Source organism: Vigna umbellata, chromosome 1 (assembly GCF_029865625.1).
Source record: "Vigna umbellata cultivar VRB3 chromosome 1, Vumbellata_1.0, whole genome shotgun sequence".
Lineage (NCBI taxonomy): Eukaryota > Viridiplantae > Streptophyta > Magnoliopsida > Fabales > Fabaceae > Vigna > Vigna umbellata.
The window spans coordinates 93,399,170-93,471,258 of NC_142165.1; the positions used below are offsets into that span (position 1 = coordinate 93,399,170).

Below are 72,089 nucleotides of genomic sequence, written 5' to 3' on the forward strand. Positions count from 1 at the left end.
ACCTAAAATTACAACTCTGAACAAGCAATCAAATCATAATCATAATTATTTGACACAAAATTGAAAGCATAAAATCTTATAATTTTATAATTTTGAACGAACAAACTTTTTTTATACAACCACTCATTCTCATTATGTAATAGTTTGATACTGAAAGATGTAGTATCATAAAATAGAAACTTTTCTTCTCTTTTGTCATTATCAAATGTAATACAAGAGAAGAATATATCAAAAAGACTTGTTCATTAATAGTTATAAGAAGGGGTTGGAAGGAAGTCAACATATAGATCAAATAAAGAAATAAAAAACTAGACAAAGGTAATAACACACCAACAATAAGAAACTACACCCCACCAAACAAGCAAATATATAACAAGGAAGTAAGGTAAAAAGACAGACAATATACACAAAAAAAAACCTATTTTCCCATGTGAAGTAGCCTCGTAGTGATTTGATTCTGAATAAATTCAATTTGTTCAACAATATTAGCAAACTCCCTCTCATTAAACTCATTATGTTGTCTCTAAGAATTAGTAAACCCGACCACTTTATCAATTGTTCAAAGGGAGAAAATAGGCTTCCTCTTATTAGCTTCACTGACATCTCATGTTCATCAACAACACCCTCTTCGTGTTCACTAGTGGGTTCACCATCCTTTATAAACCAAGTCCTTATAGCTTTCCCATAACCCATCTTGTGCAAAGCAGCATTACTTATGAGATTAGATTTCCCCATAATCTCAAAAGACTGCCAAGTTTGAATCTTATTGTGTTTAAGTACTTTGCACATGAATATGAAAAATCTACAAATCATTCACTCTTAATTTATGTGATCTTTGACAAGACAAAATCATATATATTATATCACATTTAATTAAATATAAATATAAAAGATTGACACTAATTTCAATCTAAAATTTGAAAAACTTACTATAAATAAATTTATTTGAATCGATCACCAAAATGAATCATACTCTAATACCACTTATGAATATTTTGAAAAAAAATCACTAGAAAGAAAATACAAATCAATGAAATATAAATAATATTTCCAATCTAAAACCTTAAAACAATAAATTTATAAGTCTTCTTGTCTAGTGCTTAACTTTCTGATTTTTACTTATTTAATTTGGAATATAAAGATTTCTCAACAATTTTTTATTGATTTTAAATTTGTTTTCTATGCCATACAGAAGGTTCAAATCCCCGTTATTAAGCAAAATATAGTTACTGCCTCTAGGATTCAGTTGTCTAACAATAATAAAAGCAAGAATCTTGTATCGGTCTTCATGTCTCCAACATGAAATTTCCGAAGGCTTTGATTTGAATCTCTTATAAACCCGAATTTCACTATAATCCCCAACAACACTAGCGTTTCTTTTGAAACTTCTATACCATCACAAAAAAAAAAATTATCAAGTTTTCTCCAAAGAGTGTCATTTATTAGTGTCAAAACCCTTAACTTAAAATCATAAGGTAGCCTCTTCAAATTTCAAACAGGTGTATATACTTCCACTAAATCATGATAAAATGGGGTTAAGAAGCTGCATAAGGAATTAGCAAGCTGATACAAGTCATCAGAATGCTGATAAATTATGTGAACTATCTACATGATACATGGCAATAGCAGCGTCTCGAAGTGTTAGACAATGGAATCAAAGAGAAGTTGGAGCTCAATTAGGATTACATAAAGTTGAAGTTATGTAGTATGGGAAGTCAAAGTTAAAATTGGAGTCTCAGTTTGAAAGACAATGTCCCAATTATATGTATTCTGTTATTTCTTATCTATTTTTAATTATCTTCTTTATTATCATTTTTTTTCTCTCATCCATACCAAGCAAATTATAAAAGTTAAATCATAAAACCTCACGATCAAACTTTGTATAATTAGCCTTTAACAAGATTCTCATACATTGTCATTAAAACAATTGATAAGATGTAAGTTTGTTTATATATTTTTTGAATAATTTAAATGTTTATATTGAAAAAAAAAACATTTAAATTAGTTTCTAACCACAATTTATTTAAAGGGTTTTTTTTAATGGAATGTCTTCAAAATTAGTTTAAAGTAACAAATTATTCTGTTTTAGAATCAAAATTAAGAAAATATTAATAGGTTTTTAGTTTCTATTTTTTCAAATTCTACTTTTTATTCTTTAAACAAAGAATTAATTAATTTGGTTGATACACTTTTCTTCGTTAACAACTTGTCCCAGTTTCAAATGTAACTATTAAGTGGTGATGGCACCATCAAATTAGCTGTCATGGCAATAATTTATCTGCATATGATTTTTGAATAAATTATATTTTAGTTTATCATCTTTTCAGAAAAATCAGTTTTACTGAAAAATCAGTTTTACTTATATAGTTATGATATCAGTAGGTTGATGTAGCTTTCACACAACATACATAAAATTAGTATCTGATTAGGGAGAATAAAACAACGAGAATAAAAAGTAAACAAATTAATCAAAATTTAATTGGGGAATAAAAAGTACAATCAATTGTATTAAAAGATGAAAAATAATTTATCCAAAAAACAAATTGATTATAAAAGACTTAAAAATGTCAATTTAAAAGCTTAAAAAGAAATCGACCAACTTTTCATTTACGGACTAAAACTAAAATTTAGAAAAACTTAGGACCTAGAAGTATAATTTAAAAGCGTTTAAGGACTAGAATCATATTAAATCTGAAATAAATATTATGCTTTCTTTTAAAAATTAGATTTTAATTCTTTCAATCAATATCCTTGCCACAACCGTATCGATGACCAATTTTTAAACTTAAGGACGTGCAAGTTTATGATGTTGCCTCGATTACTCCCACCCCTTTTTACTTATAAATTATCAGCATAATCTGTATAGATAAAATGGCACTGGATCAGTACTTTATTCAAAATATTATGAAATAAAATAACTTGTGGCATAACATCCAATTTCCACTCTCAAACTACAGTTGGTTTATGCCATTTCACCTCCTTTCACTCTTCATTAGATGCTCAAACAAAACCACATAAATATTATGTTTTACTCCATCAGAACGCTGATCAACCTCAATGTTTTTTTGTTTTGTCTACCTGACGATCAAATCTAGTCTGCGAGAGTAACAGTACATCCTTAATGCTTCAAAATATGACGATGATCTCATTCTCAAATCAATATGAGATAACACTTTCCCTCATGGTGTTAAACTAAACCGTAAAATCTAATTGACCTAAGGTTTTTCGAAACCCAGCATAGTGCTTATTGCTTAAACAAAAAGTGATATCATATTACACGATATATTATGCTTATTAGTGATACAAATTAAGATGTTTAAAAGTTATCCTGACATTTTATTTACCATTGAAGTAAACCCATGGCTAGCTAACTAACTACACATGGGTAACAACAAAAGCTATACAAACAACTATGTTTTCTTTGTTTCTCCATGATCTAAGACAGTGTAGAGTTGTCCAAGCCCAGTCAGTCAGTCACTTAATCTCTCCTTTTCTTCTTCCTCTCGTTTCTCTCGCCTGAATTCTTCAACTGTGAAAGGATAACGGAAACCTTGTTTCAACACCAATTCAAAGGTAGGGAACAGAAAAAGAAAACCAATAGAATATTAGAAAACCATTCACCAGTCCAACTCACCATTATAATAAGAATTCGCACAAAGATTGCAGCCAAATCAGTGAACAGTGTCAATGCATGCTTCACATAATCCAGGTCACCAAAGTGAGCCATCTCAATAATTTCTTGGGTATCTACTATGACGTAGCCTACAAATACCAAAAGCCCAAAGTACAACTGCAAAAAATGCAAATTAGTACACCGGATATAATACAGAACACGAGAAAATATAGAAGGATTTTTCTATGTATCTGTCATACTATTAAATTGATAGTTACCTCAAACTTAAAGAGCGCTATTGAGCTCCCGAAGATAGAGGAAGCAAAGTGCAACCACATAAGGATGGACAGCCCAGAAGAAAGCAAACCACCAAGGTAGATATACTCCCTACGCCTTGCAACTAAAGCTGCCGCAGAGAAAGAGCCAAATGCCAAGGAAGTCGCCACGAAAGCACTAAAGATAAGGCTGGAGAATGGAACAACAATGTCAAACCAGCATCCAAAACTATAAACTAGACACATAAGCAACTGCACATTTATCACATAACATTAACTTAAGAAAAAGGTTAAAGTGAGAGGGTAAGGTAGAGAATGGTATCACAAGACAAAACGCTTGCATGTTGCAACACACTCTTTCAAACCTATTTCTCCTCGTGTGTTTTCTTACACATAACCAACCAAGGTAAAGCCAGTAATTCACATCGATTGAGCAAAGAATAAAGAAGCAACTCTCAGTAGCTTCTTGTTTAACACAGATCCTGTGTGGTTGGGTGCAGAACTGAACAAGTATTACGTCTCATTCCTAAACCAGTGGTCCTCACATAAATTTTAACTAAGAACAGTATTATTATTATTATTATTATTGTATTGCTAACACTCCTCATACAAACTATTGGGCAAAAAGAACATTTTGGGGTTGTATGTATGACAGAACAGTATTTGCATACAGTAATGATATTCTATTAATCACATAATCAACCCTGGCAGACAATGATACTCATCAGAAGACTCCACCAATTACAGTAAACTTTAAAACATGCTATTAATTTATTACAGACAGATATGGATAACAACATTGTTGGAGAATATGATCTAAAGCACATTAACCAGAATAAGAAGAAAAAAAAAATGAGAGAGTACGCTTAGCATCTCTCTCTCTCTGAACAAGTAAGGGGAAAGGACTAAGGAGTTTGACAGGACCATCATGATAAAGAAAAAACGTGACTTATTAAACTATATACCACGAATTAAAATCATATGCAGTCACTATGGGTCCAAATAAGCTCCACTAATAAGCGAAGGGCACAGCCAAAACGTTCAAAAGAATCATTTTTAGCATCAATGACTCTAACAATAGTAATTAATTAAAAGTGTCCAAAAAAGTAACAACAGGTCATACCTAGGATCAATGGCTATCGCCAGATCAATCAGAGGTCCAATGGAAGCGCCCTGAAACAGGGCAGAAGCCATCAACAGAGACAACCTCTTTTGCTGAAAAAACACAGAACAATGAGTGAGAACAACGTCACATAAGATTTACGGAGCAGAAATCAGGTAGAATCGCATTCAAACCTCTTCAAAAGGGGGTGTCGATAGCAACCAAACCATGGTTCCAATAGACCCCAACGTAGTGAGAAAACCCCCAATGTTCCACAATACATGAAGAAAGGCTCCGACAGCAGCAGCCACAACAGCGCAACATAACGTAAAATAAACCTGAAATCAATCAAACAATCAAATTGATTCAGAATACACATACAATATGAGACTAACCGTTTCCACACCCAAAATCAATTTCCAATCCGAGGGGAGACTTAATTAGTAATTACTCGTTTGATGTGATTCTGAACGACCGGAGAGATCTCGCGGAAATTCTTGAGAGTATCGTAACTCCAGCGGCTTCTCGAAGACGATTGGGAATTGAAGAAAGCCTCCATTGAAAACAAGGAATCTTATCGTTCGCTCAATACAAACACAAAAACAAGCACAATTGATTCGGCACGAAATGGCTCACGGTTATATATAGGGCGCGTTTTTTTTTTTTTTAATTCTTTATTAGGGTTCGGCTTCTACCAAAATTCTAGTTCTATCCAGAAAGAACCACACCATCCATCAGGGCGCGTCGTTCCTTATCTAATCACACGCGTTATGTAATGACTTCTTTTAAAAGTAATATTTGTAATATTATTTTGTATTTTCATAATTACATATAGGTAAATATAATAATAACTTTATAGGTAAAAATCCATGCTTCGTACACCAGCATTCAAGAATAGAAAGGATATAGGTAAATAAATATATAAAAAAATCGAGCCTCTTTTTGTATTATATATGATTAATTTACTTTTTTGAATAGAATATTACTATTGATATAAATACATATTAATGTATGGAATAAGAGTAATCATAACTAGAACTTTCCCTTAGTAGAAGAACATCTATATTAAATGTACATATAATAAAATTAATAACTGCTTTAAATATAAGTCACTTCAATTTAATAAAATAAAGTTTCGATAAAATGAAATTTATACAAACGAATAACCCAGGAGGTAATTATTTATAATACTATAAAATAATTTAATTCTATAAACATTTATAGTAGATAGAAAGTCAGTTGTCGAAAAGTAATTTAATATTTTTTTTGGTAGATAAAGTAATTTAATTGATTAAATATGTTATGCCATCGTTCTATAGAATATTAAACGGGTAAGGTAATGTTAATAAAAGAAGAAAGGCTCTTCGGTTCATCTTTTGATCAGATTTGCATATTATTTAGTTCTTAAGTGTGCAGATTATAGCTCTTGAACTTTGATAAAACTATACAAGGAGTAAACAAAAAAATTTATAAAGGTGTAAGAAAATAGATCAATTGATTTTTTTTATTATTTTATTCTATACCAAAACCTGATTGAATTTGATAAATTCTTTTTATAATAGTAAGTGCAGATAATAATATCCGTACAAAAGTAATCTCCGCTTATTTTATTAAAATACTTACATTTTAAATTATCAATAAAATACACATATTATTCTTAACCTTATGTGTGAGCACTTTTTACTTTCTTATAATATACTTATAATTTATTCTGATCGTTACTTTATATTTACATGAAAATTAAATAAAAATGTTATTTTGATATAACTCACACATAAAGTTTTAAAATTTAAGATAACATATATGACGTATATATTAAAATAATGTTTTTCCTAAATTCTTACAAGCAGCTTTTACTATAAATCTTATTTATATTTATTAAAAAATGCATTAGTTGACTTAATAGCAAGGTGTTAGCATTTATCTTTATAGTGTAAAGTTAAGTCTGCAATTTTTAATAAAAAAAATCGAAAACGGTTTGTATTGACTCCATAACTTCTTCATTAAGTCATTCTTTATTTTCTTTTTGCTTTAAATATTTTTGTACAAAAGTTGGGAAATAAATTGCTCTAATTCTTAATTTGACCAAATAATGTTAAATTAGCATATATCAAAGTTGTGTTTTTCATTGAAATTATTTTTCATATTATTTATCAAAAGTTTCATCGCTCTAATTTAATCCTGTCTGTTAAAATAAAACCATAGTTATTTAAAAATATTGCATGATTTCTCTAGTATTCAAAACAATATTTTTATTATTTATATTTTATTTAAATATATAAATATAAATACAAATATCTGCATAGAATGATAAATTTTCTAATGCAAAATAATATGTAGGGGGGATATTTTAGTAATTTTTGGGTAAAGGATGAAAGTAAAGAAAGTTACTAGGGTATTCCATTTCAAAAAGATTCATATGAAGATACTTATGCAACTCATTTTTAACCATCAATTTGCTTTATTAGTCTTCTTGTTATTACCGTTCTCTACGGTTATAACTATGAGATTGACTTATATAATCTATAAAAAGAATAATACGAAACAACATATTTAGTATAAATTACTTTTTTAAAAACTTTTATAGATTTCACAATAATTTTTTATAAAAATAGTTTAAAATACAATTTTTATACTTGGAATCTTGCTCACTAAGATAAATATCTTATTTCTCCTCTAATATAAGATTTTGTAAATAATAAATTTTATATTTAAGATTTTCTGTAGCGATTCACAATTAAAGATGTTATTTAGTATATTTAAAAATGATGAGTACTATAGTAATTAAAATATGTTTAATTCAGCAAAAATATTTTTATAAATATTTAAATTGATTTTATGAAAATTAAAAAGAAACTTGATATTTTGACCATAAATTTTGATTAATTGTCATATCAAATGATGTAATGAAAAAGTATCATATTTTGATAGCTGTACAATATATTTCTATTGATAACCCACATCAATGTAAGAAATAGTAATATTTTCATTTTTAATAAAAACTATTAATTTTTAATTAGAAAAATAGTTAAACTCGAGTTTACTTTTTATAAATTTCTAAAATTACTTTTATATATAAATAAAAGAAAAATGTATCTTCACATTGCTCCCATATGAAAAACCAAACATTGAAAGCAGTCTGCTGATAAGGAAAATCGGTAGTGTGTGTTGGAATTCATGGTTGAGCCAGCACTCTTCCACGCGTCTTAGCCAATAACAAGTTGACAAGTCAGCTTTTACACACGCATACAAAATATTTAATTAAGGTTGTTTTTGTAGAATAGTACTAACTACTTCTGGTGACGTGTTTGTTCGTTGTTATAGCTAAGAAAATATGCAAAAGAAGAAAGATGTCATTAAATAGAAAATAACTTTTTACAATTAAATGCATAAAAGGGGTCTGAACAGAAAACAAAATCATTGTTGTAAAGGAAGTTTCCAAAGCAAACCAAACAATAATCAGATGTGACCCACAAACATTATATAAGTGGGTAAGGAAGATAGACCTAAGAAAAACCATAAATTTATTATTAAGTGATATTAAATTTTTTTAGCTTGATTTGATTTAAGTTTTGTTATTATTAAATTTTATTTTTATTTTTACTTTAAAGATTGATAAGGAATATTGTATAGATTCATTTAATATAGTGAATCTTACTTATTTTAATAAATAATGTTTAAAAATTTATTATTTCAACTAATTTAATTAAATAAAAGTAAGCTTTTTACAATTTTTGAAAAAAATTGTTAAACTCACAAATAAAGGTGAACAAAATGAATTATATTGAATTTCACGGTTAAAAGTTGTATTGAACTAAAAACTAGTTTACTTGAACTTAATTGAAAATTAGTTCAAATAAGTTTAGTTATTTTTTTGTTTTACAAACTGCAATGTACTAAACTAAGTTAAAATTTGTTTTCTACTTTGACACACAACACAACTTTGAGATAAGCCGAAATAGGCTAAAGATTGAGACATATTGGGTTGAATCAAGGATCGAGAAAAATCAACCTTACCCAAATTTGATATGGGTCATGCCAAAGGTTAAGATAGGTTAGGTGAGATCAACTGTCAAGATGGGTCATACTCGACCTAAGGTTGAGATAAATTAAACATGACTGAAGGTTGAGATAGGCTAACATGGGTCAAAGTTCGAGACAAGTCAGGTCAAGTCAAAGATTGAGATAAGCTATGTTGGGCCATTGGTTGGGACAATCTAAGTCGGGCCAAAGGTTGAGACGGGCCCAATCTGCAAAAATGTTGGGACGACCTTAGGTTGAACTTCTGTCGAATTATGTTGGAATGTCTATGGTCAAAACTTAGTTGAGTCAGTCATCACTAAAATTTGGTCATAATAACCTAAGTAGAAAGTCGGCAGGGACCACCACGTCCAAAACTTGTTTAAGTCAGTTCTAACCAAAATTTGACTAAGTCGTCCTCAACCGAAAATTAGACGAATTCGACTATAAGAAGATCACAACCAAAACTTGGTAGAGTCGGTCTCGACTAAAATTTGGCTTAATACGACCGAGTTGGTCACAGTCTAAACTCAGTTGAGTCGATCTTGATGAAAGTCGTCTAACTCAACCACGACTAAAAATTGATCGAATTTCGTCCAAATAGCCACAACCGAAACTCAGTCGAGTCAGTCCCAACAAAAATTTGGTTGAGTCAACCCCGATAAAAAAAATTGGCTGAATTCAATTGGGATAACCATCGTCAAAACTCGATAGAGTCATTCTTGATCAAAATTTGATTGAATTCAACCAAGTAAGCTTTGATTGAAATTTTTTTGAATTCGATAAAGTCAACCAAGACCAAAACTTAATCAAATTTTTTTAACCGAAATTAAGTTGAGTTGGCTACGACAAAAATCAATCAAATTCAATCAAATCAACACGGATTGAAAATAAATTAAATTCAGTCGAGTCAACTCAAACTAAAATTTCATCAAATAAACTTTAATGAAACTAAACAACATTATATTATGAAACAAAATAATTTTAAGTTAACGAGTAGGTAACTGAGTATATTTAATTTTTCTAAAACTAAACTGTAAAAAGATACTATTCAGTTTTTAATCTAAATAATTCAATATTTTTAGTATAATATAGTGTAATTAATTATAGGAGGTCGATAAAATAAATTAGTCGGCATTTCTTTTGTAAACTGCCAGTCTAGTCTGCTTTTGTGAATTAGACCATCTTTAAGGGAAGAAAAATCCCTATATTTTCTTCATTTTTTTTCTTCTAATAATGAATAAAACGTATTCACAATTTCTGATGTTTGAATGTTAACTTTCACTATTCAAATTTAGGATAATTTAGGAGTTATTCTCTTATATTAGTTTTCAGGTGGTATATAGGAACAAGTGTTTTTAATTCAGAGTCAGAGAAGTAACTCCTTCCATAGAATAGGTTTTACATTAATGAAAATAATGTTTCTCACAAAAAAAAATATAAAACAGAAAATAAAATCGGTATAATTAAGTTAAAATTAATTATTAACAAGTTAAAAAATAATAAATAATAAATTATAAATAATAAGACGAGAGATCAGTTTTTATTTATTGGTATTTTAATTTTTCTCTTAAAATAACCAATCGATCATCTTAATCTTATGGAAATTTAAGAGTTGTTTAGTATTTTTTAAACTTTTTCTTATTTAAAATAAAATAATAAATTTTATATTAATAAATTTTATTTTTATGTCATTAAAATTTAAAATTTTGATATTTTTTTCAACGTTGTTCTATTAATTTTTAACGTATCGTTTTAAATTGATGAAGTTAGTAAAATAAATATATAAAAATTAAAACTACATTTGATTTGTCGTGAAATTGGAAAAAAAATTAAAAAAATTAAGTTCTATAACATTATGAACACTTCAAATATGTATAATGTGAAATGTGGTGAAACCTGCAAAAGCGTCTAAACAGTGATGAAAAATAATCTTCAAAAACACAAGGCAATGCACATGTGAAACCAATAATACAAAATTAATTTCCCAACCACTCATTGCATCTACTGTATATAACTTCTCCATCAATTTTCAGCTGTTGCATGTGAGTTAAAAGACAAGGAGAGCATGCTTTTGTGAAGTACATTATATATACCCTAAACCTAAATCAGGAGAATATTATCAATCTCTAAGGGCATGTTCTTTTGAGTGGATTTGAGGGAGTGAATTTGAGAGGATTTGAAGACAATTTTTTTTGTCGTTTATTTGAGTGAATTTGGAGATAAATGAGAGTGAATTTAGAAATAAAATTTGTGAGAATTAGCATAGAATTGTATTGACATGACAAATTAAAAAAAATTATTTCCAAATTCACTCTCATTTACCTCCAAATTCACTCAAATAAACGATAAAAAAATTTATCTTCAAATCTCCTCAAATCCAGTCCCTCAAATCAACTCAAAAGAACAAGACCTATAGTTAGCTAATTGTGTCGTAAACCTCTTCCTCTACAAATATTTATGAACACCATATTTATTAATGATTTATATTCAATTATAACTTTGGTTGCAACATTAAAGTGATCACATTCAAGAACACAAAAGCCACGTTTATCACCGACACCAAAGATAAAGAAATGAACATAATGTTTAGTGATAGTTTATTGTGTATTGTTTAATGTTTATTTATAATGAATGAAATAATAATATTTATATAAATTAAAGTACGATGGTTAATATTCAATCTAAGGTTTATTAAGTTTTTCTAATATATATAAAAGTTGAGTATAATATTTGGTGAAAAGTATTCATGATGAGTTTGGTGAAAAGTATTCATTCTAGTTTGTTTATAAGACAACTTTTTTAGTGTTTGTTAAGAGCTTTTAGGCTTCTTTATAAACTTGAACTAAAAAAAATTCAAAATGTGAAGTTGATCTACGAACATTTAAGAATTCAAAATATGAAGCTGAGTAGAAACATTTAAGATGTGAAATCAAGCTAGAAACATTTAATTTGTGAAGCCGACAGAAAAATGTTCATGATAGAAAGTCAGGGTAAAAATGTTTTAAGTGTCAAATCAAGTTAAAAGGTGTTTAAAACACATTGTCTTACTAAAAGTGTTCAAGGCACAAAGCTAGGCCAACAATTCTCGAGATACAATAGAAAATCTTCAAGAAAAAAAAAATAGAAATGCTCACTGCTAAAAAAAACAAAAATAATAGACAATTATATATGTTGTTAGACACACCTTTTCTTTCAAATATAAGAAAATATAATCATAAGAAAAAATATATGTTGTAATATACTAAGGTGAATTAATATAGTTTTTCTTTTAAATTAACTTGTCAATATGAAATTACTTAATTGTATTTTATCTTATGTATCAGTATAATTTTATTTATTTATTTATAGATATTTTATATGAATAAAGTTAAACACCAACATATTAAAAAATATAAACATTGCATACGTAAAGTTTAATAATAAAGAAAATCACGACTTGTGTAGTCAAATTTTTACCAACTTTTTTCTAACTCATCTTACTTATAAAAAATGACTTGTGGTTACACCCATATGGATATAGGAGGTGCACTTGAAAAGAAAATACATTATAATTTCAGTCATAGAGGCATGATTGTGCCCTCAGATATCAAACAAGTGTTGGAGTCAATATGAGTGTTGGAGACTCACTATTTATTATATAGAAAATTTTATTGAAGGTTTGATTAGGGTTGTTGTTGCATTTCAAATTAGTGTCAGAAATATAGTCGGATAAAAGCTTTATACTAGTGGATTGAAAGCTATTTGATTTGTGTGGCAAGTAAATGGATTACCAAAAGGTTTAATAGGTTCGGAGGTCCCTATATTTGCGGGTTCGTTTCAGTTGGGTCCTCCAATTTTTAAAGTGATCAATTGGGTCCCTAATTTGGTAAATGTGATTCAATAATAGGATCTCCGTTAAATGCAGTTAACGTACGTTAACTTTGTTATGAAGTGGAAGCTGAGGCATTCAGGTGGCAATCTTTTGAGCTGTATAGGTTGATTTATAACATTTTTATATTATTCAGAACATATATAATTGAACATACCCAGTCGTCATTGAAGAAATCAGCAACTTGGAGAGGGGTTCCCACAAAGCCTCAATGACAACGTGAAATTGATCAGATGGAAGCAGGCCCAGCATTCCAGATATAATCCTTTTCATGGCAGCCGCTGTTGCTGGTGGAACATCTTTCTGGATGTGGCTAACATCCAGCGGTTCTATCTCTTGTATCGCCTCAGTGAGCACTGATTTCTATAAGTACAACACTCGATAGTCAAATTCGTTATTTTACTTGCCAAACATCCCAAAGCAATTTAGAGCGTGTACGTCAAAAGCTTAGCAATACATATAGATATCTCGGATGAAATGACACGAGGTAAAAAGGTTACACTCGATTATCGAAAAGAAAGGATCTTTTTCCACTATAATTATTTTTCACAGCACCTAAAGGGCTTGTGTGAAAGAGTTCACGCCAGGAAGTTAAAAAGAAATTATTTAAAAATTGAACTCTGTAATCAAATACACACTCCAATAGAGGGGAGGAAAATTAATAGCCACATCAAGAGAAGCTATGCGAAGAATAGCAAGAAGAGAAATATTTATAGGGAATAAAGGAATGGAAAAAGGGTACCTTGGATTTGGAGGTGAAATCATCGGAAGAATGGGCAGAAGAAGCAATAAGCAGAAAGGGAGAACGAGGTTTTGTGCGAGAGAATGATAGAGAAAGAGAGTGAGGAAAGGGTGAAAGAGAAGGGTGGCGACGGAGAGGAGGAAGATAAGAAAGGGAGATGATGGAGGAAAGGGTTGCCATGAGGAAGACAACCACCAACACCCACTCTTCCTTCCCTTCTCTCTCTGTGACGTTGTCTTGCAGCCACAATATACAGCTATACAGCTCAAAAGATTGCCACCTGGATGCCTCAGCTTCCACTTCATAACAAAGTTAACGTACGTTAACTGCATTTAACGGAGATCCTATTATTGAATCACATTTACCAAATTAGGGACCCAATTGATCACTTTAAAAATTGGAGGACCCAACTGAAACGAACCCGCAAATATAGGGACCTCCGAACCTATTAAACCTTACCAAAATTTTCCAATGGGTGCCAAATATTTGTCAGAGAAAAAACATAAACAAGATATAAATTCTAATTAGATACACTATGATAGATGATATTTAAACTTTAAATTGTATAGTTAAACAAGAAAAAAAAACATTTAAAAAGTATTCATATGCCCAAATAAAAATAATAACATGAGAAATAATATGAATTAAAACTTATTATAATCTTGTTAATTAAATTTTACATAATCCAAGTATACGTAGTAATAATTACAACATAATATCCAGTTTATAGATAGATAATGAGAATAATTTGTTTTTTAGTGGTTATATTAATCATGATAGAAAATAAATAAATTAATAGTAATCCTCCAAATATATGGATAGCTAGTCACCTAAATTAAATGAAATTATATTTAAGTTTATACAAAACTGCATACTCCTGAAAGTCTATGTAATTAATTAGATGCTAATATACTTAATCTTATAAACAAACAGTGATTGAAGATTGGGGTCCTATAAATCATTAATTATGGTGAGGTCCTAAAAAAATTATATGTTGATGTTACTACTACAAAAGAGTAACACAAGCCAGGTGTAGCAGCCAAAGTGAACGGTGGTGACCGCCGAGTCGTTCTACACCACCGGTCTCTCTAACTCCACGTGGCAGTCTCTGAATGCATCAATCATTGCCACGGTTTTCTCTCTCTCTCTCTCTCTCTCTCTCTCTCTCTCTCCCTTCCGCCATTCTCGCTCCCCCTCTTATCCCTCCCCAAAAAGCTCTTCTCTTTCACCACTCCGACACCAACCAACCGTTCCATCCCAACAGCAACATCAACCATGTCTCGCCATTGCGACCTTTGTGCCACCCCACCTGGGATTCTGCTATTACGAGCCAAAGAATGGAACTATCACACGCACCGCTACATGGTGCTGTTCATCACCTTCCTTGCCTACGCCTGCTATCACGCCTCCAGAAAACCCACCGGGATAGTGAAGAGCGTGTTGTGCCCGGAACACGAGGATCCAAAGGACGGTTGGATACCCTTCAACGGCTACGATGGACCATCAAAGTTGGGAGAGATCGACGTGGCATTTCTCGCGTGTTACTCCATTGGGATGTACGTGGCGGGCCACTTGGGAGATACCCTGGACCTTCGATTGTTCCTAGCTTCTGGAATGATCGGTAGCGGCATATTCGTCGGGCTTTTCGGAATGGGGTACTTCTGGAACGTCCATTGTTTTTGGTTCTATCTCTCCATGCAAATGATCGCGGGCATGTTTCAAGCCACGGGTTGGCCTTCGGTTGTAGCCGTTATCGGTAACTGGTTCGGAAAGAGGAAGAGAGGGCTTATCATGGGAGTTTGGAACGCGCATACTTCGGTTGGTAACATTTGTGGCTCTCTTATTGCTGCCAGTGTTTTGGATTATGGATGGGGTTGGTCTTTTGTTGCGCCTGGTGCTTTGATCGTGTTTGGTGGGGTCATTGTTTTTCTGTTCTTGGCTCCTTACCCAGAGGATGTGGGCTTCTCTTCTTCTTCTTCTTCTTCTTCTTCTTCTTCTTCTGTTCATGTTGCTGATGATAAAGAAGCTCTGGTGCATATAACTGGTGATGGCGCTCTCAGACACGCGTCTGTGAATAGAAAGGGCATTGGGCTTGTTGAGGCGTGCATGATTCCAGGAGTAATACCTTTTGCGTTGTGTCTCTTCTTCGCCAAGCTTGTTGCCTACACGTTCTTGTATTGGTTGCCGTTTTACTTAACTCATACTGGTAACGATTGATAGTCAGATTTTATGGTGTAGCTCCCCAACTAAGTTACAAACTATTTTCTGTGAATTGATGAAAGTTGAAAATAATAGTTTATGGAACCAAAATTGCATGGATATTAAATGTTTATATCTTCATTTTGCAGAAATTGGAGGAAAGTATATGTCTGTTAAGTCTGCTGGAAACCTTTCAGCCTTGTTCGATGTAGGGGGCATTGTTGGGGGTATCCTTGCTGGCTATATATCTGATAAACTCAATGCCCGTGCTATAACTGCGGCTAGCTTCATGTATGCAGCTATTCCTTCTATGCTTTTATACCAGCATTATGGAAGTGTTTCTATAAATGCCAACATTGGTCTTATGATGGTGACTGGATTATTAGTAAATGGACCTTATGCTCTTATCACCACTGCTGTCTCTGCTGACTTGGGCACACACAGTTCTCTCAGAGGTGATTCTCGTGCTCTAGCAACAGTGACTGCCATTATAGATGGTACTGGTTCTGTTGGTGCAGCTGTTGGTCCTCTTCTCACTGGGTTCCTGTCAACAAGGGGATGGACTGAAGTTTTCATGATGCTAGTTGTTGGTGCTTTTATTGCGGGGCTTCTTTTGTCACGATTGATCATAGCAGAAATTGGAGAGAGAAGTAGTGGAACTCAAAATCCTGAAGGTAATGAATGCTTCCAAGTCATGTCATCAGTTTCAGTCCATGCCTTTCTTTTATCAATCTTGTTCCTTTTGCATGGAAAAATCTATTTGATAAAAGGATTGTCCAACATACCCCAAGCAAAAATGGGGTTAAACAACCCAATCATGACTGAGTTTTGCAATTCTCTTTCGTACTTTGAGATAGTTGATTATAGGTGATGATTGCACAAATAAACTATCATAAGCTCTTTAACCTCGTTTTATCTGGGTTAAGTTTGACAATCTCTGTCAAGTAGGTTGTCTAACTTGTCCGAAGTAAAACTGAGGTTAAAACACCCCATCATGACTTATTGGTGGAATTCTTTTATGTTCTTCATGATTATAGGCTGTAGGTATTAATTGCACCAATCTTCTATGCATATACTCACTCACATTCATGTTGCATGGAACATGTTGTGTCCTAAGGCGTTTGTTCGTGTTCTTTGACTAGAGTATGAACAAATAGCATTCTCATGTTTGAATTACATCAAACTCATAATATTGAATGTGTGGATGTGTTATCATCCCTTGTGATGTTTTTGACATGCTGTTTGATCTTTGGCAGCCACTGCATCTCAACCGCTTCTGGAGTAGGAAAGATGACACTGATCAGGTCCTCATGAATCATTAAATCTAATGCTCAATACATGTGTTGTAATGTGAGAAAATTGTACAGTTTTGTTAATGACATCGTCTCTAGCCTGCAGCACCCACTTCACTGTTCATTTTACAGACGATTAAATCATCTAATAGACTTAAAGTCCATTCATTCAGCCTTCCGATCAATTTTTTGTCTATACTGTGGAAGGTTTCAGAGGATCTTGATTCCTTTGCATCGTGAATTGGATGTATGAAGGGATAATTGCGGAGACTGACTGCTTGTACTGAGTCATCTTGACACTAGACATTCCAAAGTGTCATTTATTACCTTAATCCTTGTGTGACACTGATTCAAGGAGCCACCACTTTCAATTTTGTCAGCAGTAGATTAGGATATAGAGCCAAGTTTCTTCTATCTTGTTCACAACCCAAATCCCCCTCCAGCATCTCAAATTTTGTTATCACAAGATGTTAGTCATTTCGGCTCGTGTATGAAAATAAATAGATGAATAAATCTCGGTATATAGTATGATTCCTATGTTACTTTTGGTTGTGAACTCTACTTTGTGTATGAGTAGCAGGTAAACCATAATTTCTCTCGCCTTCGTTATGATTTTCCTCCCTCCTCAGCCTTCGTTATAATTGAATTGTATCAATGTCTGTGTTTTCTTTATTCATGAAGTCATGATGTACATTTTAACTCATAAACATATTTCGACCGTGCTCTTCATTTTCCTGTTTCTGAAGAAATGGCTTCATCTGATATACGAGGACTCTGTAAGAAACAAGTGTAGATTTAGACCAAAGGAAAAACAAGTGGCTTTACCGTTGGGATGTTTAGAGACTGAAACAAAACTAAGGTTTTTGTTTCATCTTACAATAGGGTTTATTAAGCACTGATGAATGCAGAGGATCAAAATCAATGCTTAAGGTAGTTTTAAGTCTTTTCTGAAGTGACAATTCTAAAACTGAAATCACTTCCGATGCATTACAGCTAAATACTTAAACCTGTTTATTCAATAAAATAAATAAATTTAAGCAGACATTTAACCATTTAAACTCATAATTAGAACTCATCTTATGTTGAAATTTTAAAGGCTTGCAAAAGAAACAGGGGTCCAAAAGAAAAATGATACCTACCTTAACGTTGTATAGTGGATCGACACCAAACAAAGGTAGACAGCCAACGCCATTAACATCGTTAATGTGAAAGTGACAGATGGATAAGTCCTTTACCAAAGTTCAAACATGCATAAACATAATCCTATGATTTGATAGAACAACAAGGGCTGCAAAAAAGCACCCCTTCTTTCCTTTACATCAAGATGCAGTTCTAATTTTAAATTAACGAATGTTAATAGGTTGTTTATAATATCAAAATTACTGTTAGGCATATTTTTTAAAATATAAATATTTTTAATTAACTTTTCTTAGGTATATTTTCAAAATAACTCCAATATATCATTTATTTTCTACTTCAACATACTCTCCATTGCCTAATTTAACTTCTAAGGCAAATGAATCTATGTTAATAAAAGCCTTTTTTTATCTCCAGTCATATATAACTACTGCAAGTGATATCTTTGATTTTTTTTCTTTTATTCTCAAAATCTCCTTTGATAGATTGAAGTTTGACTCTTTTCATATTTGAATCTCATTCAAATTCTTATTGAAGAGTATTATATTTTGCTATCACAATCCTTGAAAATATGACTAACAGTGAGACTCCTTAAATAATTTCAAGAACTTCAAGGGAGAGAAACAATGATCACAGCAGAGGCCTTTTCCTCCAGATATGGAATTACTACAACGTTCCCATCATCAGCAGCAATTGATCCAATCCAACGAGAAACAAGGACAGGCTTGTTTCCTTCATGAAACATTACGAACTCTCCAAAATCATTCCACGTGCCACCACTGATTTCATTCTTTAGGCTTTGGTCCAACACTTTCTTACAGTATCCACTCTTTGAGTGACCCTCTACCTTGATCACCTCACACGATTCTTTCACAAACAAACTAAATTCTGTCCACACCCTCTTGTCAAGCTTTTTCTCTGCTTCCTCAACGCACAGCATGGCAACTTCCCTCCAAAATTCCTGGTTCAAATTTAAGTCTTTGCCAATGAACTTGAATGCCATGCTCTGTGCCTTTCTGCATCTGGTGCGGTTGATCACATCAGCATGGAGAGGCTCGTCGTTTTTTACGAGAAGAGAGTGATGAAATATGGGTGCTTTAATCTCTTGTCTTTGGAGTAACATGCTGCTGTGAATGTCAGCCCAAGTCTTGAGGAAGTTCTCTACCACCAACGCATCTGCCAAGAGAAGGCTGCAGCTAATACCTACTGTGTATCCTCCACATTCAAACCGGGTCACCTGAAACAAAAAGCAAAAACAAAAATCAAAAGAGTCCTTCAATTTGATGCATGATTAATATATAACTCAGTATGAAACCTTATGGTTAATATACATACGACCTTATCCATCTCGAAAAGCTTAAGGCTAAATGATAAACAAAGCATGCTCTACTTGCCTGGACGTAAAAGAGAGGAGAGAACTGAGGATTGTGTTCACCAATTTCCTTCCAAAAGACAAGCTCAGCCTCAAGATGCTCCTTTTCAGCTCTCAATGAAAGAAACTCTGACAAGACCATGGGGAAGCGAACCTCGTAGAGTCGAATGCCAGAATCATTGGACACAATCTCCAACACTGCCTCGTCCTCATCACTGTCCTTCCTTTTGAGCCTCCCAGAAAGAAGTGGGTGTTCCACCAGGGCACTGCCTAATGACTCTACAATCCAACCAGCCAAAAACTTATCACCCTCTTCCTCGTTCAACGACTCGTAGTAGAGAACGATTTGGTAGCAACCATGAATGCCCTTTTTCTTCATAATTGAGTCAGTGTCACTCATCAAAACCTGGCGAACTCGTCGTGGTTCTGACACCTTCACCGGTCGTACACTCAGCACGGCTTCAATCTGCAGCTTTGGGAGCTTTTCGCTGGCATCACACACAGCCATTGTTTCTTGAACAAATCAGTGTTCATTCTGGCCATATTTATTGGGAAAAACTTTGGTTAGCTTGAGGAATTCTATTTTCAAGTATGTTCTAATTTTCTTTTACTTTTATTTTTTATATTACTATCAATAAAATTACTTGTTTTTACTTTGAAAAGAAATTGATGGTTGTGAGTAGTGTAATACTTGACAAAATAATCTATTTATCCCATTTTTATTATATATATTTATTAACAAATCTATCCATTCAATACAATGATAAAAAAAAAGATTAAATCAACTTCCTCCTTTTAATTTTATTAACAATTAATCATCCATCATGACTACTCAAAAATCAATACACTAATACGGTTTTAGCTTTTTAAATAATGTAATATGTTTTACTTTTTAAGAATACTAAAAATATAAAGACAGTTATTGACACAAAGGCTAATAAAATTACTTTCTTTTTTCACGGTTTTCATATTAGACACAATTTTCATTTGGTACTAAGAATATTTGTGAGGCTTCCGTTTTGTGCTTCCAAGTCTATGAAAATTTTTAATTTTTTGTAAATTTGTTTTTAATATTTTTTATATATATTTATGTTAAAGTATGTCTTTCTTATGTTTAATATTTTTGTATCTAGATTTTGACTTATTCTGGATGTGATAATATAATGTATTGTTTTTATGCTGGTTTTGTATTATTTTGTATAGGTATAATATGTAGGAAGAAATAAAAACAAAAAAATAATATTAAAAAACGTTAATATTAGATTTCGATTATAACCATAATTGAAGAATAAAGTAGTATTTAGCTTCAATTGTATAAGAACCAAAGCCAAATATCCTATTTTGCTTTAGTTCTAGGAGAGCCAAAGCCAAATACCCCTGTTTTGCTTTAATTTTTGTTAGAACTGAGTTTTGATTTTTGTAAGAACTAAGACTAAATATCTTATTTTGCATCGGTTCTCGTAATAATTATGGCTAAATACCTTTAAAATTAAATATATATTTTTTTAAATTAGAAAGAGTGTAAGCTTGAGTTGCTATTTGAATAGTAGTCTTAAATCCATATTTTTTTTATATTTTTTATTATTTATTTATAGTTTCATGTTTCTCTTATATGGAATTGAATCGTGATAAAGACCTTTATACTTCTTTTGAAAACTGAAACAAAAAAATCATCATTTTTTACATCGGCTGGATATGCTTCGATTATAGAACCGATAAAAAATATCCAAAATAATTAATGTGAAAACCAATTCCTTCACTAGTGATAACAATAGTTAAATGACAAAAATTAATTCAACCAATTTTTCATAATTAAATATTTCTTATTTTCATTCTTTTATAAAGTGTTTTAAAATTATATTTTTAAATTTGTTTGAAAATTTAAAAGCAAATGCATTTTAAGAACTATATCGTTCTTACATAGTCAAATATACCCCGTTAACTCTTCAAATCTACTTCAAGCATATTCTTTGCTAGCTCCAACTTCACATTTTTAGACTAATATGTCTTATGTCGCTCTTCCTTTAGATCGAATAGAAGTGTGTATGTAGAAGACACTTTGATGTTCAAGTACGTCAATGATAGTTAACACAGTAATAACAAAACGTAATTAATTTATCTCAGGTATTATGTTATTTATACAATATTTATAGGTCTTTCCTTAGATGAGTTTGATTCGAATTAACTTGGTTAATCTTTGAATAATCATTATGCTAATCATGTCTTAACTTGACTTATACAATATTTGTTATGTAGATTAATATGATATGGTCAAACACATCATCTATCCTCACAACATGTGAATCGAGTACATCTAGACTCATGTGGTTGAAATGATATTAAGTGTATTAAATACACTAAGATTCCAAATTCAATATATATTCAATGTAATCTCATTGTTATCATAAGAAAAAAATTATATTTATCTGATATCATTATATAGGTATATATGTCATAGTTCTTTAAAAAGATACTTCAGATTTATAATTAAAATTTTAATAGATCAAAAAAATTTATGGCAAATTTTATTCTATGTATTATTTCAAATAAAATTTATTTTATTTATAATCAGTAATCGAGAAAAAAAAATGATAGAAACTACAATAAATTAAAATGATTTATTTGTTAGAGCAATAGGACGGGTAGTTGGAATTGCAGTATTCTATGCATAATGATTGGCGTGTTTAAATTAGAGTTTTGGTGTACGGATTTAGCTAACATTTGTATCTATTTGGTGTTTATGCAAAATTTGGTAATCCGACCAATCTAATATTTTTTAATTGCTACCACAAATAGTAGTTAAGTTAGCTACAAGTTAATATCACTGTGTACTAACTAGTGTTTAACAACACGCAAACAACAGTTGCTAGTAACAAATTTCTAAACGTTTTCAAAAAGTATTAAAGCAAAATTATTTTATAGTTTATTTATAAATATAACTTATTTTAATATTTGAAAATATAAGAAAGTATAAATTATTTTTTATTATTGTTAAAATTGTTCACGTAAAAATTATATATATATATATATATATATATATATATATATATATATATATATATATATATATATATATATATATATATATTCATGTTTAATTTTGAAATAAATATGATAACATATGGCAACAAATTCTATTTATCTATTTTTATTTTTTGAAATATAAATTTGTTTACTTATTATTTTTATTGAAATTATTATATTAATTTACCACTTTTATTGTTATTATATTTATGACAAGATTATTATTTTATTATGATTATTATTGTTACTGTTTGTGGTAATGTTAAGTGAAGTTACAAATGAAAAAAAAGGATTGGAAATTGATTTTGTCATTTTCGATATTGAGGGAAATCAGAAAGAAAAAAATAAAGTTATAATGTTTTAGACTGAGGATAAGTGAGTGGAAAACTTGTAATTAATTTTATTTATGTAGAAGAAAATATATTTTTTAATTTTATTATAATTTTAAATGCAAATTAAAATTAAAATTAATTCTAAATTGAGATAATTTTTTAATATATATATAAAAAAATATTTAGAAATAATATGATATTAAAATAAATTATTTTACCTAATATTAAAATTTAAAATAATTATTTTTAATTATTTATAATTATGATATTTATTTTAATAATTAATATACAAAGTTATCAATTAATGAAATATTAATAAAAATTAATCACTTTAACATAATCATAAACTTTATAAATTATAAATCTATAAATAGTTTTCTAACTTCATAAACTCGTAAAAGTGTACTTAGTCAAAATTAAAGATTGTGTATAATTTTTTTTATAGATTTGTTTGTTGAAAGTGTAAATTTAGTTTGTTTTATTTAACACTTAAATTACGTTATTCTGATAAAGTGAACCGTAGTTTTTTTATTTAGGATTCAATATAAAAATTACATGCCATCTTCAATTTTAAAAAATTCATTCTATTTCTTTGACATATTGAATGGTATATGAAGATTTTAAAAGGGTATATTAAGAGTTAATATAAAAACATATAATATTAGTCATAATATTTGAACTAGAAAAAAATTATTACCAGTTTTATTTTTAGTAACTTAATATTATTTTGTATTTAATTTTATTTATATTTGAATTAAATATATTCATTATTTAAAAAAAAACTGAGTTCAAATATTTTTGATTCGCTAAGAAGTGAAACAGATTGAGTTGACTCACTAAGTGATCAATCCGTAATGAATCAAATTGGGTTAAATGAGATAATTTATTTTGACACTAAATACATACAAGTTGTTTAATTGAGATAAAACAATAATAAAATAAACAACCAAATTATACAATAACGGTTATAAGTGTCCTAGTATTGTAATTAATAAATTTTTAATATGATGAAAATTTTGCGAAGAATCATCGTTGGAAGTGATATATATGATAACAATTTGAGTTATCGTTATCAATTTTTTCAATAATGATCCTAGAATAATCCTTACAATGTAATTTAAACCATCGTTAAAGATTTTGTTGAGTAGTATTGGTTCTTAATATACATACAAACCTTTCAAAAACTAGTTATGAAAAAGACATTGTAACTCTAACGAAGATATTTTGAATGGATTTAAGAAAAAATAAAAACAAGTTATTATCATAAACCAAATAACATTTAATACTTTCCATTAACTATAGGGTAAAATATTCTACCTACTATTTGATAAAATATCTTTGAATTATTCAACAATATTAACATGCAATATATATATATATATATATATATATATATATATATATATATATATATATATATATATATATATATATATATATATATATTGTTTGTGTACCCGTAAATGATACTTCATCTAATTAGACAACTCAAAATGTTTAACTATTTATCATTACTACAAATAAGGATCTATATCCATCTTTTTCTACCACGGCCTGACTGAAATTTTGTTGAACAGACATTTTTTTTCAAATTTCAAATTAGAAAAAATCGAAGTAAGAATGGTGTCGAATTGAGATTACCTTCAACATAACTTCAATGTAAACATACTTAAAACCTATAAACATACTTCAAGTTGATCTGGCTAAATAAAATTTCAATGCATGAAAACACAGATCTCTCTCTATATAGAGAGAGAAAGTATAAAATTAATAATATATACATATGAAAAATATACAGCAATTGAAAATAAAATAAATATAATTAAAATAATTAATCTATTAAAAATCTAAAAGTTAAAATTAGAAATACAGTCAAATTATATTTTATCAATAAAAAATACAACATTATATAATATTTTTAATTCTATAATTTATTAAGTTAATTTAACTGAAAATTTCCATCATACACTCTTACAACTTGATAAATTAGTTCACTAACTTTCAACTACCAAGGACCAACTCCAGCGAGTTTCTTTAACAAAATTTGCAACTACTTTTTCTAAATCATAACCTTGCAGTTTAGAAAAGAAGCATCTCACAAAACTTCCTTCGATCCTTTCTGAAAGTTGCATGCTTCTTATTTTTGTGAAGTAAATGACTTCGTTATATTAATGCCTAAGGAGCACACAAGAAAAAAAATTGATAGAAAAATAGATAGATAGATACAATAAATTATAACATATATAAATAAATATAAATTTATTATAAAAAATAATCTTTTTAATATGTTATTTTATATTTTTTTACGGTTTGTTGAAGGTTTAATATTATAGTAGAAGAAGTTAATTAAGCTAGGTTATTCCTCCAACATACATAAATTAACATATGTTACATTTTATAGACGTTAATTTATTTTTGTTATATGGGACAACTGACATCATCGTGGTATTTTAATTTTTAAAATTTTTGTCAAAATTTATCTCTATTGAAGTCATGAAAAAATCAATATATAATACAAAAATATACTATAAAAATTTACAAAATTTTCTAAGTATTATAGTATCTCAAATAAAGATGTAAAGTATAAAAAATGGATAAAAAATACGAAGAAAATAAAAAACTTATCATGAAAGATGAATTTTATGAAATTCTAGACTTCAATCTCCTTGGAATATTTTCCAATGTATTTGTCATCTCATTTTCAACGAAATCTTTTTAACATCTTTATTTGAGGTTTGTGATAAAAGTTATTTAAGTTTTTCACCACCAAATAACTATGAATCTAGGACAATTTTATATGTGAATACTCTATATTTAAATACAACCTAATAGAAGTTATTACAAAAAAAAATGAGTTAAAAATAATTTTCTAACTATTTTTAGTAAATTTTACAAAATCAACATTAAACTAAAAATGTAATATTTAATCCAAACAAGCACGATAAAATGAAATAAAATAAGTTGAATTTTTTTTATGAATTTAAGACTATGACTACTCTTTAATAAAAGATTTCGTACAAAAAAAAAAGTCTTTCATGCTTATAAAGTAATTTTGTAAGTTCAAATCAAATTAAAATTCGCTTCGGCTCCTTACTGTTAGGAACCTATACAATTTTGTAATGGAGACTTTTTGTGTTACTTTTAAGTTAAACGTCTTTACATTGTGAGGTTAAGATAATTTTTGGAGATTTTTTTTATTGTTCATATTTTGGTATTTATTATGTTTATTATGGGTTTGACTTGATCGGGTTGAAAAAAAATAATTTTAACTTCTTTTGAAAAAAAATAATAGTCACATAATTTAATTAATGAAAATAATTTAATAATTAAAATATATAAAATGTTTGAATGATTATTAAATAAAAATAATTTAAAAAATCAAAAACATCTAAAGACTTAAAATTTTAATTAAATCTAAAATAGAGTTAAACTTATAAGTTTTTTTGTTCAACATGTACAGTTGAGTAAAGTGTACTAAAAAATCATCTTAAGAGCTCTTAATTGTATTTTGTACATGTTGTACCTGCTTAATAAATGTTTTTCTTTGGCCATAAGAAAATGGTGCTGGCACGTGTTTTTCAACTATAGACAGAAATTTCGTTAAATATTATATTGTACACGTTCACAAGTGGATCTGTTTATATTTGATTTTAATTTCATCTTACATATTTTGATAGCATATTATTTTTCAACTTAGTATTTTCTAAATTAGATAACTGATTTATGAGATAAATACGTGTATTCTAATATACTCATCAAGATAAACTATTAAAGTTCATATTTATAATCAATCAATATCCATTTACAATATAAACCTTTTAAATTTTTGATGTATTAAATGAGTTTCCTTTCATTCATTCTTTTATAAAATATGTTCGACTTTCCAATAATAAATATGATTTTAGAGAAGAAATACGATATTTTTATATTTAATGTGAGACTAATTTTCTAAAACATCTATATCATGAAGTAAATTTTACTTGTGTTATTAATGTTTTTTCGATCAAAAGGGTTAAGAAATTGAATTTGTATTAAATTTAATCTTAACATCCTTCCTCAAACAAATGATTGTGCACATCTCTCATATCACCTTGGGCTCTCATACCACTATTGGGTTTTTCGAGGAAGAGGTTCCCTGTGGATTACACAAACACCAATAACATTTGAGCCAACTATATAAGGGATCGATATAACTTTTTATCCCAAAATCTTAAGACAATGGATTAATGAGTCTTTTATCTTTATATATTGCTCTACTTTCTCAGTTCTATCAAATGTGGGACTTGAACTCACACTTGGATTCCCAACCATGTTATACCTTATTGACATATAACATTTAAAATGTTTTAAATTACTTAGTATAAAAACAATAAATTACTATGCATAAATTTATGATTGACGGACTCTACAACTTTTTTTACGTAAATTATTTACTCATATAATGTTTTATCAAATAAGACATGAATGTAGACGTTGTAAAGCGTGTAGCATAAATGTTTGCCAGCTAAACATGTGAGAAAAATAGTAAGATAGAAGGAATCCCATATAAAGTTTGGAGAAGAAAATTGGAAAAGTATACATATATAACAACTGAAAAAAAGGTTCATTCTTTTGTAAAGAAAGGAGAAACGTACAGGGATGAAACAAAATACTTTCCACGTTCTTATCATTTCCTTAATGTTATCCCTCTAAAAGGACGCAACTCAGTCTTTAAAACTTTAGCAATAAGTAATAAATAGGTATAATTATTTGAATATAATAATATTAATTTCTTTTACTTATTAAACGACGTTGATATTTAAACTGAGCTTGTTTAATGGTATAAATGACATATAACAAATTTAATCTAGATTAAGACAGAAATAGGGATAAATTTAAAATTTAAACTATTCATTTTAAAATTTTAAAATCAAATTATATCAGATAAATACAAATTTTAATTTAATATTCATTTAAAAATTAAAAATATATTTAACTTTTTATTAAAAAAAGACTGCACTTTTGATGTGGTAGGGTTTCTGATAAACCGTATTTAATGATTATTTAAATGTACGCGGCATTGCCACTGTTGCATAACAGGCTTCCTTCACCATTCTGAGCACGCGTAACACAACACTCCAAAACGCGTGTGACCATTCTCTTTTTCTTGATCTTCAAATAATTTTTTGTTTTTATTATTTAATTTATTCTTTAACATATGATATTTTATTAAGTGGTCTTTGTAGACATCAACTTAAATATTTTCATCTTTACCAAAAACTAAATTCCTTTCTTATAATCTGGGAGGAGTGCATACAAAAAAAATCATTTAGTTTTTTTTTTATGTATTAAATTCCAACATATGTTTATCACAAAATAGTTTTATTTTCTACTCTAATATTATTTGTTAATATTCTTTATTATTTTAATGTTTTAAATTAATTTGTAAAACAGTTATGTATCTTTAATATTACAATTTTTAATCTATATTTATAAAATATTTTGAATTTAAAAATATCTATATTGCTTCCATGCAAAGTAAAAATGAATTATAACCAATTATAAAGAAGAATAGGTTACAATATTATTAAAAGGGTTGAATTAGTGTTTTAAAATTTTTAATTAATTAACGAAATCCCATAACAAAATTGTCAAATACTTGATTCATGTATAGGAATACACTAAAATAATATTGCATACAATCCAAACATACATAAAGACTTGGAGAGTAAGAGGAATGACACATGTGTTTTATACTACTTTTATTATTCTGAAATTTACTATTAATTTCAATCACCATAATCATAATTAGATTGTTTTACTATCTTAAACAGTTATATTATAACATATTCTGTGTGTGAAAAATCTAACAAAAACTATTATAGTTATGTAAAAATCTACTACATAAAAAAAATCATATTTAAGTGTACTAAAAAATAAATCCGAAAAATTTTGTTATGATTTCGAAAATTTACTGTGTTAACTAGTATCACTACAAAAATAATATAATTTAAAGGGGGTTCATTCCCGGCGGTTTTCAGAACCTCTGATAATTCTCGCGGTTTTTGTTAAAGCTGAAGTTAAATTTTCAATTTTTCTTTTGAAATAAATTTTCGACGGTTCTGAGAGAAATCCGCCGGTTAGTGTTGATATTCTTTTTTAAATAAATTTCGCGTGGATGGAGACCCTTATCGTTCCACGGATAACCGATACGCCTCTGGAAACCCTAGTACACTACATCAAGAACCACCACCTCAAGCACACAGTACATCCACAACACTTTCGCCGTCAGCGTCCCCTCCGTCACCCTCCCCGACCGCAAACCGCTTCTCCAGTACCTCCAGGGTACCCTCACCTCCACCTCCACCGATTCCATCAAGTACTATCCTGAGGACCCCTCCTTCGCCCCTAAATCCACCCTCCCTTCCCAGACCCAGGCTCACCGTCGGTCCCTCCTCGAGTACGAGAATCGTGACTTCTACAGCGTCCTCGTCTCCGCCACCAAGCGTGAGGAGGACCGCCAGAGGATGGAGTCGCAGTAGAGGAAGGACGACCTCTGCTGATTAAACTTTGAAAATAAAATGTGTTAAACTTTGAAAATCATATAAAATGATTCAAAACATTCTAATAAACTATTTTTAATAAAACTGGATTATATTATGTATTATTAATATGAATATTCAATAAATGGTAGTTGATTGGTTATTACATTTTAAAATTATAACATGATCATCTTATTTTTAAACCATGCAACAATCTTTCTTTCAATATTGTTTTTCTTTTTCTAGAAACTGTAACTTAACTTATTTAATTTCTACAATTAAACAACTGTAGTGATCACACCAAAAAATCCTCACTGAATCATTGTTTCACTGAAAACGATACATTCAATTAAAAGTTAAGTCATCCAACAAACTTTATCAGCCTTAATATTCTGTTTTTAAAACTTAAAAAATTGAAAGAGACCTATAAAGATAAAAAAAAATACATGTTTATTTAATTACAAATTCTAATAATAAATTTGTTTACAACCATGTTAAGATCTAATGTAGAAAAAAATATATTAACACTAAATTTTTCAAAAAGCAACTAACACTAGAACATGAAAGAGATATTACATTGGTTTTTTTAGATAATGATTAATTTTACGTGTTTTTATACGTATATTTTGATGAATAAATTAATTCTTTGATAACTTTTACCTTATTTTGTTTTCAATTTTAATATGTTTTCATGTTCTTTTTGTGTTTTAGTTTGTGTGTATTTGTTTATATCTAATCTTTATTTTTAGTGTGTAAAATAAGTCAATAAAAAACAAATTTGGTGGAGAAAAAGAAGCTAGAATTCAAGGAAACATGTTTTGGATAAGAAATGATCATGTTGTCAAATTGTCTAGGGCTAAATGCCACAATTGTAGGCTAAGCGCCACCAACCCCTACATAGGTAGCTTGAGCAGTGGAAAAGTTACATTGAGCATTAGGTAATTTGAAAGGAATAGTGTTGAGTCGTGCAACTTATCAAAAGGAGTTATTTAAACATGTTTCTTGCAAGGTTTTGGTCATCATCTTCCTCCCACACTTCATTCTACACCTAGAGCGACTGGGAGGGGCCTTTGGAGGCTATTTGGGATGCTGGGAAGTTCTCCCTTCTCCTCCTTAAGTTTTAATCTTCATCGATAGTGTTTTCTTCGTTTTGGATTGACGATGGGGAGGATCCAGAAATTAGAGGTGTTGATGCGAAAGGGGATGCAATTGGAACATGGAACAACTGCCAATGACCTTGGGAGGGAGCTTGCATCTTCTCTTTGGTTTCCATTTTTCCTCTATCTCTTCAATTTTTAGAACCCTAAGTTTTCCACCATGAAGGATCATTCCTATTTGTTGAGATTAATTGTAAAATATGAAACTCTTTGTAATTTTGTGTTGTTAGTAATATATGCTTTTCTAATTCATGTTAGTATTCAATTTCCATGTTTAATGCTTGATATTGACTTATTCCATGCTTGATTTGTGGTTCTTGATATATTGAGAAATATGACTTGAACCTAGAACTGAAATTGAACACCTAATGAAGCTTGTATCTGCGGATAAAACATGATTTATTAGTAATTTTACGACTCTTGAACTTAATTCATGGTTGCTTGTTGAGGATTTAAGGGATTAGAACTTGATGAGTGATCCTAGGTTCAAAGGCTCTAAGGATAGGATTTGAGTATAATTGTAAATTGATTTTGAAATGAATATTGAATTGAGATGATTATTAATGCATGAGAATGAAGTGGATGAACTATAGTCTTTACAACTTGTAAATACTTTATGTTAAATTTCTTGTTGCACACCAACTGTTTAATAAAAATATAAAAAGAGTTTCTTTCTGCTTTTGTGAATTTTGTAGTCTAATTGAGTTATTGAGTGCAATAATTGTTAAGTATTACACAAGTCCATTGGAGATAATTATATTTATTACTTGCTACGTGCAATCGATGCACTTACCATTTTTCATTTACAATATTACATCGATTTTTTGACCATTATTGTATCAGGCGATGTAATAAGTGGGGTGATCTATTATATCATTGTCACAAACTTATGTAATATTATATAAATATAACCTCAATTTAAAGAGAATCGTTTTAATGGATAAATAATTATAAAAAAGGAAAGAATATTACATCGGTTGTTTGAGGAAACCGATGTAATATTTATTCACTAGTACACAAACAGGAAATGACACCGGTTGCTTTGGCTTATAGGCACCGGTTTTATAACCGAGGCATATATAGACGATGTAAAAAGGGGTACGTTTTATGCCTCGGTTTCAAACCGATTCAAGAAAGATGGGATTATGCCTCGGTTTTTTAGGTAACCGAGGCAATAACGTATTTTTTTTTCAACCGTACTGATTCACATGGAACGATCTTGCGGTGGTGAACAATTCCATATCCTCCTTCGCCAATAACATTCTCAGGGGCGAAGGTGTTGGTGGAATCCTCAAGCTCTCGGAGAGTGTACCAGTGGCCCCAGCCCAAGTGTGAAACTTTGGAAATGACGGTGGAAACCTGATCGAGGAGGCGAGGCTCAACACCGGCGGGATCGTTGAAGATGAGCGAAGCAAGGCACGTTCGGGGTAGGAGATTCGGTGGTTCTTCCCAATCTCGAACTGGATTCTCTGGTAGTTGAGAGGGTTGGTTTTTTCCTCGGTGGGCGAAACTGGGTCAGGTTCGGGAAAAGGGTCGGGTTGGGGTGGGGGCGTGGTCGACCCTAATTTCTTGGATCTCCTTGGAGACGTCGGGGATGGAAACGGGGTTGGCTTTGGAGCGCTTGAAGGCCACCCAGACGGAGATAAGGAAGAGGATGAGGACGATGGTGGCGCCGACACACACGCCGAGCACCACCTAGAGACAGAGACCAAATATGGAGGTGGGGTTGGAGAGCTGGTCGTTCAATGCGGCGCCGCTCGACTGATCGGGCAAGACCGGCGAGACCTGGGAAGGCTACCCGATTGGGAGTCAGAGGATCCATAGTACCTGCAGCCCCGCGGACTTCATCTTCATCATTTTTGAAAGCGGGGAGTCAGAGGATCCATGGCCCATGTGTTGTTCATTCCTTCCTTCCTCCAGCAAAGACGAAACTAGATAGTGAAAAAGAGTACAATAAGAAGAAGCAGAACAAGGAGAAGAAGAAGAAAGGAGAGGGGTGAGGAATGAAGGCGGTGGTAGCTGGCATGGTGGAGGCGCGGTCCAGCAGTGCAGCAGTTGCGGTGGCTGGAGAAGAAAGGCTAGTTTTACGCAGAGAGAAGAAAGAGGAACAACAGTAGCGTAAAAATGTTTAACCTGGAGATAAAGCACATCTAATGCCTCGGTTAATACAAAAACGGAGCCATAAAAATCACGGACAACACCTATCGCCTCGGGTCCCAAGCTGACCGAGGCAGTAGAGCAGAAGTGACAACACCTATTGCTTCGGGTCTCCAATTGACCGAGGTAGTAGAGCAGAATTCAAATTGTTAGACATCGGTTCGCTGTGAACCGAGTCATAAAAATTCACTTTATTTACAATTCTGCCACCGTGTTTTAATAGGTTTCGGTTTCACTAAAACCGAGGCCTATTAATCGATTTTAAATCTAGTTTTTTTACTAGTGATTGTTGTATTTTAAAAAAATAACAATATATATTATATTGGTTATGGTTAAAACCGATGTAATATGTATTGTTTTTTTAATACAACATTGGTTTCTAGCTTCTAAACCACAACCTGCGAAAAATCAATACATTCCATATTACAGACAAATCAAATACCAGGTTGCAAACATCAATACTTGTCTTAAGGTATACTAAAGTACTAAAAACATATCAAAAAGTATTATGCTAAAGGTTAAGGCCATAAAATACTTAAACATCTAAATAAAACATTCCTAATGGTTATGAAAACTAATTTTTATGTCTCAAAAATATCTTGCCCATTTTATGCAAATTTCTTCAAGTTTGTTTGTTCCCAATGGTTTGACTCCATAAAAAACTTGTAATATGGAATATATATTAATTATGTTATAATAAAGCATATATGAAAGTTAAATAGTTAAAAAAACACTTACATCTTGTCATAAATCAACAATGTTAGCATGAGCTATGGTCCACATGTTGCTTATTGCACTAATATATAAAGTTTATGTAATTGATATATAAAGAACTAAGAGAATTTAGTTGATAATAAATTCAATGCAAACTACATACCATAAGATAAATTGAAACAAGATGGGATGAAAATACAGTGGATTTACCATCTAAGACATTTTATTTTAAAATAATTAAAAATAAAAGTAGAATTGAGTCTTTAAATTGAATCTTAAACATGAAATTAAGAGATAATACAAATATAACATTGATATTTAAAATAATAACTTCTAGAGGGTTGAACACCCTTTAGTCAACCGAACACATTCAACATATAAGAGTGAATGCACAATAAAAAAATATAATCTTAATTAGATATTCAAATGAAAGTTAAATTTAATTATAAATAGTCCAAAATATTCAAATTAAATACTATTTTAAAAACTTATAGTTAAGAGATGGGAAACCTTCGCTATTGTGGTTACACCTTGAAAACCATTAGTGCAAGTAGAGAAACCCTTAATGGAGCCCCCAACAACCTAAGGGAGGACAACAACAACAAAGGGATAGAGGAACAAGTGGTGACAACAAGATGATGGGATGAAGAGTTTTTGCGAAACCACTTTCAAAACCACCAATGTAGGTAGAGCAACCCTTAGTGGAGCTTCCAACAACCCAGGGGACGACGACAACAACAAATGAGGGTGAATAGACAAGCAATGTCAACAAGATGAAAGATATTTGAAAAATCTACTCCTTAGAGCAATGTGCAGTGCGACTGAGACCCAAGACTCCTTGGCGATGTGATTGGGTTTATGAGGCACTATGATCGAACGAGTGTAACGGTGTGATAATGCACGACGAAACGAATAACTAAATTATAACCGTGACAAGATTAGCGAACTGTGTAAGAGTTTTAAACAGACGAAAGTGATAAGCCACGACGATTTTGAATGAACAAGTGTATGAGACACAAATGAAAGAAAATCAAAATAAGAAAAAGAACGAAGAAATGAATGAAGCATGAAAATAAAAAAGATAAAAATGTGAAAAATCATGTGCGTGGAATTAAAAGTGATATTGTATGGATATTCTCTAGGATAACCCACCTAGTATTTAGTTTAATTTAAAAAATGAGTTTTAAACATAATTTTTATTTTTTTAACAAAAAATAATGGACTATATCTGTTAAGCAAACAAATATATTTATCAGAATTTACAAAATGTCATCACGCAAATCAACTACATCATTTTGTTTTTTATAAATGATGTTATATGTTGTTGTTATGTCAGTGTTTTACACTAATGTAAATGACAACTTTTTTAATACCGAAACTATTAAATTAAGATATATAATCAAATATAAATTAAATGATTTAATAAGAAAATTATAAATTGTAAGATAGTTATATAAAATAAATAGATCACTCTTTGTATTAACTGTTTTAAAAATAGTAGATATGGTTTATAATAATTAATATTATAAAAGTGTTTGAATAGATGGAAATGAAATTTAAATTTAAAGTTTTACGAATCAAGTATCAACAGTAGCAGTATAGATGTAGACGATTGGTGATAGAAATTGTCTACACCGACAGCACTATCCTAACTAACCAAAAGAAGAACAGTCTCTCGCTTCTTTAGTTGATATGCTTTATTCTTAACATCAACAGGAGAAGAAGACAATAATTGATTGTTATCACAACTTTACGCCCTAAACTTTTTTTCTTGTCTCTTTTTAGATGCTACCTCATCCTTCAATTATTTTAAATATTCTTTATACATGACTTTCGAAAACATTGAAATGCTATAACATAACTCTTTTGGGTATAGGTGAAACGTTAACTTAAATAGTTTTTTTTTCTCGTATGTTCAGATGATCTTTTCTATATTTCTAAATGTATTCTAATGTTAAAATAAGTTCAAATTTCATCAGTAAAATAAATGATAATAAAGTAATTAATGTTAAGTTCAATCAATAAAGTAATTAATATTATAATAAATACGTAATAAAAGTCTTAGTAATCGCAAAAACATTATAAGACAGTGTAATAAAAAATGCAACAGTGCGGTGGTTTGTAGTTGGTTCTTTCTTAAACATCTATTAACTTTTAATGAATAGTGCCACCAATATTCTTTTTAAAGTTTCTAATAACAAATCATTATATACTAATATAAACTACCTAAAATTAAAAACTAATGATTCGAATTATCAAGTTTTATTTGCAAGATTAATTTATCTTAGCAGATGCTATAATAAACTCATTAATTTAAATAGTAGTTATATTTTTTCATTGATTTATAATCTAAGGTGCATGTCTATTATTTATTTTGCTTCTTAAATTATCATTTAACAACTCATTTTAACTCAATTGAATTCGTTCCAACTCTGTAACAAAACTTTGTTATAATACTTAACAATTCAGCTGAGAGTTTTCGGTGTTCCCGAATTCTGTTCATATCTAAGAAGGAAATCATGAATATTATGATTCTTAGAAACGTTGAAAATTTATTTATTGATAACAACAATTTTTAAAAGTGTGTGCGTATATATAATAATAATAAAAAAATAGAGTGTTGTTTTTATTAAGGATACTTTTTGGCACATTAAATTATTTAAAAGTTTGATAATTTAGTTTTTATATAACAAAATTTTTATTTTTGTTTAGAAAAATTAGATTAATCTTCTCTCATGAGAATTATTCGGAAAGAAGCTTACAAAATAAGAAATATGTTCTCGAGTAACTTTGGTTCCTAAATATGTTATTTTAAAGAAAATAAATGAAACATAAAAACAAAAAATTGCATTAATGTAGTTATGTGGATTTAAATCATTTATGTAAATTCGTTATTATAGTTATCTGGATAAAAGATATCGATATTTTTTATTTAATTATATATTTTAGTACCTAATTTTATTATTTTATAAATTTTATTATCTATTATTTTACTATTTCATTATATAATTTAAATTTTTCATGTATATACATTATCATTGAAGATAATGACATGTCATGTAAAAGGATTTTAAAAATAAAACAGAATAAAAAATATTAATTCATAATTTGTTAAACATTTTTATGGCATGTTATTGCACTGTTACTTCGTTTATAGACCGATAAAATTCATAAAAAACTTAATTAGAAAAAATTTAAAAATATGCTAATCAAAGAGTGAAATATAAAATGAAGTTTGTTTTTATATACACAACACGAGGCGAGAAGTAGGAAGCTCCAACCTGGTAAATGGAAGTATGATGCAATACACGTGGCAGCGGCTGATCCTGATGATACGTCACCCCACTCGCACCCCTTCACCCTTAAGACCTCCGACACCCGCGGGTCATTTTAAAACGCCACTTCTACACGCTTTTCTCCATTTCTCTCTTCTATCCCCTCACTCCGCTTTCTCCGGCGACGATCAGATTTCGCTCACTCCTCTCGCCGGTGACTCCTTACTCCTTCCTCTTCCGTCTACTTCACTCCGATTCTAACCGTTCCCAACCTCGCACCACCATGAATCCCGAATAGTAAGTGCATGTTCTCCTCACTGCTTCAATTGCAAAAATCCCGCTGCGAATCGTGTTTTGTATTCGTTTATTAATTAAGCTCGTTGAGATCTGCAGTCGTATGTTGAATTTTGTATTTGCGAAGTGTTGTTTCGGTTATTTGAATTTTGTTTTAGTGGATCGTGCTTCTGGAAACTTCCTCACTGATTAGATCTGTTTCTTTAGACCGTAGATCCGTTTGTGCGTATTCAATTATATTAGAGCTATTTGTGAAATATTTGTTTCTCGGATCCGGCTTAGGACTTAAAAGTTTTATCTTAATACCAGTCTTTTTGTAATGATGAACTGCAGAAACTGGGTCAGTATATGCTATCTAGAACAAGAAGCCAGCTTGTTTGTTAGTTGAAGATATGTGAATTCTAAGGACTAGGTTGGTGGTTGTGACTTGTAAATTTATTATAATTGATACCTTATTCTCTCTCTCTCTCTCTCTCTCTCTCTCTCTCTCTCTCTCTCTTGTCGCGGTGATTAGTGAGATGTTGTATTCTAACTAAGTATCGTTATAATTTGATTCTTCTGTGATGAAAAAATTCCTGTAGATAGATCTATGAACGTGATGGTTAAGCAACGGGTGGTCCTTCCTACAATAAACTGATTTATAAATTTAGAGGCATTTTGAGTTGTTAGTGTTGATTCTTGCTGAGGTCATAAATATATCGTGTAATCTACTCGGGTAATGCGAAGTGGTCTAAAGTTTATCGAAAAAACTTTCGACGCGAAGTTAGTGGAGTTATCTGGATTTGAGTGGACAAGTATTGTACAAATCAAGAGACAAATTTAATTGTAAAGAGTATGCTGTCGGTGCATGACTGTATCTACGATTATTATAAGTGATGTCCTATACGTGGCAGCTTGCATGCTACCTTTTAGACGGTCATGTTTTGCTGTGGCATGCTATGGAACCCGTGCTCGTCTTACGAATTATATTTCAGTATTATTGGTCATGGATTGACAGTTCGTTAATAGTATTTCTTTGCTGTCTTTGATTGGAACCATGTTTTTTGCAGCGATTATTTGTTCAAGCTTTTGCTGATTGGAGATTCTGGTGTAGGCAAGTCATGTCTTCTCCTTAGGTTTGCTGTAAGTTCTGAGCATCTGTCCTTTATATTATTGTTTATATATTTCCTTTCTTATTTTGCAATTAATGAAAAAGAATTTGAATATTCCAATTATTTCATTTCCCTATATTTATGAAGTTCCAAGTTTTATGAAATATTATAGATGCATGCTCTACATATGGTGTAAGTAGTATTATAACTTTGGACCCTCTGGTTAGAAATAAATATACGGTAGTGTGTCTATTGGTGGAGGTTGCAGTGCAAACCAAAAGTTTTATTGAATTTATTTTAAGTAGTGGAGGTTACCCTGAATATTTTATTTTGTCGTGAAACAGGATGATTCATACCTTGATAGCTATATCAGTACCATTGGAGTGGACTTTGTAAGCATTTGTATTTAGCATTAACCTAATCTCCATTTTATTTTGAGCACAAATATGCAACTAATTATTTACCACGCCCCCTTTTATAGAAAATCCGCACTGTGGAGCAGGATGGGAAGACTATTAAACTTCAAATTGTAAGCACATGATCTTTGACTTTAATAAATGTTATTTGTGTTGTGCTTTGCCTTAGACACAAATTGATTATGTGTCAATTTGTTTTGTACTTCTAAATTACATCTTGTGAAATTGTCTATTACTGGAATACTTGTATAATCAATTTGAGAATGCTTAGAAAAAAATGCTGAATCTGAGTTATCACTCACGTACTCAAGAATCTCTTTATTTATGCTTAATGTAATAATCATGTAGTTCATTGGCTAAGACTCTTAATCCAAATTGTTTTCTGTCACCAATTTGTAGTAGGTCCGTTGAACCTGTATTATTTGAGGATTTAAGGTTACCCGTGAAAAAGTGGGAAATTATTTGTTTAAACACCTGTCCCATTTATCTGGGATCGTTACTTTACTCTATTTTGTGATTGTTGACAGATTTTTCTACATTTTTTTACCATATAGTGGGACACTGCGGGCCAGGAACGTTTCCGGACAATCACTAGCAGCTACTATCGTGGGGCTCATGGCATTATTGTTAGTGTTTTAAACTGGTTCTCCTTCTTGATTTAGTTTCCTTTGGTTCTTTGGAAAACATTGTTGTAATCATGTTGCTTTTTTTACAGGTTGTTTATGATGTCACTGACCAAGATAGCTTCAATAATGTTAAGCAGTGGCTGAATGAAATTGACCGTTATGCAAGTGAAAATGTTAACAAGCTTCTAGTTGGAAACAAGTGTGATCTTACAGCAAATAAAGTTGTGTCCTATGAGACAGCAAAGGTGATTCTAAATTTTAATTTGTTTCATCGTGTATATTTCCCAGCGACATGTCTTACTTTTGTCTAATGTTCTGATGTTTGTGCTTTCTGCTCTTATCTTTGAAGGCATTTGCGGACGAAATTGGAATTCCGTTCATGGAAACTAGTGCTAAAAATGCCACTAATGTAGAGCAGGTTTTCATGGCCATGGCCGCTGAAATTAAAAACAGGTCAATAAAGGACCTCTTTTTCCCCTTCTACTAATTATTGCTATTCATTTTGTTTTTAATGATGTGAATTTAAATGAAATTTATTAAGTTCCTTTAATGGGTAGTGTTCAGCTTGATATGATCTCTTTGGTTTTTTTCCACAGAATGGCAAGCCAACCAGTGAACAATGCCAGGCCTCCAACCGTCCAAATTCGAGGACAACCAGTGAACCAGAAGGCAGGTTGCTGCTCGAATTAGAGACGAAGTATTTGTGATTTTTAGACGTTTATATGTGTCTCACTGGCATGTAAAACTAGTTTTTCACATATTGCTTTTTTATATGAAGATTGTTCCTCATCATTTGCTCCTTATCGTTAAGTCGTTGTTAAAACTTCCATTCTTTTCAGTGTATTTGATTTAAGAAACATTTGTACAAAATTAGGAATATTGGTGAATAGCAGTATTTGCCTTGTTCTTTCTTCTTTCTTCCATGCACATTCACCTCATTTCAACGGCTTCTGCATACATTGTTCTCACTTGTCTCTCTCTAAGGGAGTAGAATCTTTTCTTCAATTTCATCCACTCTTGTAAGTCTACAAATAAAATAATAGAAAACTGGATTTTTATAATAAAAAAGTTTGCTAGTTATTGGCGTTTTCTTTAGATTTTGCTCTTTTATTATCTTGTCAATATTCTCTCTTTGCCCTCTTTATCGAGTATATAATAAGTTTGGAAATAAAATGTGGTATTTGAAAAATATGCCATGGTTTCACTAATTGATTGATCCATGTGAATAAATTATTTAAAAATTTAAACTTAATACCCATGTTATGTCTCTATTTTTGTTTTAGAATGTTCAATGGAGTCCTTTATATTATAATTTAGTCCTTTTGGTTAAAGACGTTTAAATAGTTAACGTCTAAATATTCAGAAGAACAATCATTAAATGATATGCCTAATTGACGGGACACTTTAAGACATACTGAGGTGAATTTATATTTTTTGAAAGTTATTTTATGATATTAGGATTTTTATTTTCTGATATCATGATTGTCATCATACACTAATTAAAGCTTTTTTGGCTAAATTTATTAACTCAAGCAAGAAAACGCATGAGAACCAAATTGGAGATTTTCTCTTCTCAACACTCGAAAAGTCATTTTTGGGGTGATAATGGCTTTGTGGCTCGAACAACAGCCTCTTGGCAACGAGGACGGTGACACTGTGGATGTGCTCTTCTTCCTTCCTTCATAGCGTACTGGTTTGCATTACAACAAACCTTTCTCCTCCTTTTGTTTTCTAGTTTGGTTCAGGAGGTAGTCGTGATCTCTTTACTCTCTATTCTTGATCTAGTTTGTGTCGCAAGGGAGAGAGCTCCATCCCTTTTCTCTTTGGTCTTGTCGAGGGTTTGTAAAAAGGGGATACACGTTCAGGCGAGGCAGAGGCGTGACGAAAGCGCCCAAAAGCATGGCGGAGGCAAAGAGAGCGCGACAGAGGCAACGAGAGTGCGACGGAGGATTTCAGTTGTACATCAAAATTTGGAGGTTTCTATTATGATTATTTGATTTCTTCTGTGAGTTAAGATGTAAGATTTCGTTGAATTAAATTTGGAGTTTTCCTATTCTTCAATTAAGGTTGATGGTTGTGGTATTCATCTCTTGAATCGCGAGTCTTGTTTTGTTATCTGATTCTTGGTTATTTTTTGATTGCACGAGTGATGTCCATGGAGAGCTGGTGAATGCCATCATGGGATCAGGGTTGGTCTGATCGTAAAGACTCATTGTTGGACATTCTTAAAAAAGATTAATAATAAAGCAAGAGAATTGAAAATAAAAACCCTAAAATCAGAAAATAACTTTAAAAAAATATAAATTCACCTCACTATACCTTAAAAAAATAACTTTAAAAAAATATAAATTCACCTCACTATACCTTAAAGTGTCACCAATAAATAACATGACTGATTTTAACCGTTAACGATTTAAACATCTTACCAAAAAATTAAATTGAACATAAATTACAATATCAAAAATTACATTAAACATTTTTAAAAAAAATCCTCATTAACCAAAAAAAATAGGAACCAACAAACATAAATTATAATATAAATAATTACATTAAACATTTAAAAAAAACAAATCCCTCGTTAACAAAAAAAAAATAGGAACCAACACCAAAAATTTATTATGAGGTCTCCTTACTGTCCTGACTTACTGTAAAACATAACGACTTTCCAGATTTTTCTCCCTGCATGTCGGCATATATACTTTGTTTCAGTTTCTAAATGGAAAATACTCGTACATAAAAAAAATTGAATTGATCAATACATTGATATATTTAAAAAGAGAATAAAAGTAATAAATTTATAGAATATATAACGTGATAAAAAGAAAAAGATATGAAGAAAAAAATAAATATATAATAGACATCTAAAATCAAATAAAATTAATAGGTTTATAATGTATGTTATAAAAGAATATAATAGATTTAGAGTTGCTCCTTTCTAAAGTAGGACTACGGTTTTTCGTTCGAATATACAATGAGGCCAAAATTATGGGTGAGTGGGACTGATCATTCTGGAAACACTACGGCCAATGTACTTCCCATCTTAATAATGATCAATCAACATATTAGACAGTTTTAAATAAAAAATCAATTTGGGGACTCCCAAGCAAGAATGAGTATAGTAGGACTTTTTTTTTTTTACAATGCTAGTATTAGTATTTGTAAATGGATAGAATTAAATTTATTATTTATCTTATCCTTCATTTCAAAACCTACCAAACTAATTTTATATTTTTAAATTATTAGTGGGGAGAATTACATTTACAGCCTTCTCTCATTTTCCTTTTCATTTTTACCATTTAACCATCCTTAGATCCCTCATGTATGATGGGTTTTTGAATGAGATTAAACCTCAACAAGAGACACACTCCTTTCAACCAGGATCCAGGACAACTTGATATCATATTTTGAACAAGAAACAAGCTGCAATACCTAATAAGGCTCGCACACCTTACCCCAATCTACATTCCTCGACAACAAGCTACCATGGCTGTCCTAAACCACCGCACACCATACCCAAAATTACTGCATTCTCACCATTACATTGTATTTCTTTGTTATAGTTCATGCATGACACTACTTTTGGTTTCAAAGTGGTTCAGGAAATGGATTTGGATATTTTTCTGTTCATGGTTAACAAAAGAGTCTTGTTTAATTTATCTAACCATTTATTTATTTATTGGTTTAATATATCATTTGATCCTTATTTTTGGAAGTTTGGTTCAAACTGATCATACTTTTTGAAAAAGTTCAGTAAAGCTTCATATTTCGTTTAAAAATGTTCAATACGGTCATTTTTGCTGACGCCGTTAAAAACCTAACGGTGCAGATGCCACCATGGCCAAACCTGAGTGAGTTGTTATGTTTGATGATTACGTGACAATGTGAAATGATTAAGTTTTATTATTTACTTTGATTGTCATGTGATCAACTTTTATTATGTACTTTCTAGGTGCACTTTAATTATGTAGTCATGACAAACACTTGTGTTCGTATATTATGGCAGAGATATTACATGTGTCTTTGGGACCAAAAGTAACAGTTTTAAATTCAAAAGGGGACCACATTGGACATTTTAAAATGAAAGCGGATACTAAATTTAACATTTCACATGAACACCTTCACATTACATTGACCTTCACCTTCACATTACATAAACATAAACAACATAAACAATCACATACACTTCAACCTAAACATTGAGCTTCACCTTCACATTGATATGAACATAAACACTGACCTAGATTTAAACGTAAACATTGACCCACCTACGAAGATCAACCTAAACAGACCCACATTGTCACAGTGTTCAGCGCAATAACAACACACATAACTCCAAGTAACAATTTTATCCTTTTCTGCAACTTTTGGACTAAAATTTCCAGCTCACATATCCCCCTCCTTTGTCTAACAATTTCACCATCTCTTTCGTCATTATTTTCTTCATTACACCACTTGAAAAAGTTACAGTACATCTCTCTTGACGATCCATCCTGTTATGCACCAAATAAGCCACCAAAATTGGTTCTAACTCATCAATCTATGAACAAATAAAGTGACGGGGTATTTAAAAAACCTTGTAATGACGACATCCCCAAAATTGTCTGCTAGCATTCTGTGGAGTTCTCGCCACTTTGCTCACAACATAATCACCACATTTGCAATGAGGGATTATCCCACCTCCCCTCCAACCACCATCAGTTGCGGATTGCGAATTTCTTTCCCACCCTGTTTTGGAACAAGAAGAACAACATTGGGAAGAAGCCATTTCTATCTACCCACAACCACTGTGCTAAAAAAAAGGGAACAACTTGCACGAACCCTAATCACCCCTTTTATTAGACACAATAACCTCAACTTTAAACATTTCCACCAACTCACTTCATTGCACATTACCACGTAATCATCAAACATAACAGCTCACTCAGGTTTGGCCACGGTGGCATCTGCACCGTTAGGTTTTTAACAGCGTTAGCGAAAAGGATCGTATTTCTTACTGAACTTTTTTAAGAGGTATGATCAGTTTAAACCATACCCCCAAAAGTAGGGACCAAATGATGTATTAAACGTTATTTATTTATACCACTAAATTAGACAGACAAGCTTTTCATATTCGTTTCATAGTTTAATTGTTTTCTATTTCAGCAATTATAAATGTAATGAATAATTAGGATTTACTAAACAAGAATGAATGCTCCTTTAGATGCTACCATTCTTCACTATTGAGAGTTGCTTGCTTGTTGTATGCTATATAATATGACTCAAAATTGCTCAAAATTTTCCCATTTAAATGTTCTCGTGTCTTAATATGTTAGTTTCAACCCAACCCACTAGCACAAGACTAATATTTTGGTAAATAGATGTTTATCTAGGATTCATACAGATTTAACTAGACCATTCAAGTGTACATGTTTAAACGTATTCAAACCTAAGTAATGAGGGTTCAGGATTTACGGTTGAGGGTTGCGCGAGTTCGGGGTTGCGGGCTCGAGATTGGGGTTGTGAGTTAAGGGTTAAAGGTTGGTTCGGGATTTTGGGTTTTGGGTTGAGGGTTGAGGGCTGAGGGTTGAGGGTTGAGGGTTCAGGGTTGCGGGCTCATGGTTGGGGTTGCAGGCTTGGGGTTGTGGGTTGTGGGTTTGGTGCTCGGGGTTCGGGGTTCGAGGTTCGGGGTTCGGGGTTCGGGGTTCGAGATTAGGGTTCGGGATTCAGGGTTCAGGGTTCAGGGTTCAGGGTTCAAGGATCAATTCAGGGTTCAATTCAGGGTTCAATTCAGGGTTTGAGGTTCGGGGTTCCCGATTCGTGGTTCGGGGTTCGGCGTTCGACGTTGACGCTCGGCGCTCGGCGCTCGGCGCTCAGCGCTCGGCGCTCGGCGCTCGGCGCTCGGAGCTCGGAGCTCGGAGTTCGGAGTTCGGAGTTCGGAGTTCGGAGTTCGGAGTTCGTTGGTTGTAGCTTAACCTTAAAAGCCGTAGTACATCCTAAGACAACATCTAGATCCTCTAGAAAACACTTGGGATCGTCCTCACCGTTCTAATATTCAGTTCTACAAGTTGTGCAATTACAAATTTATTAGTCTTCCTTCATAGTAGGAAAATATTTTTTCTATAATATAAAGTGCTTCTTAAAATCTTGTAACTCAGGTACATCATCACCCATTATCAAGTGAAACTGACCATGGTCCTATTCAAAATTAATTACTTTAGCTAAAAGAAAAAAAAAAACCACGAATAAGTTATCAATCTGTTAAAACCTTATACAGGATTAAGTGTTACACGATTTGTCTTCCAAGAGAAGTCATGAATTTTAGACAATACAAATTCCACCACACCCATGACATCTAAATTGTAGAAAATTATAAACTACATCAGCAAGTAATTAGAAATCAATATATCTATCAAGGAAGAACATATATGCTTTTGAAGAAATCAACAATATACTTTACCAATCAACAAATCAACAAATCAACATAGTATTTTCCATGATATCCTTTATACTTCGCATACACTAAATTCAGCTCATGTTCTTTAAGATATTAAAATTATACATTATATAACTTTGAACCTCTTATCCTCCCACAAACCCATATCTTCCTTCTTAATCATTGCAGGTATCACCCTGACCATCATAATATTTATCATGTTATATATATATATATATATATATATATATATATATATATATATATATATATATGATGAAGATTTGATATACATTAAGCACAAAGTTTAAGTCATGCATTGATACTTTAGATTAATATGTAAGAATCATCTCCATATATTTCACAACAAGATTCAACGTTTCTCTTCTTGATCATGTCAATTTTGTTTTCGTCTAATACATGATGGAAACAGGTGAAGAATCAATTTAATGAGATAAAAATACAAACTTGAAGCCAAAACCACAAAGATACACACGAAATAGAAGTTGGGTTATAAAATACGTAACTTAATAAACTCAATGTTCGCCAAATCTTTAACAAAAACAGAGTTCGATTAACAAAGTAGAAGTCAAGCTACTGAGTTCTATACATGTAAATAGAAGGAATAAGTAGAAAGAGACGAAGAAAGCCAAAAGTTGAGAGATGAGGTCCAAAAAGGAGAAGAAGATGAACATAGAAAGCGAAAAAGTGGACAAAGTAGGAAAAGTATATGTGGATGACTAACCTTTCACACGTCCAAAGATGCATAGAAGACGAAAAAAGATAACATAAATGAAGGCTGATATTTGTTCGCAGAAAAGGTAAAAAGAGAAGAACAAGAAGCGGGAGAAGCAGAGATGGTCTGATATTATATAGAAGAAGAAGGTCCAAACCATTCAGACTCACGTGAAGCGGAAAACGTTAAAAGACAATACTCCCACTCATTAGTATGATAGTACCGAGAAGAAGGTCATGCTAAACTGGTAGTTCAAACGGGTCAGTTCAAATAACGAAAAAACCCTTATTTTAGACAACTGTCAGTTGATTAGGATGGCTTAATTAGTCATTTACCTAATGGGGTAATTTTCTTAGCTTTCTACCAATGACCATCTTCTGCGTATTAAAAGAAAAAATACTGTTATCACCTATAAAAATCCATAACAATAATAATAAATAAATAGAAAGAATTAGAGTGGCTGTGTCTGCAAACCGCCATTATTTTAGACCGCAAATGTATGCAAAGTTCTAACCGCCACTTTTTGACAAGGTAAATGTCTTTGTTTAGTCTTGTTCCTTCCTCTTTTCTCCTAACCATTCTTGGTTTCCTTCTCTTGCTTTTTTGAGCTTGTGTGCACACCTCCTCCTTTAGCCATCAAAATTCATCATTCTTGCAACAAAGAAAATTACCCAACAAAACAAACCTCAAGGCCAAACCTTAAAAAGAATCAAAGCCTACCTTGCCTTTCAAGAACTTTTTTCCTCCTAAACTAAACTCAATCCTCTCGGCCTCCTTAGATTAGCAACATCAGACCTTCATAATTGAAATAATTTTCACCTCATGCTTCTCTTGTTTGGCCGAAATATCAAAGCAAGTTAGGATCCAAGAATCCTTCAAGTATTCAAGAAACATTATCCTAATCTCTCCTAATAGCTTCCACAACCTACGGTTGTGCTTACCTCTAAGTACGAATCAAGAAATTCAACATAGCCGAGAGCATCCTCACCTTGAACCATCAAGTACCCAGCCAGACCATGTCCAACCAAGAAAGCCTTCAATAACTCACGAAGATTCCCAACTGGTGCAAGTTCTTACATCCAAGAAGGTTCTCTAAAGTCATGAAGCTTGAATGGAAGATCCAACCCAACAAGAGTCTAAGAAGGTCTCTATCACTTTGAGTGCAACCGTCAACAACATAATAAATGGTCAATTGAAGAAGCAAGGGCAATTAGGATTGAATATACTAGGTCAAGTCTCAATAATAAGGGTGCGTACATTTGGATAAACTTTTGAAAACGGTACTTCTGCTTTAATATTAGTTTATTATTGGAAAAGCAACTAAGCACCAAAACTACTTTTTTGGTTTTTTTTTCAAAGATAAAAAATATCTAATCATCAGACAAATATTTAAAAATTGTGCGGGAAGGAAGTAACCTTTTATCTTACAAGATTTAACTTTTCCCTACATCCTATGACTACTTCATATGTTGTAGGGGCTCAAATCAATGACAGAAAAATATTGCAGTATGGCCATTATGGATGCCAATCAATTATTTGTGTGCCCAACTTTATGACATGTATACAGGAAACAACAATAATCTTCTTTGACATATGAAGAAGAGTACAAAACTCAAAGCATAAAAGTTCACTGAGGTAAAGCTCCAACATTACACAATACAAAAACAAAAGTTATTTATTAACAGGATAACAAGGAACTAACCTCACTAAAGCAGAAGAAATCCATCAAACCAACAAGTGATCGAGCTTGATCACGACCAATATGCCGACTGCCATATATATCATGTATTTCTCTTTGATTTAGCTGTAAAATTATTCAATGGAAATAAATTGATGCAAAAAAAGAAATATCTTTTACTGGCACTATTTTAATATATGAAAAAACAGACAAACCATGTTGGCTGACGTTTATCAAATATAACTACCATTTAATTTGCCAATGTGAATTTTCAGAACCAGGAAACAATTCATAGAGTTTAAAACCAAGTTATAAAGAGGTGCATTCAACTGCCAATGAAACAAAAACAATGAGTTCCAAATACCTTCCGTCTACCATAGAAGCATTCATTCACATCAATCGAACTATAATCATAATTATAGTGTGTCTAAGATTATCCTATTTATCATGATTATACTGTGTTTAAAGTTTTCTTATTTATCATGATTATATACTATATTTAGAATTACTCTAATAATCATGTATCCTGTATCAATTTATTGTTATAAATAGAAGATTACGAGATAATTAAACCCAAACAAAGCTCCGAATACCTAAGCTGAAAGAAGCAAAAGACAAGTAAAGAAATAAAAACACACAGCCAGAGCTCTGTGAGAGCTAACCTCACCAACCAAATGCTCCTTGGCAAGGTCAAAGTCTGCAAATGCGACAAGTAATGCGCCAAAGTGTAATCATAGTTGAATCCATAAACTTGCAATTTATCCAATCCCAAGTTCCTATTCACATATATGCCTAATCTAATAAACATAAGATTAAAAAAAAAACAAAAAAAAACTATCAACATAATTCCGATAAGAAATATTAAAGCAACAAACCTTTAGGATTTATATTCGACATTCTTCTGAGCGCATCTGGAATATCTGTTTAAAGGCTTCGAATTCGCGACGGAGTGTGGATATCTCTTCCTCATCGGGCTTCAGTAAACAAGGTTGCGAAGATTTACCCTTGCTTTTACGCGCCCATTCCCAAGGAGTTTTAGTTTTTATACAACCACTATTAATCCTATCCGGTTTCTGAAAACTGAACTGTACAGTTTAAAAATCTCGTCCTTCATTTATGTTTTTGTCTTTTATATAAAAGTGTTAAAATTAATAAAAAAAATGTATATTTTATTGTCTGTGTGATTATAGAGAATTTTTTCCTGCCACCAAAAATGAATTAAAAAGACAAAAAAACAAAAAGGAATAATGATATTAAGCACAACAGATAGAATAAAAATAAAGGTAAAAATATTGATAAATAATAATATAACTAAATAAGTATTTATTTGTTTGTTTATAATTATAATTCTACTTTAAAATGAATGAGTAGATTCTAACATTAAAAAGACTACTGTATTTAAAAATTAAATATATAAACTATGTTAATAAACAATTTAAATTATAGTGTGAAGTTGTTTTTAATACTAGATGAATACATGATTAAATATTAATATAAATGAAAAAGTAAAAATAATTTAAAATGACTAAGAAAAATTATTTTCACCTAATTATAAAAAGTGTATGAAATATCTCTACACGAGATATTGAAATTGAGAAACTAAAAAAAGAATGTAATGATAAATACATTCGTTGAGGTGACGATAAATTCATTAAAGGATGAAGATATTAAAGACAAAATTAAGAAGGAAAAGATTACATAAAGAATCAAAATAAGAGGAAATTGAAATAAAGCTAACATGGGAGTGAGAATTGAAAAATGATTGAGAATTTAAAAATTTTCATTGAGAAAGACGTCTACTAGATATGATTGAAAGGTAAAGTTTGCAAGATCGAAATAAAAGTTAAGACATGTAATAATTACTATAAAATACGAGCTTAGTAGCCATAACATATATGGAGGAGACGATTTTTAAATAATTATTACGAATTGTGTAATTTTATTTTGTTTTATTTTCATTTAATTATAAGAGAAAATGGAAAACAAATATAAAATAAATTCTTTCTATACAAAAAATTATGTAATAAATTGAATTTACAAATTAACCATTACAAAACTTAGGATAATAGCAAATATAATAATAATTGTTATAAATCTAATAATAATTGTTATTAAATTTATTGAAGGAAGAAAATATTAGAGACAAGATTAAAAACAAGATGATTACACAATAAAAAAAAACAAATTTATTCTTCTAATTTAAGAAATTACAACTAAATCAACCAAAGCTTAAAAAAAAAGGAGTTTCTAAAGAGATTATATATTTTAAAAATAATATAACTAATTCATAATAAAATTATTTATATTAAAAAAATTAAATTTCAATATTTTTAAACAATTATTACTTTTAAAATGTCAATTTTTAAGTCTATACATATACTTTCGTAAAATAATCTAAATTTAAGTAGTAAAGTAATAAATAATTAAGTTCAAACATTAAAACAAAAATGAATGTTTAAGTTTTAAAACAATGCTACTAGTTTCATTTTTCTATCACTAATGTGACAAATAAGCTACACTTCAATAACTTCATTTTAATTTTAATACTTCCAAGAATTTAGTTCACAACGAATTACGTTTTCAAATAATTTGGTGTATCCTTACATTTTTCTTTTGGTCCTAACCTAACGTTCGATAACTTTAAAGAACTATCGTACATAAGATAGTATATTTAACTATTGAAATTATAATTAAATATTCTTTTAAAAAAGTACTACGCAGAATTTTATACATCTAGCAAAGCCCTCATTATATCAAACAAAATGATTAAAACATCTAAAAATTCTGAAGTTAAAAAATAGTTAATGAAATGCATTTCTATTGGCTGTTTTTACTAAATCAATCTCGGAAACATTTTTTTTTTTTGGAAGACCCTCACCCAATTCTATTCTGGATAAGATTTTCCGGAAACTTTGATGGGATATAAGAAAAAAATTGATAGGTTGCAGGAAAAAAACAGCCTTTTTTTTATTTTAGTTGTAGCTGGCTGCCCTATAAGGGCAAGGGCACGTTTCCTAAACCATAAAGACAGTTGAACAAATTTGATTATACGAGAAACTAAATTTCCTAGGGAAATTAACCATTTGTTGCTTCATGAAAAGCTTCAACTTATTAGGTGGTCTGCAGTTCATGCATACCTCTAACCCCTATTACTCACCTTTCTTGCCAAATGAACAAAAGAACAAAGACTCGTAACGAACCAAATACAACCTCCTACATATTGTCAGGGCGATCCGTAATGGGGAATGGATTCTTCCTTCTCGATACTATCTCTGATGCCCAAGCTTTGCCAGTTTCAGTCTGGAACTTCCCTGCAAAAGGGTAAAATTTTCCCCAACACATTATCTAACCATAAAAAGCAGAAAATGGATACTTCGTAAATAGTGTGAAAAATGAATCAAACATTTTCTAATCCAAGATCAACTATTACCAAGTGAACTAAAATATGCAGAATATCAAAGTCATGGGATAAATTCACAAATCAAGTAAGAGACTTAGAAATGTCGATTTTGAGATGTTATATATGACAATCAATCTCATGTTAGCAAGCAGTTACTGCTGAGGCTTAATGTTGTTGTTCCACACACAAAAAAGGGCAGGTAAGAGAAAATCATAAATGTGGAATTTCTTCTTATTAACAAACCACGTAATATCTAGCTTCAATCATTCAATTTCCGAATACAAAGTAATAAACCACACTTAGAAAAAGATTCATACCAGCAATTGACCGGAAAAATTCTTCCAAATTTTTCCCCTGCTCTGCAAAAAGTCAAGAAAGAGAATTCAGAATATCTAAACCATGAGTATTATAACACTGAAAAAAATAACCAAAATACCCCTTCATTTCAATGTTTACTAATATAAAGTTTTAACTCTAAATGCAACATGTACTAGAATTAAAAACCAGTAGGATGCAACCTGTATAATTCCCCACAATATCATTACAACTGAGAAGTCAACCCGTTATAAGTAGATGGTAGAGGATATTCTATTCAATCTAACCGAAGAAGAAACATATAAGGTTATTATTTTTCAAATTCTATGAAAAAGGCCCAACATTGCATAAAATAACTGATTTACAAACATTTGTATAAAAAATATATGAATGCGCAGTTAAACAGTTGTTTGCCCTCATCATTCTTATTTTAATATAACATATCATTAATGATATCCTATAGATAACAAATTCCGAAAAATTCTAGCCAAAATATTAGATATAGTTGCTAATCTGTTAAGGAGAATGATAAAACTCCCACGCCTCTGACCCTCCACCAAGCTTGTCTTAATTATTGAGGCCATCCACTTGGTCCAGGAAACCATGTGCCCAAAACTCAACATCACTTCCCTTATACAAGTTCCTTGAACATATATAGATTAATTTGTAGATATTTATTATAAGAATTGTCAAACTATCCAGATGATTTAAAAAGGCCTTAATATGATCATAACAAAGTTAAAAGATATAAAGAAAAAAAAATTCAAAAAATTGTCTCACCATCTTCGTATTCCAAAGCTTGGAGTATCATCTCAACCTGTATGGAACAAAATTTAGAGAATCGGGATAACTAGTTGTGAATATGGCAAGACTCAAAGGCATGCAGGCAAAAATGTGACAATAATTTTAAATAAATTAAAATCATCTGCCTGATAGAATATTAACAATAAAATGAATCACAATATCTCATTATTAAAATGAATCAAAAAGTAATCCTGAGCCTAGCCCACTTGGATGGGACATGGCAAGTTCTCAGGATAAGTTCAATAAACCCTACAGTCCCCCACCCCCCTCCAAATGGATCAGCCCTTTCCCATTCCCCCACTTTCCACTTTCTCTCTTCACTCTCTATATTCCCCCCATGGGACCTATTGATCACATAGACACCAAATTACACACAAGTCAAAAGTTATAACCTATGACTCGCTGAAAGACATTAGCAGAAAAGCCACCAACCTTGTCAAGGTCCTTGACGAATTTAGCTTCTAGAGAAAAATTTGATTCATACTCCATCCACAACTTAGTTATTTCCGTCGCTTCAATATGAAAATTCAAATAAAAACCAAGGGGTGTGAGTTTTCTCCATCCTCAGATTAACAAACCCATGTACAGACTACAGAGTGAAAAATACCTGCAGATCCTCCTCCAAGTACTTTACACATATGATCTAATGCTGTTTTTTCGAGATAAGTCTTTTCTTTTTTAGACACACCATCTATTGGCGTTATGTCTCCAACAATTGCTGTTAAACAAAACACCAAAGTGAACAAATGAAACTGCAAACCTGAACTCAGACAAGAACGCATGAGAAATATGATGATATTGTAAAACACTTATATTAAAGCTTCTAATAACTTGAAAACCCAAATTATGCTTCCATAGTAAACCAAAAATAGGGGTTATGAAAGCATAGTGAATTTACATGTAGTACTAAGTAAAACTTATTTACACATGTGGACTTCTAGTAGTTTTGGCATTTATGAAGTTCTCATCGTGTGAAACATGGAAACAGTAAAATAGAGGGCAGAAATGCATGTGCAATAATGTATATTAGTTTCTAGATCACTGATCGCTTGGCATCATAACATAACTTGTTGCAGTCAGGATTTCCATCTAGAACACTATATATTACATAACGAATCTAATTCAAATTTCAAACCTAAACTTTCCCTTGTATTCACTCAATCTCGTCCATTGTTTCAAGTTTATTTACATTTCCAGCAGAAGTTAGCCTAAATTGTTCACAAACTCAATCTCGTCCACTGTTTCAAGTTTATTTACGTTCCCACCAGAAGTTAGCCTAAATTGTCCACAATATTATATTATTATTAGTAACAATGCTTTAGGCTTGCAGAACCACTTTAACCAGGCATAGACAATTAACTGAAAGCAAGTGGCAGATTAGCATACCTTCTGCAATGTCATGAACAATAGCCAATTTAATGCACCTGAAATAAACGAACACAACCAAGTTTCAGGAAACCTACCTCTCTTTCTATTATTGCCCATTTCATTACAAAAATAAAGTCATTAAGAAAGGTATAATCATCTAATAGAAAAGGAACGTGAATTTACTTGTTTCGGTCAAAACCCGGAACATCTGGTGCAATTAAAGCCATCAAACCCATTCGATACATGTGATCAGCAATAGATTCTGGATTCTTAACACCTTTTCGTGACCATCCTGTTCTCTTTGTTGTCTGTTTTACATACCACACAGAACTCAAACAAGTCAGAGCACTGCAAATTAAAAGCAGGCAAAGCACAAAAGACCAAACGAAGCTGCGCAAGTGAAATCTAGCTTTTATTGAAATCACTTAAAGTCAAGTAATACAAACAAATTTCACTCTGAAAAACAAAGTACTACATTACAAAATAGAAAGCTCGTTTACAGATAAAACACCTTGAGGCTTTGACAGAGGGAGAGGAAGTCAATGACGGAGGAAGTGGAAGGAGCGCCATTGCGAACCGCGTCGTCAGAAGGTGAAGCAGCCATGTGACAAACCCTAGTGCAAGAAGATTCAAGAAGGTAGCAGAAAGAAAAAGAAAGGAAACACGGGAAATAAGAGGGAATCAGGGAATCGCATCCCACTCTCAGCCAACAAATTCCTTTGGATTCGCTTCTCTCCAGATTTTGGGGAAAGTAACTGTGATTTGGTACAATGTATGGAATAATACATAATGAATTACTAAAAAATTATCGGTAATAATTAATTTGTAAGTGTTAAAATTAATTTTAAACATAATATATGCTGAACTATTTCAAATTTTATATAGACTATATTAATAAAAAAATCTAACTAACTGTAAGATCAAATCTATTTTATAATAAAAATGTTTTATAAATATAAACAGAGGTAAATTATTCAGATATAGTATAATAATGTTGATGATAAGTATAATATAAATAAAAATCATATAACCAATAATTAACATGAATGTGTATTTGATAACATAAAAATGTATAGCATGAGACATGTGTTTTTAGTATAAATATCACTTGCATCATCTTCATGTTTATTGTAAATCCCTGGTAAATATAATGAATTTTATATATTTAAACACATTCTCTGGAAAGTAAAATAAATTATCATGGTACACTTTATTGAGTATACTTCTTGAATGTGTATTTATATATGGTTAGCTACACATAATCACTCTTGATAAAAAAAAAATATAGAAATAACATTATAAGTTAACTTAAATTTAAGGTGATAATGATAAAATGATAAAAGAAATATTTTATTTAATTTTGTCATGCACAATTATGTATTATTTATATTATAAATGCATTGATAAATACAAAAGGTGAAATGAGATTTAGGATAAGCGTTCTTTAAAATATTATTAATTATATCATACTAAAAACTAATATTTTACCTAGTCCAAAAACTTTAAACAACAAAAGTATAAATTAAGAATAAGAATGAATTCGTTATAATCCAAATCCACCCCTGTATATAAAAATTTACTATTTCATTACTTAGTGGTATCTTAGTCTATATAATTTAGACTATCCTAGATACAAGAACATCTCTGACACGTAATATATGTTATTTTGCTTAATATACAAATTAGTTTACAAATCATACAAGAATTTTGACCTGCAACCTTCTTACATGTACATTATTCCTAAACATTATATTTAAATCACAATGACATTATTTCATAGTATCATGCATCATTTAAATAAATTAAACAAATAAACATCTTTTGTTTCATTATGCATATCACAATTAAAAACAACTCCTAATTTTGTTTCCTTTCATATATTTAATTATCTATGATGATTAAAATCATTATCATAATAATCAATAATTACTTTTTATTATAATTTTAATTTAAATAATAATTGTATGGTTTAATTTATATATATATATATTTAATTCTAAGTAGAATAATTATTCTTGATAGTTTTTTGTTGTTGTTTAATACTTATTTTAGTCGTTCCCATTTGGTTATGTTCAAAGTAGTTCTACTTTTTTTCGATGTTCACAGTTGTCTCATATTTTGTAAAAACCATTTTAGTGAGTCCTTTTTTACTTACAGCGTTATAACGTTAAGAATGTAATTGTCCTTGGCCAAAAGTGAATGATTTGTCTAGTTATTGATTGTGTGACATGTTGAGGTCAATTGACTTGGTAATATATGTGAAAATGTTAAAAGTTGAAGTGATGGGGTAAAATGAAAGGGTTAGGGTTCGTACAAGTTCTTCCCTTAAGTGAGCAAAATGATTGCAACGTTTTTTGGGTTTCCTTTTCTTGTGTTTTAGATCTTGCAAATTTTAGGAATTTTAGAGTAGGGTTTTGAATCAGAGTTGATTTTGTGTTTTGGGTTTTTTTTTCTTTGTTTGTGAATTGAGTTTCCTTTTCTTGGGTTGATTGTGTTTTAGGTTTTGGTGTTCATGATCTTGCAATTTGAAATTTTCTATTCTTGCTTTCTCAAATTTTGAATTTGGGATTTGAAGGTTTGTAGGTTGTTGAATTGGATTTTTTGGATTCTTACTTTTTGTGTTCTTGATTTTTCTTTGTTGGTTTAATATTGCAATTTGAGGCTAGGGTTGAATTAGGATGATGACTGTTGGGGTTTTGTTTTTTTTTCTTTTTCGTTTATGTTTCTGGACTGAAAACGTTAATGGTGGTTGCTCGAGTTGCAGCGAGGGAGGTACTCGGTGGGGCAACCATGGGGTGTTGTAGTAACATTGAAAGTCCTTTCTTTAGTTGATTTTCCCTTATTTAAAGTCTTGCATATTTGTTGAGATTTTAGATGGAAATTTTCAATAAATTCTTTTTGCACTGGGAAAGGGAGAAATAATTGAAGGGGCAAAAGAAAAAATGGAAAGAAAGGTTAAAGAGTGAAAAATCAAGAGAGACTGTATCGGCGGGGGGAAGAAAGAGTAAGCAAATTAATTTGGGTAAAATTAAGGAAATTGTCACACCAATTGCCCTGAGTTTGTCACGCAATCAATAACTGGACCACTCATTCATTTTTTACCAAAGAACAATTACACCATTAGTGTTTTTAACACAGTAAACAAAAATATCAACTTGAACAATTTTTACAAAAAGTAAAACAACTTTAAACGCTTTAATCAAACCTAAGGATGAAAATATATATTAAACCTACAAATAACATTTTTCGACAAATAATTATTACATATTCATTTTAGCTTTTATTACTATCTTTCACAGGTATTTAATTTGAGTATCGGAAGCAGTTCAGACATTGAAGAGCACCTAGAAGGATACATCTCAGTTTTCATCAACAAGCAAGAGGATACATCTCGAACCTTTAGCGGAGAAGAGGACCCAGAAGTGTTTCTTACAGAGACTTTGTAGCCATATTTCGGCCCTGCAAGAAATCTGGCACATCCTTCCGGTTTGCCCAAAAGGTGGGAGGGAAAGGATGTAATGTCGGTTGTTGACCAAATAAAGTATACAATCAGCCATTCTCAAGTATTTGTGATGCGAACAGATTGGAGAAAAAACGATTCCCAGATGACTATCTATTGGATGGATACAACTAACACAAATGAATACAGAGAGGAAACTTACAACGGAATCAAGTTTTCGAAATTTTCAGCCTTAATATAGTAAGGCTACAAGGATCAGCAAGAAGGTAAAAAACTGCATAATGCTAGTACAAAGTTAAATATATTAGTAACAACATTGTACAATTCACTTCATTGAAACAACATGATAAGGATTGAAGATCTGGAGAAATTTACTTTATACGAATATGTTGAGATCAAATCTTTTACAAAAGTGACAACTTCTACTTAGAAACCAAAAAAATCTACTCAACCCATAATTTGTACGCTAGAATAGTTAAATAGCAACTGCTGTAATTATTATAAGGTAAAAAATAATTAACAGAGATTACGATACTATAAAAATCATTTAAAAGAAAAATATCATAAGAATGCTCCTTAGTTGATTGCAAGCTATGTTTATCCAAATAAGGCAAAACAGTCTCAGAACTTGAAGCATTAGCTTTTGTGCTTGATTACAAGTGGGTTTCTAATGTTTTTTCCTCCATTATTCTTTCATAAAATGCATTGTGGTCTTCATTGCTGCTCATGACATACCAAGGGAGCCGATGAAAAATGGTGATTGCCATTGATTTTGGCACGGCTATGGTGGCTTGGGGTTTAAGTAATGAAAATCGGGGTCAGGTGTGGGTTTTTTGGTTGTTTCCGGTTAAAACCATGATTCCAGGTTGTCCTCGTCCTGGTTTGAAGCCACTGCCGTTTGGTTCTGCGGCACGTTTAAGTTTTAATCTCAGCAATTAGATTAATCCTACTGTACTCTATTGTTTTTTACGAGTCTGTACTCTATTTTTTACTAATATGTACTCATTCTTGCAGGAGAGAGCTGGAGAGGATTCCGACTTGAACAAAACTCGACTCCAGTAAGCAACTTTCCACTCAGGATCAGTTTCCATACGACTATTGTTCAAGTCCGCCACAACCCATATAACCTTTGAATTGGAAGTTAATACAAGTTCGTCTATGTTTGTTGAGACTACATTTGGGAAAGCATTCATTTTTGGAGTGCCAACAAATTGCTTTCTCTTTAGTCAAAGACTGTCGAGCGACTGTAGGACTGATCAGGTGCCCATAAGGCAGCTAACAACAACTGTGGTTAAAAAGGACTTGGCAATTAATTTCCAGAATCACCGCCAATTAGTTCAACTGGAAATTAAATGTGATGCTACTGAAAATAAGAGCACTTTTCTGAATGTGTAGAATATTATTCCTTTCTGTATTCGAGAAATCAACTCGATCCAAGGTAAAGAGCATGCTTTGCTTTTGGAATAAAATAGCATACTCTTCAAGTCAATATCATTTTGCTTACTTACCATTATCAAGCTTACCAGTAATCCGTGCAGGAGCAGAATCCATCATTAAAATGATGAAACCTCGAGGTATCTCTAACTATGATTTCTCTTCCTTCTATAGCTGAGATGTACTTGGTTGCAGAATGGCAATCTCCACAAACTCTCAAGTTTTTGAATATCCGGATTGGAAGCCCTAATGGTACCTTAAGAAGTCCAAATGCAATTGCCAGTTTCTCACTATGCCATAAAAGAAGCTGTTCTTTCAGCTCCTCTCCCACATCATGCAATGCAAATTCAAGATCTGGCACATAACCAGCTAATTTCATTTTCTTCTCCAATTCATTTAGCTTTGCATGTATAGAAGCCAATTCAGGATGCAATCTGTCGCTTGATCTAAACTCATGTACAACACTGTTTATTTCAATCCAACTATATCCCGGTGTCTTGACAACATTATTTTCTTTCATTGATCTTCGGATCTTAGCAACAAGCTCCCATCTATTTTGTGATGCATAAACATTAGCCAATTGAACATATCCAGTTGCAATAGTTGGATCAAGCTCGAGCAAATTTTTGGCAGCAAACTCAGCCAAGTGCAAGTTTTTATGTATCCTACAAGCACCCAAAAGTGTTCCATAAATGGCAGGATGGGGCCTAAAAGGCATACTTTTTATCAAATCTACAGCCTTAGCTAGCTTTCCAGCTCGACCAAGAAGGTCAACCATGCATGCATAGTGCTCTGGTTTAGTTTCAATTCCATAATCTCTTACCATTGTGTTAAAATATTGGACCCCAAGATCCACCAGTCCCGCGTGGTTACAAGCTAACAATACTGCTACAAAAGTAATCCAATCTGGCTTCATGCCTTCATTTTTCATCTCATCAAACAAATGAAGAGCTTTTTCACCAGCCCCATGTTGGGCATACCCAGAAATCATTGCATTCCAGCACACTACATCTTTTCGGGAAATCTTAACGAATAAATCCCAGGCGTCCTTTAGATCCCCACACTTGGAATACATACTAACCAATGAAGTCCCAGCAGTCGTATCACTACTCAATGGAGACTTACAAACTAACTGATGAACTTGCTTACCCAGCTGCAATGCTGATAAATTACTACAACCCAACAAAACACTGGTCAAAGTCAAAGCATTAGGCTTAACTCCAGTTTCTAACATTATCCTGAATAGCCTTAACCCATCCTCTGCCCTCCCATTCTCAACATACCCAGCAATCATAGAATTCCATGTTACCAATGTCCTCATTGTCATTTCTCCAAACAATCTTTCTGCCAGTTCAACCCTCCCAAACTTCATGTACCCAGTGATCATGGCAGTCCACGTGACCACACTCCTCACATCCGCAGCATAAAAACACGCCACAGCAGAATCCAAATCCCCACATGCCACATATCCAGACACCATGGCACTCCAAGACACGCAGTTTTTCTCTGGCATCACCGAGAACAACCTCTGAGCCTCACCCATGAGTCCAACCTGCGCATAACCTGAAATCATAGTGTTCCACGAAGCAACATCCTTCACGGGCATGCTGTCAAAGAAGCAACGGGCATCATGGACACCAAAATGATGCCAATGACCTGCTAACATGATGTTATAGGACACAACGTTGGGTTGAGGAATTTTCTCAAACAGCTGGCGAGCGTGTTCGAAGTTGCCGACTTTCTTGGAGTAGGCAGCGAGGATGGAGTTCCACGTGACAGTAGACTTTACTTTCATGTTGTCAAACACACGAACAGCGGAATCTAAGTCACCGCATCGAACGTAGCTTGTGATGAGCTTGTTCGATGCAATGATGTTATCATTAAGCTCGCGTTGATGAGAGTGTGTGGACACATGGTGGTGACTTAGGGTGGCAAAAGTGAGGTTTTGGTGTTTGCTTAGTGCTGCAAAGGACAAGGATGACAAAGAATTTCGCTTCCTCGTCCTTAATAAACGTAAATGAAACATGTATCAAAGGTGCACTGTGTCTGACTCTTTTGTTTCAGTATCACATGAGCATGGTTCCGATGTCTCATCAATCATCTGTCGCACTTAAAAGCAAAGCAAAAAAAAAACATTAAAAAGACTAAAAGAAAGCTTCCATAGAAAAAGAAAAACAAAACTTCCACAAAACTTCCGTTGCCGGGACTTGAACCCGGGTCTTTCGGGTGAGAGCCGAATATCCTGACCAACTAGACTACAACGGATTTATTGATTATGTATCAAATTATTTGTTAATTCTAATATTAGGAAAATATTATTACTAAACAAAAGTTTACTTTGCCCGGACTAAATTCCGGTTTTTTGGGATGAAAGCTGAATATCCTGACCAACTACACTACAACGGCTTGTTGACATGTAAACCTCTTATTAAGAAATTTTGATAGTAAATTAAGCGCTTGCAATGCGCTTAAACTTTGTGTTAAAGCCTTACATATTAGATTTTAAACAATCTAATATATTTTAAAATTTTGTGTAAAATAAATTACTTTAAAATATGTTCGTGAATTAATTTTACAAATTAAAACATAAAATAAAAAAAATGATTACACTTTTTTTTTAAAAAAAATGGGAAAACTAAATTGTAAATGGAAAATCAAAACACATAAAAAAGTTATAGGTTTACCTCATTTTCCGTATAACTGCAATAAAAAGTTAAAAGCTGAATTAATATGTAAATAATTGAACTATGTATTGAATATTATAATTACATATTCAACTATATTGATTAATTATATATTTAAGGAACACCAAGTAAGAAAAGTGTAAATCGTGTTCAACTTATGTCAGCTCAAAAGTTTCTTGTTTTAGAGCGTTTTGGTGTTGTTTTTTTCTTTTTAGTGGATACAACAGCACTTTGTTTGGTTTTGTTGCTATTATTAGGCTATTGGATGTAGTAGTTTCTTTTTTTTAACCCTTGCTGACTCGAAAGGTTGAAACTGGTGGGGACTGATGTCATTTGAATTTAGCCATTTCTTTTCAAAATAATCTGATTAGCACATGTTAAACTCATCTCTATTTAACAGACGTGTTAAGCTACGACTCGAAGTTTTTTTTTTTTTTCATTCCATTAATTCATTACAATTGGCGTGCCTTCACTTGAAATAACTATTCTACTAGTATTTAAAATTAAACATGAAAATCGTGCGTTAATTATTTGGAAAAGGTTGCTCTACTACACAATGTTTATGTTCTATTTCATGATTTGAGTCCGGACGAATGATTCTAGACAGACATTATTGACTTCAATAACATAAAATTATAAGAAAAAATGATATCTGGGATTACAATTGATGATAATTATTAAGATTGTGTTTAATCTTATATGTTGCATGGCATGAGAAGGAAGGATTGCAATTCAATTATTTCAATTTTGGATTCAGGTAAACCAGTATGAGTAATTTGTATTTAATTTCTAAACGATTATAATTTCATTATTTAAAATTTGTGGGGAAGTAGAAAAAATATAGTGGAACCACATTAAGTTTTGTTTCTTGGTGCTCTATATTTTATTTTACAATGACGATAATGAGATTTAAATTTAAGATCTTATATAATTTGTCAAAATCTTCAATCATTATGCCAAACTAGTGAGTTATCTCTGTACCATTTTTACTTCTTAACATTAATAACAGTTTATAACCAGCAAGAAGATAGTGGGAAGCGCCAAATTTGAGGTTGCACATTGCAATTTTTTAAAATGATTTTTTTTTTTTATTGACATGATGTTCTGATGGCCGAATAAGATAATATAAGTAGTAATTTGAGTAATGATGGCTTTAAGATTTTTTTTAATGCTCCTTGTGTATTTAATAAATTTTTTTATACATTTGAGCAATGTGGAGTTCATGATGAAATTCTTAAAACTGGTAGAATAAAATTTAGATTACAAGATGGTAGTGTCCATATGTTTGGTGAGGTATAAGGTGTGTTCTTTAATATTTAAAAAGTTTTGAAAAGTTATCAAGGAATATGTTTAAGGTGTGAATTTTAAATTTAATTTAATATTATAAAAATTGGTTTATAAGATGTGATTTGTTTTTATTTATATATTATAAATTAATTTTATTTTTAATTGAAATTAAATGTTTAATATATAGTGAATATGAGACTAAATACTAATGAATAATTTGATAGTAGTTAAAATAAATAAATTTTGTTAGGATAAGTTCAATTACTCTTACAATGTATTTGATGAAAATTAAGTTGTTGGTAAAGTTCAAATTCAAAAAGTAATTAAAGAATTTATCTAAAAGTTTTGTATCACTAAAATATTATAAATTGATTTTATTTTTAGTCAAATATAGGTGATTAATATATTTAAATATTATTTATTGATTTTAATGGTTATAATTCCATATATCTAGATTGTGTATGTTTTATTTTGTTATATAAAAATAAAACGGTTGAATATATGTTTATTATACCATATTATAATTGTATTGCAATAAAAAGAAACATAATCAATAAAAAGTAGGAATTTTTAAAGACGAGATATTAATTTTTTCCTCAACCAATTGTATGAGTCAGTTTTGCACTAAAAATGCATAAAATATGATCGAAGTAAGGTAACAAGAAAAGACAATACAAATTAAAAAATAATAATAATAAAATAGAGACAGCTTTTTAAAATAAGAGCTCAACATTGATAATTATATAGGTTTAGACATTTATGCTAATATATACATTATTTTAAGTGAAATTAATCGGGAAAGTATTTTTTTTAAAGTACATTATATATGCAACCCCTTTATTATTATTGTTATAGATGAGAAAAAAATATATATTGTAGTTTAATATGTGACATGTGTGTGTTGAAGATGTTATCATGCATAAATTTGACACGCAGTTTGCTTGTTCAACTTGCTGTATTAGGTGATATGATGAGTGTACTTTAAGTACATATTACGAATTTGTTACTGTATTCATAGCTTCATCATAATTTAAAGAAGTTTCTAATGTATAACTATTGTTCTGGATCGTTATTATTCTTATTTATTTTATAGATACTTTAACAAATATATGTATCTATATCTATATATATATATATATATATATATATATATATATATATATATATATATATATATATATATGGGTTTGCTAACGCGCGTACGCCTGTTTTTCAGTTGATACATTTTAGCAATGTGTACCGGGTTTTAGTAGACAAAAATATCCTTATATATCATGGATTCTAAGTTTTAAGGTTAAGGGTATTTTAATAATTTTCATTCTCAAAACTAAAAAAAAAAAAAAAAAAACCCGCCAAACCCTTACTCACTTCTGTCATTCCTCTCAACCCTTTCTCTTTCCTCTTTCTCACTCCAATCTTCTCTCTGTCATCCCTACTGTAGCCCCAATTGAAAAAAATATCAGAAACACTTGCTCTTGAACAATCTTACAAAAAAATGATTTTATAATGAGTTTTCATCTTATAATTTTTGTCTTATCTAATTTTATCCAATTTTCACAAGCATAAAGGAATTGGTAACAAATATATGTATCTATATATATATATATATATATATATATATATATATATATATATATATATATATATATATATATATATATATATATATATATATCATTAGTATTATTATCTTTCGTTTTATTTTTTGTGTTATCACGTACATTATAATTTTCTTTTCACAGTTGTCATTGTTATATTTTGAATACTATAATCACACAAAAATACTTCTAACTTAAATAAAAGGTAATAATAGACAATAATATAATTTTATTAAATAAATACATACTTTTCTTAATTGTTTTTGTCATCTGTTACATTTTTATTAGTGTGGAACTTTTGCATATTCATACTTTCTTATTAATTTTTTTTGTCAAAGCTAATTATATTTTGTGGTATTAATATCTACAATATCCAAGGCATGATCATAATCTATAATTACCTGAAATAGGTTTATAGTTGTAAAAGTAATTTATTAACTATCACTTTGTTCAGTATAATGTTTCTATTCTTTTATATACTTGTAACAATTTTTGGGACTGATGTTTCAAAATTCTTTTCTTCATTTCTTATATGTGAACATTCCTTCTTTACGTGTCTTTTCTTTTCGGAAAACACTTCTTTAACAACAACGTAATTTTATCAACGATTTGACAAATATGGTGGTTATGATGTTGAAAAAAAAAATAATATGCAATTGATGAGACGAAGGTATTATGAGAAGGAAAAAATACGAAATTTCGTTTCGCGCTTTTTCTATTCTTCTTTCATTCAAAGTTTGTTGTGCTATTGCTCTCTCGTGTTCAAACCCTAAAGACTCACATTTTACTCGATTGTTGATTTTGTGTCTTCTTGTTGTCTTGAACGTCCGTTTTGTGCACCATTGAAGTCCTCTTCGACGTCCCTGTCACCATTGGTATTGTGCTTTCTCGTTGTCGTGGTGTTTTTTGGTAAGTAGAACTACGCGAATCCTAACCATCTTCTCCAGCATTGACGTTTTATTCTTTTGCGAACCCTAACCATCTTCTCGAACATTGTTGTTTTGTTTATGTTATAACTACAGGTCCAATGGCAGCCCAAAAAGGAAATGTAAGATGAAATGTAATTTTTTATTTTTATAGATGATGTGTTATCCTTTGAATCTTAGTTAATAATAATTTTTTGTTAATGTTTTGTAGTGGCCCCTTCGTATCTCGATGGGGTGCCCAAAAATTGTTCTTTTCCTCAATCATGGGGTGCCCAAACAAGACTTCCCAACCTCTACTCACACTTAAACAACTAAATCAAGTGAAAACCCCTCCACTTATCCCAAAAAATAATTTTTTTTACTATGATCACCTAGATTACCACAGTTGGCTCCTGTAGTACAAGTTTCTATACAAAATCCATATTTTGTTCGTGTAATCGTTTACCAAGCACCTGTAAACGATTACAAGAGTGTTTTTTGGTACAGAAGTTTCAGGACTTCACCTAAGTTGCTCATCTCATAAACATTGTTCCTTTCCTCAATCATGGGGTGTCCAAAAATGACTTCCTAGCCTCTGCTCACACTTAAACAACAAAATTGAGTGAAAACCATTGAATTTATGCAAAAAAATTAAAAATTTTGACTATGGTCACCTAGGTTACCATAGTTAGCTCCTGCAGTACAAGTTTCTGTACAAAATTCAAATTTTGTTCGTTTAATCGTTTACCAAGCACCTGTAAACGATTACAAGTGTTTTTTTTGGTACAGAAGTTTCAGGACTTCACCTAAGTTGCTCATCTCATAAACATTGTTCCTTTCATCAATCATGGGGTGTCCAAACATGACTTCCCAGCCTCTACTCACACTTAAACAACAAAATCGAGTGAAAACCATTGAATTTATGCTAAAAAGTTAAAAATTTTGACTATGGTCACCTAGGTTACTACAGTTGGCTCCTGTCGTACAAGTTTCTGTACAAAACCCAGATTTTATTCGTGTAATCGTTTACCAAGCACCTGTAAACGATTACAAATGTGTTTTTTGGTACAGAAGTTTTAGGACTTCACCTAAGTTGCTCATCTCATAAACATTGTTCCTTTCCTCAATCATGGGGTGCCCAAACATGACTTCCCAGCCTCTACTCACACTAAAATACCAAAATTAAGTGAAAATTAGTGGATTTATGCCAAAAAATTAAAAATTTCGACTATGGTCACCTAGGTTACCATAGCTGACTCCTACAGTACATGTTTTTGTACAAAACATAGATTTTGTTTGTGTAATCATTTCCCAAGCACCTGTAAACGATTACAAGTGTGTTTTTTGGTGCAGAAGTTTCAGAACTTCTGTTAAGTTCATCATGTCACAAGCATTGTTTCATTCATCCATCACAAACATGAATATTCAATCAAAGTGGCCACTTTATTCATTAACATTCCAAACAAAACCTCATTTCACAATGACAATAACGAAGGGAATAACATTTCAATTAACATTAACAATATTTAACGGAAGCAAAGATGCATCTTTTATAACATTGAACAAAATAAGTTACATTACACTCCTTTGTTCATCTAAATACAATGTTGCATAACTTTCTTTTAACAAATCATTACAATTATCACTCATTTTTCTAAGCACTCTATTTCCAATGTACGGAGTCTTAAGTGCTCTGCTCTTATAACGCCTTCGTGATCCAACCCTCACATACGTCTTCATACGTTCGTTCAAAGTACAAATATACTTTGTTGAAAAAGAGTGACGAACAGTCAACTGCATCAACGAAAACAAAATAAGCAAAAAACCAAAACCCAAAAACGAAAACAACACAAATTTAAACACCACACGGAAAACCCAAAGCCAAACCCAAAACGCAATGAAGAAAATGGAGGGAGAAGGCATTTACCTTGCTCGAAGGACCATGGTCACCGGAACTTGCCATTTCGCACAATACCCTCAACAAACAAGACCGCGTTGACCAAACAAACAGATGGAACGAAAATGAAGATCGACAACGACAACGGAGAACGAGAACGAAGAGGGAGAGCAAGAACAAAGATGGAGAATGAGAAGGAAGAGCGAGAACGACAAGGAAGAGGGAGAACGAAAACGAAGAGAGAGAAAGTTGATTTCTAATGAAACAGGGCAAAAGGTATATTTGGAATTCCAAATTTCTGAAATCCTCTTCAATTTCGACGTCACATTTTAACAATAAAAGTAAAGAAAAAACGGACCAATGGGCTACTGACACGTGGCATTGTAAAAAATGTGTTAAAAATTGGTTGTCAAAATATCGGGACCCTTTCTTTTCACAATGTAGCATTTGAGATGCTTTTTTTTAGAATTTGATTTACCATAAGTTTGACTCCCACTAGATCCACATTTTGTAGATTTATCTCATCAGCATCGTCAAAACCTCTGTTTGCTTTAAACTTTTCACCCTATCTATTTTACTTTTTCGTCTAGATTATTCTTCAATAATAACTTTAGTAACATTCTCGAAGTGTAGGTGTTCACCAATTTTGTATTTAGTTGTATTGATGACGTGTTGATCACACAAATCAAGTAAACTTTGAAGTAGAAGTTTTGCACATCATTTTCAATTATGTTGAAATTTGTTCCTAAAACTTGCACAAACAATATACTTAGATTGTTGATCTAGTTTGTTATTGGCGTAGACTCACTTGTTTAAAAATATAAATTTTTGTCTTGTAAAAATATTCTTTTATAAAGTGATTAATATCACAGAATTGGATAAGAGTATCACAATCTCTTTCATTGTTATATTTTCCACAATACTACATAAACTCACACCTACTATTGCTAAGTGCAAATTTGTAATAACATTATTACTAATTTCTTTCCATGGTCCATCTTTATCTATGATGTCCAAAAGTTTTTATCCAATTGCATCTACAAAATTATTTTTTTCTCAAAATGGTCTTCATCCTTAATTTCCAATGAAAAATAATTATTCTTATTGAACTTCTCATTCCCATATTTTGTTGTGATGATTTTAAAATCGATTTATACATTTCTCACTATCTATTAAAAAAGAAGAAGTAGACCATGAACCACCCACTTAGAGGTATGGATCATAATGGATGAGCTTAAATCTTTCCTAGTCATAACTTTAATAAACATGCACTTTTACACCATCAAATTATATATCGTAACATGACATTATTTTAATCGCAATAACATTAAAATATAATAATAAAATGAAGCTAATAACAACACAAATATTTACAACTAAAAAAAAACAAGCTAAACAACAATATAAGTTTATTGAAAAAAAGAAAAATACATACCCTTTATCCTAACTAAATAAAAAAATAAAACATATATTTCGTAAATAGGAAAAAAAAATTATAAGAATAAATTTAAAAGAAAAACAATTTTCTCTCCTATAATTTTTTTTCTTCTCAAAATACTAAGCAATAATAAGAAAAGTGTTGAGATTTTGAGGTATTTCAAGATAAACTTCGCTTTCTCATATTATATTATATTATTGTTACATCATTATCTTATTATCTTTTCTTCTCACCTTTTCATTTTTCTTTCTTTCTTGTTTATTGTCAGAATTTAATTTCATTAATTTTAATGATTTTAATACTTTTTATTTTGACTCTTTCATTGTTAATTTTGTCTCTTATCTTTGTTTCTTTGTATTATAAAATGATATTTTAATATAGTAATAATTTATTTCTAAATTACGATAATTATGTACTATTTATACTCTAAACAAAGCTAGAATATTAAATTTACGCTAACCTATCATTTATTTTATTCATTTCTAAAAAATAAAATATGAAATTTAGACTGAAAACATGTTCATAGTCAAATACACAACAACCTCACCTGACCACCGTCTACTTCCATGGTCGACAGCTTTACTCCATCACAGTCCACAATTCCCACACATAGATCTTTACAACGAGTTCAGCTGTTAGATCCAAAACGAGAAAAAAAAAAAAAGAGGGAGAGGATAAAAGATAAATAAAACTAAAATCTTCTAATAAAATGATGAAAATAAGGCATTAACCTTTTCTGTTTTTGGAATACAAAGAAAATAATGGATAGTTTTTACATCAGGTAAAAAAATATATCAATGTAATAGTAAGAAAGAAAATAGTGAATACTTTTTACGATTAAATAAAAAATACATCATGCATGAAAAAAATAGTATACAAAAATAACACAGTATTTCATTGTGATGATAGGAAATATGATAAATAAGAAAATTCTAAGTCCTAACCTTTTCTAACTGTTTCTGTCGAAAGGAGACGAGGAAAACTTCTGCTCTTCCCGTTTGGGAATGTTTCACCTCTGTCGATCGATCCTCCTGATTCCTATCTTATCGTCTGGATCATTCTCTTTCATTGCCAAAATAGGATGGCCTGCAGGAAACACGCTCAAGTCAGAATTTATCTCCGCAAGTTTAGTAAAATCAGAAAATCAGAGAGTTTACCTTCTCAATCAATTGTTATTTATAGGGTTTCAAGGAATATTACTCATTAATTTACCTCTTAATGACGATCAATGTCCACTTTAACTGTCGACAATGACCGTTGCATAATTAATTATGCATTCATTGACATTCAAAGGTTGTCTCCGGCCAATGGTTGAATAGTTCACAGGTATTATCCTGACGTCCGACCGGGAATGATCGATTTCCACAGCCCCTACGTACCCGGTCGGTCTAATTAACACTTCTGTCGTTCTTGGACGATCGGTCTAACATACTCGGTAGTTACTCAAGCATGTCCGGTCGGTATAACCTACTCGGTAGTAACCTAACAGTTAAATAATATCTTCCTTTTAATTTTTTTTTAAGTTTGAAAAATTATATTTATTTTCCAGAATTGCACAATATATACATTAATTTTAAATAAAATTGGTTGGAGTGTGGAACAGGTAACTTAGAAGCAGGAATAAATATAGGATTTATTGGAGAAGTATATGTAGTGAGGATGAATCCGGCGCGTCAACGAAATTCGTAGAATATGTAAGGTTTGTAGCACCGGCCAATAGTTTGAAGTTGTACAAGTCTAGTTCACATTTGAGTGTAGTTGACATGGTTTTCGGCTCTTTTTCCCTCAGTATGTTGCATGTAAGTCACAGCACTAAGTGTTTAGAAGTAAAATTCCTAAATATGCAAATTAGATTGGTCGGTTGGAAATATTTCCGACAGGAAGAGGGGAGTTGGAATAATATAATGTTTTATGAAGTTTGGTATAAAGAAGAAGAGAATAAGGATGGTATAATTGTTGTATTCACATTTATAATTGAATTGAATTTTCAAGAGGGACTGGGCAAACAACCAGAGATAGAGAATGAACCCTGTCTTTCAAGGTTAAGACTCAAGGCCTTAGCCTTGGTGGTATAAAGTTTTTTCACATTGCCACCCTGATACTGCATTAACTTAGTCAAGCTTCGCTTCGCATTCGCTCTAAAAGGACAATTCGAAGCCAAAAACCCATCAACGAGGTGCAGGTAAGCCTCCAAGTCATGACAGCATGCCATGTCAGCATCCGGCTTCAAATACGGCGACATTTTCGTCTCCACGCGCAGCTCTGTCCCCATGTGCGAGTACTCATCCACCACCATATTCAGTACCCCACCCACCTTCGACCGTCTCAGTTTCTTCTCCACCTCCTCACTCACCAACATCCCAGGAACCCTCGTTATCACATCTTGCGAATTCACAATTCTCAGCACTTTCACGTTTTGCCCTGTCAGTTTCTCTCCAAAAGCCCTGTTACCCACCCTCGGCCCACCAAACGAAAAAACAGCCACGGGTGCCACGTCACCGGCGCACGCGCTCACGTCATCCGCCACTAACAGAGCCAGTGCGGCACCTAAACTGTGTCCCGTGATTGTAATGCTCAGTGTTTCCCCTTTGTAAACTTCCATTAATCTCTTCACCTCTTCGATCACCGATTCCGCCAAGCTACCCACCTGGCTGCCTCTCGTTTTATAAAGGCTCAAAAACCCGCACTCCACTTTCGCCTTTGCCTTCTCCTCCGCCTCCCCATCGGCCTCCTCTTCGGAAATGTTTATCATCTGGGCCCGCATGTTCTCGGCCCACTCCAGACACGTGGCGGTTCCGCGCAGGGAGATAACGATATCCCGCCTACCTAAACGCGCAATCTCTCTCCTGTCATCGCAAACCGCCACGAACCCGACCCAGCTGGACCGCTGGGTCATCCATCCGAGATCCGGGGCCACCTCGTCCACCCATTTCGGTAACCCGATTGATGACGTGGCGTATAGGGATTTGGTTACCCTGTAGGATCTGTCGGGTAGGATCATTTGGCGCGGGAGGGGTGGCTCCTCCGCTGACATGGCAGGGTTGGAGTGGAAGGAGTGGTACGCCGCTTGCGCGAACTCTCCGTAGCGCACCACTTCTCGCCTGAGATTCTCGTCCAGAGGGTCTAGCATGCCTTTCCAGTCGTGGCTGCCGTGGTACTCTCTCCACCGGCTGCCGAGGACGTTTCGCGGGGAGTACTCCGCTGTCTTGGAGAGCAGCCGCTGGAGGCGGTTGAGGTGGCGCGGCGACATTTCCTCGGTGGCTTTCATGTCCGGCCAGAGACGGGCCAGGTTGAGGCTTTCCAGAATGTTCTTTCCTTTCTTCTCCACTGTCGTCGCTGTCTTGTCATCGGTGCTTTGAATTGCGACTTGTTCCTGTTGGTGCGGTGGTGGGTTGTTGAGTTGAGTTGGCGATTGCTTGTGGAGGAACTTGTCGAGGTTTGAT

At 31.6% G+C, this 72,089-nt stretch overlaps 7 protein-coding genes, 1 non-coding gene and 1 pseudogene across 26 annotated transcripts; 2 read left to right on the forward strand and 7 right to left on the reverse strand.

Annotated features, from left to right (window-relative positions):
- Window positions 1-3,244: 3,244 nt before the first annotated feature.
- On the reverse strand, window positions 3,245-5,681 carry LOC124834313 (bax inhibitor 1-like). Its single transcript, XM_047308978.2, has 6 exons — window positions 5,442-5,681; window positions 5,185-5,328; window positions 5,012-5,103; window positions 3,892-4,078; window positions 3,635-3,790; window positions 3,245-3,529 (listed from the first exon to the last, which is right to left on the reverse strand). The coding sequence occupies exons 1-6, from the start codon at window positions 5,547-5,549 to the stop codon at window positions 3,479-3,481; spliced, it is 738 nt and encodes a 245-aa protein (XP_047164934.1). The 5' UTR covers window positions 5,550-5,681; the 3' UTR covers window positions 3,245-3,478.
- Window positions 5,682-14,782: 9,101 nt separating this feature from the next.
- G3PP4 (Major facilitator superfamily protein) lies at window positions 14,783-17,116 on the forward strand. The gene is given in 3 exon segments (XM_047308985.2): window positions 14,783-15,829; window positions 15,972-16,496; window positions 17,079-17,116. Coding segments are annotated over 3 exon segments (1,494 nt in total). The 5' UTR covers window positions 14,783-14,898.
- A 1,690-nt stretch (window positions 17,117-18,806) lies between these two features.
- On the reverse strand, window positions 18,807-20,131 carry LOC124834309 (protein ECERIFERUM 26-like). Its single transcript, XM_047308973.2, has 2 exons — window positions 19,646-20,131; window positions 18,807-19,488 (listed from the first exon to the last, which is right to left on the reverse strand). Exons 1-2 carry the CDS (start codon window positions 20,129-20,131, stop codon window positions 18,862-18,864), a joined length of 1,113 nt encoding a protein of 370 aa, XP_047164929.1. The 3' UTR covers window positions 18,807-18,861.
- A 16,779-nt stretch (window positions 20,132-36,910) lies between these two features.
- On the forward strand, window positions 36,911-40,144 carry LOC124834312 (GTP-binding protein YPTM2). The gene is made up of 8 exons (XM_047308977.2): window positions 36,911-37,100; window positions 38,147-38,219; window positions 38,533-38,580; window positions 38,670-38,717; window positions 39,159-39,230; window positions 39,320-39,475; window positions 39,580-39,683; window positions 39,827-40,144. The coding sequence occupies exons 1-8, from the start codon at window positions 37,087-37,089 to the stop codon at window positions 39,918-39,920; spliced, it is 609 nt and encodes a 202-aa protein (XP_047164933.1). The 5' UTR covers window positions 36,911-37,086; the 3' UTR covers window positions 39,921-40,144.
- A 1,498-nt stretch (window positions 40,145-41,642) lies between these two features.
- LOC124834314 (uncharacterized) lies at window positions 41,643-49,246 on the reverse strand. Of its 18 annotated transcripts, none has more exons than XR_015783749.1 (5): window positions 48,932-49,246; window positions 48,719-48,848; window positions 48,081-48,147; window positions 43,804-44,173; window positions 43,301-43,720 (listed from the first exon to the last, which is right to left on the reverse strand). XR_015783749.1 is itself a non-coding variant. In XM_088104812.1 (4 exons), the coding sequence occupies exons 1-4, from the start codon at window positions 48,951-48,953 to the stop codon at window positions 41,847-41,849; spliced, it is 282 nt and encodes a 93-aa protein (XP_087960938.1). In that variant the 5' UTR covers window positions 48,954-49,238; the 3' UTR covers window positions 41,643-41,846. The 18 variants fall into 18 exon arrangements, 2 of the variants coding, with proteins under 2 accessions (XP_087960938.1, XP_087960939.1); XR_015783750.1 differs by having other exon boundaries at window positions 43,804-45,839; XR_015783759.1 differs by having other exon boundaries at window positions 43,804-45,839; window positions 48,081-48,182; window positions 48,719-48,853; window positions 48,932-49,242.
- A 1,752-nt stretch (window positions 49,247-50,998) lies between these two features.
- Window positions 50,999-54,704, reverse strand: LOC124834320 (uncharacterized). Of its 2 annotated transcripts, none has more exons than XM_047308982.2 (8): window positions 54,455-54,704; window positions 54,127-54,251; window positions 53,962-53,999; window positions 53,183-53,293; window positions 53,008-53,087; window positions 52,552-52,588; window positions 51,774-51,815; window positions 50,999-51,367 (listed from the first exon to the last, which is right to left on the reverse strand). In XM_047308982.2, the coding sequence occupies exons 1-8, from the start codon at window positions 54,545-54,547 to the stop codon at window positions 51,270-51,272; spliced, it is 624 nt and encodes a 207-aa protein (XP_047164938.1). In that variant the 5' UTR covers window positions 54,548-54,704; the 3' UTR covers window positions 50,999-51,269. The 2 variants fall into 2 exon arrangements, with proteins under 2 accessions (XP_047164938.1, XP_087960940.1); XM_088104814.1 differs by having other exon boundaries at window positions 51,774-51,810; window positions 54,455-54,685.
- A 3,045-nt stretch (window positions 54,705-57,749) lies between these two features.
- Window positions 57,750-61,084, reverse strand: LOC124834323 (Tetratricopeptide repeat (TPR)-like superfamily protein). Its single transcript, XM_047308987.2, has one exon. The coding sequence runs from the start codon at window positions 60,861-60,863 to the stop codon at window positions 58,923-58,925; it is 1,941 nt and encodes a 646-aa protein (XP_047164943.1). The 5' UTR covers window positions 60,864-61,084; the 3' UTR covers window positions 57,750-58,922.
- Window positions 61,030-61,102, reverse strand: TRNAE-CUC (transfer RNA glutamic acid (anticodon CUC)). The gene has a single exon. It is a non-coding gene; the product is annotated as a tRNA-Glu (tRNA).
- Window positions 61,103-70,288: 9,186 nt separating this feature from the next.
- LOC124834321 (phospholipase A1-Ibeta2, chloroplastic pseudogene) overlaps window positions 70,289-72,089 on the reverse strand; it is a 2,253-nt pseudogene continuing 452 nt past the window's right edge.

What these genes read in the sequence shown, in the direction of transcription:
- LOC124834309 (XM_047308973.2), bottom strand. Translation starts at nt 20,131, where the DNA reads ATGGCTGTGTGTGATGCCAGCGAAAAGCTCCCAAAGCTGCAGATTGAA. An exon ending in CTCCTCTCTTTTACGTCCAG is followed by an intron (nt 19,489 to 19,645) that starts GCAAGTAGAGCA and finishes TTTTTGTTTCAG; the next exon opens with GTGACCCGGTTTGAATGTGG.
- LOC124834312 (XM_047308977.2), top strand. An exon ending in GTCTTCTCCTTAGGTTTGCT is followed by an intron (nt 38,220 to 38,532) that starts GTAAGTTCTGAG and finishes GTCGTGAAACAG; the next exon opens with GATGATTCATACCTTGATAG. An exon ending in GTACCATTGGAGTGGACTTT is followed by an intron (nt 38,581 to 38,669) that starts GTAAGCATTTGT and finishes CCCCTTTTATAG; the next exon opens with AAAATCCGCACTGTGGAGCA.
- LOC124834314 (XM_088104812.1), bottom strand. Translation starts at nt 48,953, where the DNA reads ATGTCGAATATAAATCCTAAAG. An exon ending in AGGAGCATTTGGTTGGTGAG is followed by an intron (nt 48,148 to 48,718) that starts GTTAGCTCTCAC and finishes TATATATGGCAG; the next exon opens with TCGGCATATTGGTCGTGATC. An exon ending in ATTTCTTCTGCTTTAGTGAG is followed by an intron (nt 41,910 to 48,080) that starts GTTAGTTCCTTG and finishes GCCGACATGCAG; the next exon opens with GGAGAAAAATCTGGAAAGTC.
- LOC124834313 (XM_047308978.2), bottom strand. Translation starts at nt 5,549, where the DNA reads ATGGAGGCTTTCTTCAATTCCCAATCGTCTTCGAGAAGCCGCTGGAGT. An exon ending in TTCAGAATCACATCAAACGA is followed by an intron (nt 5,329 to 5,441) that starts GTAATTACTAAT and finishes GATTGATTTCAG; the next exon opens with GTTTATTTTACGTTATGTTG. An exon ending in GCGATAGCCATTGATCCTAG is followed by an intron (nt 4,079 to 5,011) that starts GTATGACCTGTT and finishes TCCATTCTCCAG; the next exon opens with CCTTATCTTTAGTGCTTTCG.
- LOC124834323 (XM_047308987.2), bottom strand. Translation starts at nt 60,863, where the DNA reads ATGTTTCATTTACGTTTATTAAGGACGAGGAAGCGAAATTCTTTGTCA.
- LOC124834320 (XM_047308982.2), bottom strand. Translation starts at nt 54,547, where the DNA reads ATGGCTGCTTCACCTTCTGACGACGCGGTTCGCAATGGCGCTCCTTCC. An exon ending in CCGGGTTTTGACCGAAACAA is followed by an intron (nt 54,000 to 54,126) that starts GTAAATTCACGT and finishes CGTTTATTTCAG; the next exon opens with GTGCATTAAATTGGCTATTG. An exon ending in TGTTCATGACATTGCAGAAG is followed by an intron (nt 53,294 to 53,961) that starts GTATGCTAATCT and finishes TTTGTTTAACAG; the next exon opens with CAATTGTTGGAGACATAACG.